Below are 57,733 nucleotides of genomic sequence, written 5' to 3'. Positions count from 1 at the left end.
TAGGCTTTATATTCATATGTTTAGGTTCTAAAATATTATGACCTGCTGAGGCTGATGATCAACATTTCACAGAGCGAAAAGGGGAAAAGAAGCCCTATTCTTAGATTAAGAAGTGTTCAAAAATGACCTTGCTCATATTGGGCTATATCATTTACAAATCCTGTTCTTAAGACCTTTGGGTCCTTTTTATTGGGTCCTGGAAACTTTTTATTGGCTTCTGGTATTCATCAACCATGGCATGATTGTGGTAAATGATAAGGACTGTTGGATTTTATTGAAATAAGTACAATAAAGGTTTTTGGCAATATTGCGAAACAGATAACACTTTAAGCACAAAGTGCTTTGAGATTCTTTGTATAACTTTGGAAAGTGCTCTCAGCTTAAAACGTGCAGTGGAAAGTCTTTGGTTTGTTAGGAGGTCAGACTTTATCAGGGTCCTGTAATCACATACCTGTTTCTTTTGCAGATAGGCTACCTCTTCAGCTCATTTCTTTATTTGGCAAACTTATCTGCAATTTTTTTCTCTCCTTAGCAAGTCTCAACACAACTGTTGACATTTGTGTAAATTCTTTGTGAAGGTATAGAGAGATGATGTTGTTCGGTAGCTTAAGCATTTGACTTTTCTTTCATGCATTCATGGGAAAGCATACAATGTTGCATGTTAAAACTCATAAATTAAGAGCATAGTGACACATTAAACAAACGCATTTTGCGTCCAAAACAATCTCACTGCCATAAACCCTGCAAAATCCCCATAAATGCACTGTTGAAAGGTCGACATCCACAAGAGCTAATGTTAGAGAGTGGTGTGCAGTCCACAGTGGTGCAATGTGACATCTTTGTTTGCCAGGTTACTTCTCTATTAGATTTAGGACGTATGACATAAAATAGGTTGATAGTATATATACCTTGACTAATAAATGAATTTATCAGTTACACAGTGACGAACTAGGTTATGTACTGTACCTTGCCAGTGAACGCTAACTATTAGATCGTCATAAATGTAATGCTTAATTAATCTTCTGCATTTGTTGGGAATTATTGCTGCTGGTTTGGTACATTTTAATTCACGAAAATCCTACAATGTTGAATACTTTTTTGTCACTTCCTTAACACATGCATTTTTCTCTCTTGTAAAATAGAAAACTCGTGAATAGACAGATTTTTCTGACGTATGGTCAACAGGGGTTTAGTCAAACATAAGCAGATGATTCAATATATTAGTAATACATTTTCTGAGCGTTTGTTTTTCAAGTTTAACTAAATATTACACCCTTAATCCTGGAATTGCCTGATTGCTGAATCCCTGTGTGTACTAGGAACAAACAGCCATCCACCCACTCAACTCATGGTCTTACGCTATGTATATAAATGCAATCAGTGACGTCTGATTCATTCAAAACCATGGTTGACATGGCAACATAGATGTCTGTACATTATTTCAAATACCGTGTGAGTCAGGAGGGCTCGTAAACTGACATCACAAATAGTCAATCCAAGCCTAGTCATGTCTTCCTTATTAAATTAATTTAATGATGTTTGAGATTTGTTAAATGAGGTTAGAGAAAAAGATCTGAACAACCTTCAGAACACTAACCAAAGCGAAGGCTTGTGAGGTTACTGTTGGAAAAGGTTACCCGAATTTGTATATACCCATGTATATCCACTAAGCCTTCAAAACGACAAGAAACGTTAAAGTTGAAGCTGAGGACTGTAGCGTGGCATTACAAGAATAACAACCGAGCCACCTTCAAATGTCCAAACAACTGTTGTGGATCATCAAGGTTTTTCTTGGATCTGTTGTCACTACTCTTTACTTGTGGGCACTAAAGATGGAACACAATTCTTTAAATCATAGTATCTCACTGTTTTCATTGGAAGGTCATGAGCTGTCATTATGGACTAAGAAAAATGTTGGCAGTCGCTTCTTTTTGCTTTCAGCAGATAGTGTGGCAGCTGTATAAAGATGGATGTGCTCTCTGATGTATAATCTGTGGAGGGAAGCTGAATGTGTGTGACCATCTATAGCTTCCCTAAAATATTCGTCTGAGCCTTGCTTATGAGAGAGAGAGATGCAGGTTTGAGAATCTTTTATTCCCAATTATTATGTACTGCCTGACTGATACGCAACTTGAATTAGTCTGCTTAAATTTTGCTAGAAAATGTACCAGACTGTTTCTGTTTTTACTCTTTATCAGCCAAAAGATAATCCAAAGGGTAAAATCTCAGCCACCAAGTACTTCAATGATCTTAAAGGTCCAATGTGTATTTTTTGGATGATCTATTGACCGAAATGCAATATAATATACATAACAATGTGTTCAGAGGGTTATAAAGACTTCACATAAGTAAGCGTTACGTTTTTATTACCTTAGAATAAGCTATTGCTATCTACACACACCGCGCGTCCCCATCATGTTGTTTCCCCAGTTGCCCTAAATGGACAAACCTCTCTATAGAACAAGTTTCATAAATACGTTTTCTCCTTCGGCAAAGAAGCGAAAACGTGACGATATCTTAGTTTTTCGTCAGCCACCATTGTCCTTCGAATGGGAGGGGTGGGGTGGAGTGAGCCGTTGGTTGCAATTTGCAACCTCACCACTAGATGTCGCTAAATTTCACACACTGGACCTTTAAGTCTTACCCAAACAATTATGATTTAATTTCTGAATGCATTTTATTGTTTCCAGACTGACTGTGCTGCTGCCAGTAAACGCTGAACACTTTTCACATCTGTGAGGCTGAATTCCAATGTGGCAGATGATTCTGGAAAGCAAGTCGAAGCTTTCTGCTGCAGGGTTTGTTGGGTGTATATTCAGTTCAGCTTCACCCCTTAATGCAAATTCAAGTAGCTGATAGGATTTGCAGCTGCAGTCATGCACACTTGGTTGTCTGAGCACCCACAGTTTTTAAACTAGTTTTGTTTATCTTCGGGAACAGTCTAGAAGGAGTTGCTCTAGATTTGGGACACATGCTTATCTCTTCACAGTGAAGATCACATTTTCAGTGTTTGGCAGAGAAGCACTCATTCGTATTTAGATACACCAGCAATGCATGAAATGTTTCCACGTGAAGTTTTGGATTGACATAGGTTGGACAGACCATTCGGATTAAATAACAGACAGTTTTATTATAATGTTTTGTTGACAGGACAGTATAGTTTACATTGGAGCTGCAATGGAAGTAACAGCTGACAGTTTTTTTGTGTTCTAGAGGGTTCCTCTGGTGGTGAAGGGAAAAATTCTGGTCTTTAGTATTCAACCATTGCTTCTCTTGTTTCGCCTCTGCAGGGTCCATGGGGAGCCAGGAGAAATATAGAATTTCAGATGGGGGCTTGTTGCGTAACTCCTGATATGGTTATGGCTGGGGTTTGTGCACCGATCTGGGATGTTCCATTCTGGGGAGACCCTGAATATATTCTTAGGTACACCACCCCTCGCCCCCTTTACAAAGGGATCAGATTCACAAGTGCATTTGAATGTGATTTAAATCAATTCAAGACGCTTTTCAAATTTACTGCATTTGTAATCGAATCCTGTGTCTTAAAATTCTAAATATTTTATATTTACTACAGAAAATGTCTGTGACAGATGACAATACCCAGTTATATAACGCTGCTGTCCTTCTGACACCACACATCTCCATATTTTCCCTTAAAAATATGCCCTTGAAAAAGCAAAAATCGCTTTTAAAGAGTGCATTTTGTATACACCATAACTTTAATTTGTGAATATCCACCCACATGTTTAGTTTCCCCTGCGCCATACAAATTCAGATGTCCTTGCGCAACAACAGGCCTGGCAGTAATCTGACCCTTGTTCTTGAAAGAGCAACATAACACAGTTTAGAGCATCCACCCTGCTACCTATAAATGCCACCAAGCCACAATCTGTCATAAATCCTCAGCTTGTTTTCCTAAAATTCTGTAGGCAGGCAGCATTACCTGAGAATAGTTACATAAATAATGTAATTTATATATAATCTTTGTTAATTAAGTAAAACATGCAGGTGGCACACCTGGCCGTCCATGACGCAAGTCTAAAGCAAACATACAAGAATAAGCTGTTAATCACAAAGGGAGGTCACTTAAAGAGTTGTGTCTGATAGATGGACTTTATGAAGATTATAAAGGGTAGGGCTGTTTCTTTTGTCTGTTGTTTTCACAGAGAATTAGGGTTTTGCGCATCATGACCAGGTATTCAAGACACTTGTGAGATTGTTACTAAACCGTTCTAATGGAGTGCTGTTGTGTTTTTGGTTGTTTAATAGTAACCACATGAGACAAGCTGATCATGTTGCTTCAGCTGTGTTTAAGTGACTGTTTACTTCTTCTTTTGAGCAACATCATAGTGCCGTAAAAGTCCTGCAGTCAGCGAGAATGTATTTTTTTGAATCGCAGATACTGCTAAGCTTACATAACACAATTCCTGAAGTTGAACAGCCTCATGGGACATCCAGATAAGAACTTGTGGATCTCATCAAACATTGACAGGAGCAAAGCCTACAATAGAATACAAATGGCCAAGTAACACCAAAACTAGAAGACAGCCAGGTGTTGCCTTGAGGAATGATTGGGCTACTTTTTTTGAGAATTTCTTTTTCTGAAAAGTCTGCATCAATATTTTTCTCCTTTGAGATTATTTTTACGCAGTTAATTTGATTAAAAATATTCCAATGTTTTAAAATTATATGATAGGTCATAGATTATTTAAAGGTCCAGTCAGTGTATGAAATTTAGCTTTATATAGCAGTGAGGTTGCAAATTGCACCCCTCCCTTTTCGGAGCAGTACGGCAGCTGACACAGGACTCAGATGTTGCCACGTTTTCTCTTCTGTGCAGAAGACGTAGATAATGTATTTACCAAACACGCTTTGTGGAACAGTTTGTCTGTTTAGGGCTACTGTAGAAACAACATGGCACATTCCATGCCAGGGGACCTGCGGTGTATGTAAATAGAAATAATATATATAATGTTAATAAGAATAGCTCATTCTATGGTAATAAAAACATAAAGCTTCATTATGTAAGGTCTTTATACACCTTTGAAGAGATAGTTATGTATATTACATTGCTTTTCTGTCATTAGATCATCTTAAAAATTACACATTGGAACTTTAAATAATAATATAGATATACATTATTTATGGGTGTGTCCCACACTTATTCACAGTTTTTCAGCTGTGCAGTTTTCTATTGTCATGCCCAGACAGTGTATATTGACAAAATAGACACATGAGGAAGTAGTTTTTCTTTTTTAGCCTTTGAAATGATGGATAGCCAAAACTCAGTTGATCTCTACCTATGGCAGTATTTTGTAAATGAATGTCATTATTATTATTGCTAATTATTGTATTCTTGCATGTACATTACGCCTGATATAGCAAAGTTCACAGAGATGTGAAAGCAGCCTTGTTTGTCATTTCTATTTATTACATGCTATATTCCATACAAACACTGCCCTTGTGTCTATTTTTCTTTTAGTTTAGTAAGTCATTGTCATGGAACTACCATGAAAATCTTAATAACAGCAAGATTGAGGTTGTAAACCTCATGTGACCAGAATTTGTTTGGCTGACCTGTTAAAATACTCTAAACCAGCAGTTCTCTCATTCTGTCTTCTTGTTGAACCCATGTTATGTAGCATTTCTACATGGTGTTTTCAAATAATCTCCACCCTCAAGTCTCAGATGTCCAAACTGTGCAAGCGATGGATTACCTTTCCCATTGTTGACAAATATTGACCTGTATATGAGTTCCACGGTTGTCATTCCATTTGCCTGTGTGCACTCGTCCTCAGGGCCAGCGATAATGAAAATCAGTTAGGAGAGGCAGAGGGAACAGTTAAGTTGCTGTAACGTGTGGAGTCAAGTCAAACTGCATAAATGTTAGTTTCGTGTTAGCTGTGTGTGTGGCTTAACGTCAAAAAATGTTTTATTCTATCCTCCATAAATAATAAATGCCTAAGCATTAAGAAAATAATCCGAAACTGATAAATAATAACAGTAGTAAAACATTACAACCAATTACCTCCCCTGCTTTTGTTTTCCTTCCATTTTAACATTGTGCTGCCTTTCTAAATCATTTCAGTCAAGGGTTATTACCAACAATGCCCTCCTACCTCAAGGCAAGCTATTTTTAGGCTGATGACGCATGCGTCTCATATCACCACCTGCTCAGAACACTGATGAGGGCTCCCTCTTCCACGCTGCCTGGTGACGGGGGATGCTGTTACCAGGGGAACCGAATCTGGTTGACATCACACGCTGTTAGGACCTCCCCTGTTAAAAACGTATGCGGTACAGACGTCTGATCACACACACACAAATCTGTTATGACTAACCCCCCGCTGTTGTTGCCCCAAAGACCGCTCAACAGCTCGCAAGCAGTGAGTCATCCCATGAAATGCATAAATGCCACGTTGCAGAGAATCATCCTCTAGCCGCCTCTCTTTTCATCCTTTGTTTAGCCAAATAAATCCAATCAGAACAGATGTTTGGAAGTCTTTCACATACTCGAAACAAACATGTTGTTAACATTATACAGTCTGGAATTGATACGCACATTCTCTTTATTACGAATGCATATGAGAAATAAGTTCAGATATAGGACAGTCGCAGTTGTGATTTCCCTGTGGTTACAATATTTGCATTTTTAACAGTAGACGTTGACCGTTCCAGCTGTGTTTAATCAGAACTGTAAATGTGATTTCAAAACATCCTGTATGTTGAGTGCTTGTTTCTGATGTATCTCACATTTGAGATTTCTGATCCTGATGTTAAACTCTTACTCCAGAAACCAGTAAATATGGCAGTAAATAAATCCAAAACGCCAACATTAATGAATGTCTAACCTGCTGATGTGTGGCATGTGAATTCTCATACATGCATGTTGCGTTTCATTGTCACTTTATGCTATCTTTTAGTTCCTTAGAGAGAGAGAGAGAGAGACAGAGAGAGAGAGAGAGAGAGAGAGATAATAGAGGCTCAGTATGTTAATATTTAGAGGATCAAATGCAATCAAACAAATTTGAGTGCTTTAAAAATATATTTTTTATAACAGCATATAAATGCAAAATAGCTTCTAGCTAACATTTTCTGTTTTAAATAAATAAACGAAACTTAAAACTTCCGGTGAAACGTTGATCTTTATGCTGTTGTGAGAACCGATTCCGAACAGCGGCTTTAGCCAATGAACAAGGCACGTTGAACGTTCTTAATAATTCATGAGCAAACCAATGAGACGCACGTATGCAAATCTCGCAGACATAAAAGCATTCGTGCAGTTCATTTCCAGCACACTGTATCTTTCGCAACGCTTGTTCTGACTGCGCGAGGATTGGGAATAGTGAGTCGTGAGCGCAGCTGGATGACTTCAAGAACCGTTGCAATATAGTCGATAACAAGAGCTTTGGCAAAAATACCACATCTGATCCCGATCTTCATCTGAAGATATATCCACTCAAGTGTTCAAAGGGCAGCGATATCTGTCGGAATAAATCTGAAGTTTTTGCATTTTTGTATAACTCGGTTGTTCTTTCCATCGCCATGTCCTCCGGTGATGTGTCAGAGCAGTGTCGGCGGTTTTGCGTGTTATCTTGGGAGCAGGTGCAACGTTTGGACTCTATTCTTGGCGAGACGGTTCCCGTTCACGGACGTGGAAACTTCCCGACTCTTTCGGTACAGCCACGACAGATCGTTCAGGTAACTATGAAGCGCATGTCTCTGATCCTTCTAGTCTCCACGTATTAACATTTAGTAAACGCTTTCTGATTTGTGCGTCTGTATAATATTTCGCTTTAATGACGGTTTCCTGTCTTTTTTTATTATGTTTGAACACGAATGACGTTAGACGGCATCACTTGTACGCTTAACTCGCTATGCTTTTACTTTATTAATTTTCCTATTGGCTCCACGTCTTATCTTTTTGTTCTGGAGCTCAGCTGGTAGAGCATTAAGTTAGTAACGCAAAGGTCATGGGTTCAATCCCAAGGAACAAACATGACTTCAATGCACATCTTCGTGAATGTGTCACATCGTCACGAAATTCATGAATGTCACTTTATTTCTGTTATCTCTACACGCTTGCCAACTATAAGTCAACCAAACAACAAGCCAACAATATCGATTAATACTTGTAGTATTCCATAAATTATAAATGTAATAAATAAACGTAGTAGCTAACGCGAACGTAAGTAGTGCCATCAAAGATTTATTATACGTCTGTTTCAGGACTTATTCTTTCCAAATGTAAAAAGGAGAAACGTGGCTTGGTTGTTTGATTGTTAACCCTGTTCCCCAGAATCAACAAAACATTATCAGCCTTTGGCTCTCTTGCAGATACCAGAAAACTGTACGCTGAGCACATTTAAGCCACGTTAATGACTTGGACGTTCTCACCCTTGCCGCACTGAGTTGAGTCATGACCGATCCTAATCCAATGCAATGCAACACTGCCTGATTCCCCACAGTCCAGTGATAACCACAATCTGCCTTCTCTTCATGAAAAGAATAGTTGTTCTCATACACAAGCACCGAGTTTGCATCTACACGCAAGAAGATATTGATCTTTTCTCCAGATGACTTCCATTACTAGCTTCCCATCTCCCCCAACAAGAGGGGGTCTGTGTTTAAAATGTTTTATGCAAAATGCTCATAAAGGCTTATACTTGAGATTCAGCACTTCATATGTCCCATCTGGCAGCACTGCGTGAGATTATGGCAGTGAAAGAGAAGCTGTCTTTAACTGTTGCGGGGCCCTTAGAAAGTTCTGACATTCCAGTGGTCTGAAATCCAGTAAATGCTTTACACAGTGGCATTAAACGAAGACCCGAAAAATAACTAGATGGTTGTGGAACCTAATATTTTCCTGCTCTCTTGACCCTAACCTTTTGGACATGAATACTAAAACTTTTGACAATGTCTGTTTCCTAATAGGCCATCAGCTTGAAGGGATTAGGTTTCAGAGAGTGAACACAATAATGTGTTGTCTATTATTTTTAATGGCAAACCACGAAAAAATTAACTTTGTTTTATTAGTCAACCTCCACATGACAGTCTGCAATTACGGTTTCTCGTTTTTCTTGAAAATCATCATATTCGGTTTGAAGGCACCATCTAATCACTTGGACTTTGTGTCTGTTTTCACAATCAAACGGTGTCATGGTTGCTGAGCTTTTGGCTGTGATGTACAATTAAACAATAAACCTAGTACTTCAATGCAATCGAGAATCTGACTCTGCATTGCTGGTACTGCTCTACATGCAGGTTTCCCTCCAAGGCCCTTGTGTTAAGAATTGTCATGTGGTGTAGATAAAATCTGTGACTCAGTAGACTGTGCTTTAAAACATGCAGGGAGGATGCAAGTCAATGGAAGAATGATTTATCCTATATAACCTAAATTTAGTCTCTCAGAACCCATTTCAAGTTCAGTCTATTAATACAATGGTACTGAACTATACGAGCATGCATTGAAATGTGTTCGGAGCATGTCAGCATTTCCTTACAGTAGAATTATATTTCAGGGGTGCCCAATTTTGTTCCTGGAAGCTGGGTGTCCTGCAGCGTTTAGCTCCAGCTTCAATCAAACACACCTGCTTGTAATTTAAGTAATCCTAAAGACCTTGATTAGCCGTTTCAGGTGTGTTCAATTACGGTTAGGGCTAAATCTAAGAAAACCGATGTGGGGTTGGACACCCCTGTGAAAAAGTAATATTCTCTTGGTGTTAAAGTGATAGTGCACTTAAAAATACAAATGCTGTAATTATTTACTCACCCTGAAGGTGTTTTAAAGCTTTATACATTTCTTATATTTTGAAGAATGTGGGAAACCAAACCGTTTTGGGGCACCATTGACTACCTTAGTAGTTTTTCTTCCTACTATGGTAGTCAATAGTGCCCCAGAACTGTTTGGTTACAAACATTCTTCTAAACAATCCTTGTGTTCAGCATCAAGTTTGAAACCAATTCTGGGTGCGTAAATGATACATTTTCGGTTCCTGTAAATAAAAAAATGAAATAAATGAGTTCTGTACTGTAGAGATTAAATCTACCGTAACTATTTAACTAATTCAGTAATAATCTTTTGAGGTTTTGTAATTGCACTGTGTCATATTGTGATTTCCATATCTTTGTGACTTTGGTGTGCCCTATACGCCCCTTATTTAAATATGAAAATTAAAGGCTTGTTGACACAAACACCTAAACTATATTAATGTCCACACATCAGATGATAATTATGTTCACACCAAAGACAACATTTAAAACATTGCTAACCTTACAGGCAATTTACCCATACTGTGCTAAATCTTCCTTCACTGCGGGTATCAAGGATGCGCACACGGTATTATTTCACTCCTTGCACTAGGTCAGTTACTGCAGTCTGACCTATAATGTAAAAATAGGACGCTAATGATTTGATTGACAGAAGGGAAAGTAGGTGTACTAATTGAAACTAATCCAACATAGCTATGGAAAATGAAGGTTATGTACGTTCATGATGGAGACGGAGAATTTGATTTAAGCACATTTTGATCTTCTAATGGTTGCAGAACCGTAACGGCAACATAAACATGCTCATGTGTGAAACGTTTAGCATGTAGTTTGTGTTTTTCAGTAAGCTGTTTTATATGGCTCTAACCAGAACAAAAGCAGCCCAATGTATCCCACATTTCTAAGTGACAATTCACCCCAAAATGAAAATTCTGTCATAACTCGCCCTCTTGATATTTCAAACCTGTATGACTTTCTACTGTACAACTTAAAAGATATTTTGAGGAATGTTGGAAACTGAACACCAATGCTACCTTTTACTTTTAGTTTTGTGTGAAAGGGTACCATCACTGTTTGGTTACCAGCATTCTTCAGTATCTTTTGTCTTCTGCAGAAGAAATGGTCATCGAGGTTTGAAAATGACAAGAAGGTAAGTAAATGACAGAATTTAAATTGGGTGACCCATCAGGTGTACTGTATGAGCAGTAAAGTTAATTTTGAGCTAATATGTAAGTAGTCATCAATAATTTCTGAATGTCATTTATTTGGGTAAGCAAAGTCAAATGCAGAGGAACATGTCACCATCTATCAAAGCTTTGTTCTAGTTTAAAAACCTTTCTAGCACATCTTATGTCTGTCTTTTGTACATATCTTAAAGCAAAGTTTATTGCATTCACTGCTTGATTACTAAACTTGACTTGTTTCCGTAGGTGGTTCGAGCACGATTGGAAGAGCGAGGCATCACCGTTCGGGACGTGAGGTTGAACGGATCAGCTGCCAGTCACGTTCTGCACCAGGACACTGGGCTAGGGTACAAGGATTTGGACCTGATATTTGGTGTTTCGCTGTCTGACGATAAAGCCTTCCGTGTGGTTAAAGATGTGGTTCTCGACAGCCTGCTGGACTTCCTACCACAAGGTGTTAGCAAGGAGAGGATCTCGGCACTTACTTTGAAAGAGGCCTACGTGCAAAAGCTGGTGAAGGTCTGCAATGACACAGACCGCTGGAGTCTCATCTCACTCTCCAACAACACCGGGAAGAACGTGGAGCTCAAGTTCGTGGACTCTCTGAGGCGCCAGTTCGAGTTCAGCGTAGACTCTTTTCAGATAGTTTTGGACTCTCTGCTTCTATTTGACCGTTGTTCAGAGACACCCATGTCCGAGTGCTTTCACCCGACGGTGTTGGGAGAAAGCATGTATGGGGACTTTGAAGAAGCTCTTGGCCATTTGTGCAACAAGATCATCGCCACGCGAAACCCGGAGGAAATCCGGGGAGGCGGACTTTTAAAATATTGCCACCTGCTGGTGCGAGGGTTTCGGCCCACCTCTGAAACTGAGATGAAATCGCTCCAGCGGTACATGTGCTCTCGGTTCTTCATTGACTTTCCAGACATAATCGAACAGCAGAGAAAGCTGGAGGCTTATCTGCAGAATCACTTTGCCGGAATGGAAAACAAACGTTATGACTGTCTGGTCACGTTGCACCATGTGGTCAACGAGAGTACGGTGTGCTTAATGGGACATGAAAGGCGGCAAACATTGAATCTTATCTCGATGCTAGCGCTTAGGGTGCTGGCTGAACAAAATGCCATACCTACGGTCACCAACGTCACGTGCTATTACCAGCCGGCCCCTTATGTGCGAGACATCAACTTCAGTAACTACTACATAGCTCGTGTGCAGCCGCTGGTGCACACCTGTAGTAATTCCTACCCAACGTGGCTGCCCTGTAATTGACCCAGAGATCCTCTGTTAGAGGGAGATACACATCAACTTCCCATGTGGTGAAGTTGATATGCAAGCAATCGAATACCATCTGGCGCAACTAAGGTTTCTGGGCCCCCGGTTAATTTGTACTTGGGCCCCAAGGTCCCACCTCTAAATTATCTTTTGTGCTGGGCCCCCTGTGTGACAACGGCCGTTATAATCATCTCAATCCTCTCCCTTTCATGGCGCCCATGAAAACCATACATGTAGTCACTGTTTAAAAAAACTTTTGGTACTGGAGTTTTTGAAACGGTGGCAAAATATTTTAATGTGACATGTATTGAATGACTGTTCACTGCTGTACGTCTAATTTGAGCCGTTCCTTACAATCTTAACTTGTGTTGCAAAGTGTTTAAGGGTTTTTCAATCTCCTTTCACGTGTAGCAGAAATATTGTCTTTGGATTGAACGTTTTCTTTAATTTATCATAGCTTCAGTCAAAGGCTCAGTGGATGTGAAAATGGGAAGAGAAGGCAGGGTTCTGGGGAATCTATTGAGTCCAAGTCTATTGTATTCTTTTTTGCCAGACTGTGGTTTCCATCAACCTCTGTTTTGCTTCTTGGTTGTTTAAAGGACCAAAGAAATTTTTATTTTTGTCATTCAGAAAGGAATGTTTGCTGTTGTAATTCCAAGTGCCTAAAAACATTGTACAAAAAATTGAGACCTGTGTTCTCTATTTCTGTCTCCTAGTTGATTGTAAATCTCTATTTTCAGGGATGGAGGCATATGTATTTCCATGTGATTAAAAAAAGCACAAAACTCATCTTCCTAGACCTCTTTTACTTAATAAAGCCGTTGTGATTTAATTTAAGCAAGCATATTCAAGAAAGAAACTAACTTTCTTCCATCCTTTAATATTTAAACTTAAGTTGTCTATGGCTTTGTGTGCCTGTGGAAATGTAATTGGAAAGATTTTCTATAACCGAGTGTTTATGAAATGGAGTGGTGGTGAAATGGCGAGTGTAGCATTAGCCGGGTTTCCATCCAAAGTTGCGAATTCAGCTCATGCGCTGAATTGGAATATTGCATAAAACCTTTGCCACTAAGCACTGTTTCCATCCAACTAGTCAACCGTCAATTAATTTTACTGCCACTAAATATCAGTAAGAGAGCCCACTGAATATAATACTTTTCATATATAATAATACTTACGCAAGCAGACTCTTACGAAGCACAATAAATGCTGTACTTTTGTGGATGCCAGTCGTGACAGTTGTAAGAGGCATTTACAGAAACCCTTTGACGACTTTGCTCAGGCATTTAAGAATGACCATAACAACATTTCTGATGCTGTGTAACAAGATGAGCACTCTGCACTATGAGACTGCGTAACTTGACTAACCAGTTACTTGTCTTTTTGGAGGAATTTATTGGTAAAATGAGTTTCCATCTCCCATTATTCGCATTAAACCTTTTTCGGAAAAAATTTAAAACCACCTCAAGGGAGCATAAAAAGTTTTTGCGAATTAAGGGTTTTAATTCCAAATTTTGCTTTTCCATCACTCGTTTCTGATGTGAAAATGCGAATAAATCCAGAGTGATGGAAACCCGCTTATTGATGTGGCCTGAATATGCGCTGACTCTTAATCTAAAGAAATGGATCCATTACAGTTCCAGGCTATGAACCATAAGGATCCTTTCTAAAGCACAATGGCCCCTCTTTTTAGTGTGACACTAAAGGAAACAGACAAAAGCTTTTTTGTCAGCCCACCCTGGAGACTGAATCATATTTCTTTGAATAATCCCATATACGTTAGTTTTTGTAAACATCAGCCATCTTGAATCGCAAAACAAGGTGATTGTGCTAGAGACATAATATAATAAATTATGATGAAGATTATTATTAGTATATTTAACAGCCAAATTAAAAAGTTTTGAACACCATGTCCCAGTTTTTGTTTTCTTTAAATTACCCTGTAAAATTACATTACAGTTCAATGTGTGACGTTTTCGTTATTCTCCTTTGGTCTTAAATTAGATGAGATTTTTGTCCATATGATTAAAACTCAGCGGGACAATTTAAGAGTTATGTTGTCTAGAGCCTTGGTAATAGCATGTGGCTTATCCAAAGGAGACAATGGTCTGAATTATTTGGCGCTGTGTGGAAACCTAAGGGTTTTTATAAAACAACAAATTCTCTCTTTTGAACATAATTTAACACATTGAAAATATATTTAGCTTTTCTTTAAAACAAAGAGTGAAAAAACAGCAATTATATTTTTATTTCACTAAAACATGTTTGACATTTTTCATCATCACAACTCACGAAAGTGGCGTCTTAGGTTTGATTAAGGTTTATGAGCACAGAGTTTATTAGTTTCAAGAAGATTATGAAAACTGGCCGGTGAGATCTGGGAACCCTATAGCTGACCTCCAACTGCAATTTATGCTTTCATCCAAAGCAGCTTATAGTTCATGCGTTCCATGGAAACTGAATCCTTGAACTTGGTCTTGCTAGCCCCACACTTTATCATGCTGTAGTTGTTTATGCAAAGAGCTCTCTGTCTCACTCGATATTAAAGGTGTGAGAAACCAGTGTCTTGACAACATATGTATATTATAATCCCACAGTAGAGGCATAAATCATTTTCTGATGTTGCCTTTTATTTGGTTTTCGTAAAACTCTGCAATAAGTGTCTGTCAGTGTCTCTCCAGGAAGGTCATGAGCACATATTTCATGGCAGTTTGTCAGCGGAGAGGAACTTTCCTTTCATTTTGCCTTTGTCATGTGGCTTAAATTATTCAAAATAACTGGGATATAGTATTCCACCTATTTCCTCGCATTGGTCTTAACATTATTAAAAAGGAGATAAATAAACTCACCTTGTTACTCAGAACACTAAGAAACTTTAAGGACAAACACACTGTGCAATGTCCCTGCCCATAGCAAACAGTGTCATTAGTAAAACTTACCCTGTCAGCCAGTGGTTTCGAAAATTGCAATGACGTAGTGTTAGTTAATGTGTGGGATGTGGGAAACGGGGACGTGCCGGTACATGTATAGACTTGTTTGTCCTGTTTTAGACAAGAAGCGACAAGCTATGGCATTTGTTTGGCCTGTGATGTAATATACATTCTTCTGTTATCTACACCTGTCATCTGTAAAGCTGTTTTTATGTTTTGAATAATCCCCACGTTTAACGTCATCGAATTGAGCTTAAGAAGCGGTTAAAAACGCACTGAATAATAACATTACAATGAATGGAGCATTACATTTATGCGAAACCTAAAACCAGTAACTTAACACGTTGTTTGCAAATTGTGGAAAACACCTTGGGTGCTCGCACGACAATATCATTTCATTCTATGGAAATGCCGATTTGTCTATGCAATGTTCCTCTCCATAACTTTGGCTGAGGACAGATATATTCCACACTGAGAAAAGTATTTCTCCCAAAAGTGTGTGCCATGTGTATGAAAGGAAAACTTTCATGGAAATATAAATATGATGTTTAATATTTTGGTAGGGCTGGGAATATTTCTCTGCTCTCCATGCCAATAACATCCATGAATTAGACTGGTCTGTCTTGTTTCCCCAAGAACAATGGTGGTCCTTGTCTTCATTCATGATTCACTTAGCCAGAATACTGACCAGACAGTGTGACACTAGACAAGTGTAATATTAAATGTTTAGATAATTATGTAAATGGTGTTCATAAATGTGAGAGTGTAGCATTTGGAACAGATGCAAATGAGTATAATTTCATTTCAATTGGACAGTCAGAGTTCTTCATTATAGATAATATTTGTGATCTTTTAATATTTCATCGCAACTCATTATTGGATTATATTATAAATTTATAAGATCTGAAAAAGAAATGTGTGACACACACAAATGACTTAAACTTGTCTGGGTCCCTGAAAACTGTCTGACATCCATGACACACTAATAAGCATAAGCTTCATTAATGAGGAATTTAAATTATAACTTAAACATTCAGAATCAGCTGCAGGCATTGCAGTTGTGTTAAAAAGATCACATGGTGTCAACAAGAAAAAATTAGAACAAGTGTTGAGTGTCAGAGAAACAACAGTCCACCCAGAAAGTCAAGACAGAAATGTGTAACATGTGCACCTAAGCCTCAAGCAACAAAGCGAAAGTTATCACATGTTTTCTCATTTTGAACAGGACAGAAAGAAGAAAGGAAAAATAAATAGGGCGAGTCTCTTTTCAAAAGGCAGAAACCAAATATTGGTGACATATTTTTGCACGGAATGCAATAAAGTTTTTACATGAAGATGCACGAAAGGAAGGTCACTTATTATAATGTTTTCTGAGACTCTAGGAATACACTGCTTGGTTGCCAAAATCTAAAAAGTATAGCTTGGTTTTTTCATCTTAAAGTTCTAATATTACTGCTGTCCCGTTTTTTTGTGTTTCCCAGGGCCCGTATTCATGAAAATCTTACTTTCCCTTAAAATTACACAATAGATCCTAGTAAAGAAGAAAGTAATTAATAAAACGTCTTAACCCTCCCAATGTCCAAATTGCTAGGAGTAGCAAGGAGGAGCTTTAAAAGGCGTAAGAGTTTCTTGCCGCAAACAAATGGACAAAACACATTAGATTGTGCAGTGTTTGTGACCGATCTAATAAGAGACATGCTTACATCCCGACATAGCAAAGAATTGCCATAGCTCCAGAAATAGAAGTAATCACCACATTAACATATTAGGCAACTGGACAAAATGCAAACTGCGCTGCAGAGATGATTTGGTTCTGTCCCAATCTTCTGTAAAAACACTTTTAGAATATTACGTTTGTGTGACATTAACAGCATGGTAAATGAAAATCAAGAATATACATATACACAAATATATATTTATACATACACACACACACACACACACACACTGTGTGGTAAAACAAGAAAAATTACATCTGTAATCTGAAACACGACTTATACCTAGAACGTATCCTTAAAGAAAAAAAATTCTTCTTCTTGGGCAACCTTGAGCTTTTAACATACGACTCCTATGTAGAAGTTTCTAGGAAGGATTCTAAGAAGCTTAAAGAATACTGGCCCCGGTCTTTAGTTTTTAAGCCATTGTGACATATCTACGCAACATTTCGGGCACGTTAAATCTGATGTATGTTATTGCTTACCACACGTACAGCGTATTTTTTATATGTGCAAAGATGTAATGTTCACAGGTGGTCTGGCCATCTGCATGTGTGTTTGTGCATGTGTGGTCCGAATAACAAGAGTGTGTGAGCAAATTGATGAGGAAAGAAAGCTCTCGATAGGCTATTTCCCCGCTCCAATGGATTTGGTCTGGCAAAGGCCGACACAGGTCGTAAAGCACATGATGTGAAGCCTCCAGCAGTGCTGCCCAACTTTCAAAACTCTCACCATAAGCACAGCGAGTTTATCTGCTGAGCAACTGCTATTAGATCACAGCAGGCTGACTAAAAAAAAAACACAGGGAGAAATATATATAGGCCTTACGTCATTGAGTCAACCATTTTTGACACATGCTGACATGATTTGCCATTGGTTTATGGCTGGAACAGTAAAAAAACTTAGTTTTGTTTAATCATATTATGGAATATTACTTTAAATGTATTTTAAATGAATGTATTTTTAAATGTAATATCATTAAGCTATTTCACATGTGCACTGCTAGATCAACACAATCTCATGGCAAAAATATAACTATTTTAAGGTTGTGGCTAATCTCATTGCTTTCATGCCAGTGACGGGAAGGTAAGGGGCAGGGTTATGGGTTCACGGTGTTCTATGATTCACAACACAGAAATCCCACGAGTTCATTACAAAAAGCCACCTCATAACGAATTTGGGCAGAATGATCTCATGGGATTTCAAAACTATTCTTATGGATTTGTACAGTATGATCGTGTAACAACCTCATCTCTGCTGCCGACGATGCCCCCTGCATCAGCCCTCCCTCATCGCTTCATCCGTTCACTTTCACCAGACTTTTGATCACAAACACCATTTCCCAGAATCCCTTACACTTCCTGCCATCTTTGATTATCCTAACATAATTTGTTTGGACTACTTAAGTTTCCCCCTCATGCTTCTCCCTTTGTCCCTTTTTGGGTGACCTGTTTTGCTAGCCCCTTGTTTTCACGTCTGTTGTGTCTCATTAAACACTCGCCCCTGGAATTCCGTGGTGTGCTCATCCATCTGAATCCTTCCAGGACGACAGATCGTACGAATAAAGATTATTAAAAAGTAAAAAATATATTGACAAGCTTATAGTTACGAATTGCAATGAAATTGTGTTGGCACAGCATATTTTGATTATCGCTGTTAGTAGCAGTATTGCTAACTTTAAGGGATATTTCACCCAAAAATGAAAATGTTGTTATTATTTACTCAACCTCTTGTGATTTGAAAATGTGACTTTCTTCTGCAGAACACAAAAGAATACATTTTAGGAAACTGTAACCAAACAACTGCGGTACCCATTTGTTTCTATTGTATGGACACAAAACTGTTTATAGGCGTTGCTAATATCTTCTACAAAGAAAATCACACACGTTTTGAAATGACAAGAGGATGAGTAAATGACAGAATTTTCAGTTGTCTCTTTAAAACTAATATAAAAACTGAGCACAGGGACCTAGCATAGAGTTTCCAAATTATCTTCCAACATCGTGAATGACCGTGACCTATTGCAAACACCTGGTTTAATGTGTCCTGCAGCCTTTGAGTCTTTGCAGAGAGAACGTGCCAATGGTGCTTTTCTAGAGCCATGTGAGCACACAGCTGTCCAGAAGACCAGATGTAGTCTGACTACAGTAGGTGTTTTTAATTAAACTGTTTTGGTAGTCACATGACTGCCATAAAGTGACCTCATTCTGTGGAAGTTAAAGGCTAACACATGCTACTGCTGCTCTCAAATACAGGGCTGACCTGGTGGCTAAAAGGCACCAGCCCTCTCCCGCTTTTCGGGCCCTAAAGTTTGCTCCGCATTAGCCTCTGGTTTCAGATCCGTGATACTTCAAAGGAAGCCTTAAAATCTCAGCAGAGCCCGCGTTTGTTTTGTTCAGGAGCATATTCATTAGAATTATAGCCCTTGTCTGGGGCTTCATATGTCACAATGAAGTGCTGGTGGCGTGGAGTTGGCAGTATTATGAAGTTTTTACAAGGAGGAAATTGCGTGCGTGTGTGCGACAGTAGCGTGATGTCACGGCGAATGATGGAGTGTGCAAGGAAATGCCAGCGGGCTGGACTGTGGATATGGAATCCTCATGCGAATGGGGGTTGCGGGCCTCAAAGCTCCGCGTTGCTAGGACTCAGAATAGCTCACCAGGGAGAGATCCGATCTGTTATTCCACTTCAGTCACAACCGCTATGATTGAGGTTACTGCTGGATGGGTAAATGTTCCTGAGGAAAAATTTGTGAGATTTAGAGGAGAGAGAGAGAAAAGGAGAGAATGTCCACCCATCGATGTTCCTTTCCCAGTTGGAAATTGGAGCTCTACATTCCTCGCATTGCAGCACGCTGACAAACAATCCCAACTTTATCCCCAGCATGCGGGGCAGCTGAATGGCAGTAGTGTCTGGGACGCAGGCTTCTGGAGTTTTTGCACGGGGGGAGGGCAGTGCCGCCCAGACCGAGCTCTACTGCCCCACCGCACTTCCTCACTCCCAAACCAAACACAGGCCTGGCTTAGGTGCTACTGTCGGCCAGAGCGGACACCACGCAGTCAGAGACGTGCTGGCAGAAAATGGGCCGTTAGGAGCCAAGGGCCAGTACTTGCTCATTCTGCTGCAAATACATTTAAACTTTCTTCAAAACACTCATATATTTAGTAGAAGTATAAATAAGGCTGTTTGGAATCTATTTAACAGGAAGCAGGGTTTTTTGTATTTGCTGATTTGCATGGATACACATTTCGTGTGAATGAGCCAGTGTTGTATTTTCTGGGTTCATGTCTTTCGTGAAAGCTGCATGGGCAGCCGTCGAGGACTTGGCAGTCTTAAAGGTAAAAAACAACCAGGTTATTTGCCGTCCAACTTAACATCCTGTGAAAAGGAGCTTAATATAAACAGAACCCATCCATTTGAGCAGTCCAAGACGGACTGAATGAGCTCACTGTCATAACAGCTGCTGGCAAATATGAAAGGTGATCTGAGAACAGTTTTTATGTTTTTTTCCTTCTGGAAAAGGCTGTAAAAAGAAAAATGATGACAAACGGCATGGGCCAATCTAAGCGAAAAAGCATTACTCGCAGCCTTACTTAATTCCTTAGTGGAAACAGTATTCGACAGAATCCAAACAGCTGACTTAGTATACACCGCTGCTGATGATGCTTTGAGCTCTCTGAGACCGTCCGCATTAACAGTATGAGAATACTCACTCTTTCCACCCTCCAGCTTCTCAAGGCCAGATGAAAGCCTGTTCTCAGGTGGGGTGATCGTGTTTGAGAGATCGGGGTTGGTCGTCGTCTCGCCCCACATGTGTGAAGTGTGCGGGAGGAATCAGCCTCGGATGTTATCGCGTGCCGATCGAGCCAAGAGTGTGCCTGCGGTGTGTTGAGGGAGACGCAAGGCTGTCTGTGGGGCTGTGATTTCAGACGTTCTCTGTTCCCAGCACAGGGAGTCAAGATCGAGGTCACAGATCATCCCAGTGTCTGCCCAACAGAGTGCCGTTGTCTTACGTTCCTTTGTGGTTTTTTTAAACGAAGGACTTTAGGAAAGTTCTCGATGAGAATGTTTTTACCCTCCCTGCGAAACAAAATAAACACAACCTCTGGAACACGCTCAAAAGCTTGCCTTCTATAAATAACAACGCTTTAAGCCCACATTAAATTGTTTCAAAGCACACATAATTCAACAACATCCGCCCTTTTCACAGTAAAACCATTTTATGGGAACGCTGGAACTCGGAGGCTTACGTGCAAAGCCCTGAATCAAAATAAATGTCATTTTGGAATAAATCAGATATAGAAAATTGTTCATCGTTCTAATTGTAGGCACATTTTGTTTTTGGAAAACGTTATTCTAAGGTATACAGTATGAATGCTTGTTCTGATTTTTTCACTCTTTATAACTTTAAAGATGCACTGAACAAATAGTTAACAGTTTAGAGTATGTTCATATAATTTTACCACAATTCAGTTATTTTTCAAATCAATGTCTGTACAACCACAGTGTATGTTATTGTTGATTCTGTCTGTTTTTTTTTTGGATCATCAGTGTGGCTGACCATAAGGACATGTAGGCAGCAGAAGAGTAATTACTAGGAGACATCACTCATTAGAACTGAAGCTCCAGTGAGTGGGGTGTGATTTGGATTTGGCTTCAGAGACACTCTGTGGAGATCCCATTTCCTTGCTTCTCAGAAGCTGCCAAAGAGGGCTGCTGGGAAGTATAGTGTTCTTGGTCCTTGATCAGGGTTGAGCGGGTTGAAAAAATATACAGGCACCCCAATGGCATCACACTCTTTCCTTCAGCTCCAGTGCTTTGGAAACGTTTCTTTGGTTATTTCACACGTGTCTGCTACTTTATGGTATCGGTTTACAGAGAGCATCGAGCACAAAGTAAATAAAGAATTTCTCATATTTCAGCATTAGCCTAGGCTCTCTTTAAACAAATTGTGGTGTTTATTCATTCTCCATATCCATCAGAATATCATTCTTTTATTTATTATGATCCTGATCAAATCCGATTTTAATCTTGTGGGTCTAAAAGAGGTCAGATGGAATGGGGTTCTTTCTCGTGAGCAAAAAGCTGTTTTTCCATAGTTTGGTTGCATTCCAAGGAATGTTGTACTTTCTATTTTAAGATACTTTTATTAATATTGTGTTTGGCTTAAAGATGAGCCAGATTCCCAAGGTCACTACTGAAGAATATTTCCGCCTTTGAAGCATGAGAAAACGTATGAGGAGTGTCTGTTTTAGCAGCCTGTGTAACTTTTTCAATGTCATAATAATGTATCTTATCCCAGTCTAAATACAAAGACATTGATAAGCAAGTCAACAGAAAGTATGTTGAAAGAAACAGGAGAGACTTAAAGGGATAGTGTACCCAAAACATATTTACTCTAATAAATATATATACTGTTTAAAAACTGTATAAAATTAAATTTTCTATTTTCTTCTTACTATGGAAGTCAATGGTGCCCCAGGGTTATTTGGTTAATTTCAGTCTTCCTAATATCTTTCAGTATGTTCAGCAGAACAACAACATTTTCAGGGTGAATAAATGACCGTTTTTGGGTGAACTATCCCTTCAAGCCAGCCTCACATGTTTTTAGCCATTCAAGGCTTCCTTCAAAAAATAAAAGCATGGATCTAGCTAAAACAAAGAATTAATGCTTAAGATCCCTCCTTATTTCTTGACATCCACTTAAGTAATTGAACTTTTCTTTATATTTTAACATCTTCAAAATTGCTAAATCGTACAGTTGGCATTTTATCATCCCGCTTCTTGAGATTTTTTACAGCATCGAAGGAGTTTCCATCTATGCCTGCCTCTTGTTGGCTGCTTTTTATTCATTATTTGTAAAGAATCTATTTTAAAATATTTATAACATTCCACAGTATTCTTTTTGGTAAAAAATTATATGCTGGCATGATAACATTTTGTCCAGAAAAGTCATTTTAAAAATTTAAACATCACATTAATAGTAAAAGATTTTAAAAATCACAAGTAAATTTTTTTGTCAAGTGATCCTAAAATTTTGACCGGTAAAGTGTACATTTACAGCATACGTAGTTACCTTGCCGGTGTAATCCATATTTTAGATTATATATTGTCTTAAATTCACTTTCTCCATGTACTCAGTCACTGCTCCGTCCGCCTGCATCATCCACACTATAGCTCTACTGTGACATCATGTCCACCCACAATTCCCTGGTCTGCTTGAACTTCCTGTGTGTATGCTCAGATCCTGTATGAGACACAAAAAAGCTCTATGTATGAAGGAAACTAGAGAAAACCAGAGAGATTTGGTGACTGACATGTGTAGGTGGGCGGTGTAGATATTTTAGGATAAGTTCGAGGTAACATAAAAAGTGCCTCTCTTTGAAACTGTATCTTGTGCACTGATCCTCCCTGTCAAACGCGGTTTATTGACGCCAAAAAGAATATTGACAAATTTGGTACTGATTGCAATCGAGGCCCTTTAAAATCATTTTTGTATAACCAGGAGTGAATCAGCTTGTTTTCCTTCAAGACCAATAATGATGGCTGTGAACATAATGCTGTATGTGATTAGAAAAACAGGTTTTCTTTATTAAAATAAGGGGCTCAACTTACAATGGGGGCTACTGATGAAACAAAAAGGTCTGATGTTTATAGATCTTTGCAGATAGGTATGCTCCTTCACAAAAACACGAACCAGTTTTCAATATCAGTCATTCATTGAGTGTTGACACTCATTATTGTATTACCATCATTTGAGGTCTCATATTTTCACACTTTCTCATATTCAAACTGTCAGGTTCAAATAAAGGGGAAAAGGTTTTTTATTGTTTGGAAAGTTATCATTTCTAGTTCTTCAGCGTAATTTATAACCTCAAGATATCTATCTACTGCCTCAAGGCAACAAGCTCGCCACAGTATAGACTTCAAACGGGCATCTGCACATTCTTGTCTTATATTAGGCCCAGTAAACTATTCACATCTGATAAAATGTTTTTCACATCCTTAAAATTATGTCTTTGACCCGGTCATATCTAAATTACAACATACTTTTTACAACTTCTATACTCTTTCTCCCGGCACGCTGACTTAAATTTATGCTTCGTCAAATAGTTGAGTTTGTCTGCTGGAATATTTTCGCTGTCTGATATTTTCCATGCCTCCGGATGGATGTAGTAGAACGAAGAAGAGAAGCAGAAAAGAACCACTGTCACTGTGAGCTAAATCCAAATGTGCTTTGACAGTTCCCTTCTGCTATCTGAAAAAGGGCTTCATGGCACACAAGTGCGACATACGTACACACAGTAGCAATTTCTTTCAAATCTTGAGGGGCCCACAGGGCCAGGAAAAACATCAAACAAAACTGTTGCGAAGGCACATTATGTATACAGGTGCAAACTATGGGTGTAGCCTATCTTACTGCGATCTGCTAGTCACATGCCAACTCGCGTTTTGGATTCTGGCGCTGCAAACAGATAGAGACCAGACACAGTCGTGTAGTTTGCCTTGTGAGTGCAAATGAGAAAGCCTGTGGATTGATTCAGGAATGGAATAAAGCCGATATCAGCAAGGAAGAGAGTGTGAAATAGTTTTTTTACCCACTTAAGCTTCTCTATAAGGCAAACAATGGGTACATCTTGAATCGTATTGGTACTATTTCTGCAATATGCATACTGAAACTTTACTTTGTGTTTCTGTAGAATATAGATTGGAGCACATGGAACAGAATACTGTATAGTTCACCTCCACCAAATAAACTCTACATTTCACATTTTGTGGAAACCTTGTGTATGACAAAATTTCCAACACAATATCACAGCAAAAAAAGTAACTATACGATGTGGCTAATTTTGGCTATTTCGCATACATTTGTACATGTCATTCATACATTTTAATATGATTTGTTTTCGCACCAGTGACATGGGGCGGGGTTTTAGTTTTGCATTTTTAGTACAAATTCATTAGCTACTTCGTATAACTATTCTGAATTGCAATGAGTGGTTGTAATTTGTACACATTTAATAAAAGTCAATGGGGAGCAATGTTGTTTGGTTACAAGTATTCTGTGACATATTTACTTAAAGGTTCTGCAGAAGAATACAAAAAATTGGGTGTACTACCTCTTTAATGCAATGCTCACCGTTCATTTTACATTTCAAATTGTTTTAGCCCAGCTTGTGATTTTTGGACTGCCACGAGTTAAATCATTTTCATATTTTTATATAAAGAACTGTATATATTAAATTACTGTATTGCGAGTCACATAACTGACAATAAAGCGTAATACTCTTTTAAATATTTATAATTTACATAATGCATATTTTTGCGAATTATTTTGTTTCACTCTTTGCAGATGCTTTGTGGAAGCTGTGTGGTAGTTGTAGAGAACAGATAAGCTCTCAGATAATAATAAGAAAGCCTACTGTTATCCAGACTCAAAGGGATGATGCAACACAGCACCCTAGATTCCTTAGCTCATTTGCTTGCCAGGAGCATTTGAACTTCCTTCCCTTCCCTTCCCTTCCCTTCCCCATCTCTGCTTCTCTAATGCTTCCTGTTGTCTTATTGTTCTTCCTGCGTTCCACATTATAAGCCTATAGTGCATTTAGATCTTAGGGTAAATTAAATAGGAGAGTGAGGTTAATTGGAGTTTTTAGTTAACATCATGGTCTGTATCTGGATATTTTAATTAGATCAATCCACAGCTTCCTTAAAGGGATAGTTCACCCAAAAATGAAACTTCTGTCATCATTTACTCACCCGCAAGTTGTTACCAAATTGTTACTGCTAAACACACAAAAAATTATGTTTTTAACCAAACAGTTTTGGGGCACTATTAACTTCAATAGTCGGAAATAATCTATGGTAGTCAGTGGTGCCCCACAACTGTGTAGTTTCCCACATTCTTTAAAATATCTTTAAAATGAATAAAGAAATGAATACAGGTTTGTAACAAATAATATTCTCCACTTAATACATTAAAGTACTGGTTCTAACTTTAGACCTGGGCATCCATTGAGCGGCTGTTTCACCCCAGAACTAATTCAACAGATCTGCATGGCCAAGTTAGGACTCACCAGGTGTGCTTTAAAAACATTCCTTTAAAAAAGTCCTATAAATCTCAACATTAAACCATCAGCCTTGTATTCATAATCCCCTCTACACATAAGGAAAAATAAATACATTTAATGTGGGCAGTTCGGTTCACTCTTTGATTTTTCATCGATGCTCATCATTTTTAACATTGTGCAAACCTGTTTAATAGTTTATAGTTTTTCATCACAAATCTTTATTACTGCGCTGTCAGGATGACAAATGAGCTAAACTGTTAAAACGCGATAATTTCCCTCCTCTTGCCTCATAGGGAACACTCATTCAACAAAAGGGTTTTCTGCTTCTGTGATTAGTGGTCTCTTCCTCTTCTTGCTCTGATTTGTAAAACACCCTCAGCAAATTGACCATGGAGGTGAGTCACATGACCTTGTCTTTCTCGAACCCTGACCGCCCAAGCCACCGAAGGAGGAAGCACGATGAACAAAACGTTTTTTAAAGAGCCAAGGTCCCCATGGGCCATGTCTTCCCTGGTGGGCTGAGGACGACTGCGTTACCCCGCCAACTTTTATGACATCACCCATCCTGGGCCTCTCCCTGGTGACATCACCCCGTACCCCCAGTTAAACTGTCTCTTTCCTTCTGACCTGCGGTTGACCCTAAAGCCATTATGAGGATTCTCCATTAGGTATTTTGGATGGGAGACCCCTTTTTCCACAAGAATCATGAGGTATCAAGAAATCACGTGTAAACTATAAAGAATTTGGGTAGCATTCCTGGGTCCTTGGTTGTCATTTGTATTTTACAGCACAAATGTTTGTTATTTTCAAGTAGTTTATTTCAGTGAGGTGCTGAGAAATGTTCTAAGGAATTATTGGTGATGTTAATGTAGGTACCGTGCTGTTTTTTACCAAGCCATTTTTGATGGATTTTGAACAGGAGTTTTGTGCGCACTTTAATGAAAGTCAATGGGGAGCAATGTTGTTTGCAGTAGCATTCTTTGACATAAGTTCTGCAGAAGAATAAAAAAGGTGTACTACCTCTTTAATGCAATGCTCTTCTTTCATTGTACATTTCAAATAATTCTAGCCCAGCTTGTTATATTTGGAAAAAAGCTGATTACAAAAAATACTTGCCAATCACCATGCAATTCCCCCAAACTCCTATCCCAGTTTCCAGGTATTATGGGATGAAACCAGAAAATTAGGTCTATGGGAGGATGTGTCTCATGGTAATCGATTAGTATGTTTGCAATCTTAGGCACAGAGAAAGGGAAGGCTGAAGTGAGCTAATCTAATTATAACAATGAGTTAAGTAGTGCCTGTTGATCATCACTGTGTTTTCATAGAGAGATTAAAACACACTCAGTTTTTCCTTTTTTTTTATTGTGTCAGGCTGCTGGCACATTTAGTCTCTTGGTGTTGCTATGTTTGAATAAGCTGGTCAAAACAAACATATATAGGCGTATCAAAGATAAGAAATGGTTCTTTTTGGCTGAGTGTTAAATGCGGAAAAAAAAATGTTGATGAAAAAGTAATCGTGCAAGCGTCATTTTCTTAATTAAGTGTTATTTTAAGGGTTTTTTTCAGTAAAGAGAACACACATTTTAGTGTTTAATATTTATTTATCTTTGAGATTTAGAACAGTTTTTTACATTTAGATTTAGGCATTTAGCAGATGCTTTTATCCAAAGCGACTTACAAAGAGTTTGGGGAGCAATAAGCGATATGTCATACAAAGAACAATAGTATAATAGGTGCTAATACAAAGTTACTAGTTTCAACAAGAGCTAGACCCCTACCTATTGAGAGAAGAGGGTTAGTGTGCTTTTTTTTCATTTGTCTGTCAGGTATTCGCCGAAGAGGTGTGTTTTAAGTAGTTTTTAGGTTATATTTTTAACTTTTGTGGTTTTGATTGGTGCCTTTGCATAGGCTGTGGGAGGTTACGATTTAAACTTGGATTTCTTTTAAAGGTCCAGTGTGTCATTTTTGGGAGGATCTATTGACAGAAATGCAATATAATATACATAACTGTTTTCAGAGGTGTATAAAGACCTTAAATAATTAAGTGTTATGTTTCTGTCTGCATACCCCATGGGTCCCCTTACATGGAATTTGCCCTTTACATGGAAAACTGCTCTACAAAGGGAGTTTCGTTAATATGTTATCTTCGAAAAAGAGGGGTGAGGAATAGAGTGAGCCGTTGCTTGAAAAATATAAATGAACATTTATGTAACAAAATATATATAACTTTAAAAATAATATAATATTAAACAAACTTGAACATAGATGAATTATGCTGAGTAAACATAACTTCAATATGCAACCAATGTTGTTAATCCAACAGATTTTTTCAGTAAATTAAGGGTCTGTGTTTTAAAGTGATAAAAACGTGACCTGACAGAATTCTGCAAACAAATACTTGGTTATTCTCAACTTTTGAGGTATGCAGATATCATTGCCTAAACCTGATCTAGACATTTGGAAACTGCATTTGTTTGCCAAAAACTAATCTGAACTGTGGTGTCAAGAAATGAATACAAATAAAAGTGAAAGTCATTTTTATGTGTCGGCACATTCAGGTGGGTAAATCACAAACGGAATTTTTTTTAGTTGCTATGAGCCATAAAAACTTTTTTATTTAGTTTCTATTTCAGTTCATGAAAAGTTCATTTTCCCTATGTTAACATTGCCTTAGACACACTAATAAGTTTGTGAAAATGTAAAAGCGGTTTACGCCAATAATCTCTATACATATAGAATATATAGAATATATAGATTTGTGGTTGATAAATAATAGTTTGAATTGAAGTTTGAACAGGAAAGTGTAACCTAGGGGATTTGGATGTTCTCATAAAAGGATTAATGGGGGATAGGTAAGGAAATGAGAGTAAGAGGGGATTTACACACTAACACACTTCTGCCTTTAACTATCCTGTTGGGTAGTTAAGTGTCTGTGGTATCACACATGCAATTCTAGTCAATTGTACGTGTCTGATCATAATACTAGCTTCCCGTTTTGCTCAGATTGATGTCTGTGGGGACTTACTACGGCAATGTGCCAAATTTGCGTTACAGGGATATATCACCCAAAAATGTATAAATGTCTATGTTCTTCTAAATAAAAGATATTTGGAAGTATGTCAGATCTCATTCCATGATATCTGTTTGGTTACTGACATTCTTCCAAATTGTTCCTTTCAACAGAACAAAGAAAAGTACACACATGGGAACAACCTCAGGGTTAGTAAATAATGACAGAATTTTCCTTTTTGGGTGAACGATCGCATTTAGCTATTTTAAAGTTGAAGGTTTAGGATTTCAGCATTGGTGCACTCTTTATATTTGTCTTGTGAGTTATGATGACAAACACACCTTTGTGGCTCAACTGGACACAAAGAGCTTGTTCTTCTCATAGCGAGGGTGCCCATTATCCTCAGCAAATATCAGTTCCTTTCTAAAATGTAGCCACGCAGACATTGTCAAACTTTTCAAGATGAAAAATAGGTTCTTTTGCTGAGATTTTATAAATACACCCTTAACCAAAGGCTGGTGTGCATGCAATGGCAATCCAGCCTAGCATCCTTGCGTGTTATTACAGAGACTCTCTGCGCCTAAAAAAACGGAGGCACGGTGAAATCATTCATTTTCTGGTCTGATGTCATCTCAGACTCTCCATAATTGCTGTAGTCCGGCGTCTTGAGTCTATAATTGGTAAAGACACCACAAACTGCCTGAGAAGACACTGTAGGTGGGTACTTTGGTAACTGTTGGATTCATTATTTTGTCGTAAAATTTAAGCGGGAGGTCATCAAAAGGAAAACCATTTCTCAAGTCTTTTCTTTTTCCTCTCGCTTTCTCTCTTTTCCTTGTGGTTTGTAAACCAGACCTTCTAGGCAAGTTTGCCTTGCTGCCATTGAGAACTGGTTTCAGTCACTCACTGATGTGGGGTGCTCGCAGAGGGTAATGATAGATCTGCTTCCCAGAAACCTGCTGTAATTCAGCACATTTTCAACGTATGTCGATAATTTTATATAATTTATGTAACCATGAACTGAGGGTATTTAGGGTGAAGCCGTCAAGAGACGATGAGAATAACAGGCTTGCAATGAGAGGAAGTGATGTAGAAAACTATTACAAATATTTGGGTACAAAATTGCAGGTCGTGATGCATCGCTGTCATGGTGAGGGTGCAATTTTTTCCACGTTTTTACTGACAGTGAAGGTCCGGTGTCATCTGAGGTCATCCGATATGGTTAAGATTTTGCTAGTTTCTTTAACACGGTTTGTAAATTTGGCCCTATAACAGACTGCACAGTTGCCAAGCAGGACCAACAATATAGATGAATAGTGCCAACTGTAAATCTGTTTCAAAATTCTGTTTACTTTACAACTTAATTTCTATGGAAAGCATTCATGGCATTCTGTCATTTACCACGAAAATGACTTCGACTCATTCCTCGGTCTGTAAAGGAACTGAAAGGTTGAAGTTCCATTCTAATGTTTCGGTTCTAATTTACAATACCATGTCCTAAAAATAAGTTGTAACTAACCCAAACATTTTTCTTCAGACATTGTTATAAAGTATTTCCACTTGTAAGGACCCATCCACCTGCTCCACCCAGGTCCCCAGCTCAGTTTACACCATATGGTTTTCAAACCGTATGAGAAAACTCGTTTTTTTGTTTGTTTATTAGTAGTGATACTAGCCAGATATCTAATCACAAATAAATTACGTTTTATTTTCAAAATAAGTAAAAAGAGTGATGACGATTTCAAGTAGCCTACTCCATTTCCACACGGACGCCAGAAAACATTGATGTTTAACACAGTGCTGACACCTGCTGCTCAATTTATGTAGCACCTGTTGAGGATTATGCAGTACTACCGCTCAAAACTTATTTTCCACACATTTGCTTTGACTTTTTTGAGGACTTACATTAAGTTGCATTAAAACCGATTAGATTGCTAACGAAATAGCCGAATTTAATATTAACAGTGCGCGGTATGGATAGAAAGAAAACACCAGCACCTCGTGCTAAATTGATCTTTATCTATCTATCTCCAAATGTACCACTAAAACGAGCACTATTCAACTCTCTTTACAATTCACTGTGAACTTGTGTCGTCCTGTTTTAACGTCTATATTTGGGAGTTGTTATGAATCGGGATTGATTGACACCTCCGACTGTTTTGAAGGTCCCGCCCCCTCTACTCAACTGACCGTGCAGGAGCAACTTATGCGTGGGAACAAAACTTCGTACATTTCGCTTACTTATTAAGAGTTAAATGAAATAAGCCACTACAAACGTATCTGTCTTTTTAGTATTTCATAGTAATTAATGCTTACACGATGACACGAGAGGAGGACCTGTTGCGGATTGCTAAAAAGCTAGACAAGATGGTGTCTAGAAATAACATGGTGAGGTCCTTATTTTGACGCCAAGTTTCACTCTGTTTGTTTTCGCGTGCAAACGTCGCACGTGCTTCTTGTTATATCTAATTTAAAGGTTTGTTTCTTACATCACAGCTTTAATTCACACGAAGGCTTGTTTAATGTTGCATAAGTGCAAGTAGTGTTTGTAATGGGACTTCAGAGACGTATATGTGACATAACAGGTGTTAGGCTGAGGCTTGCCAGATTTACGTGCTGTATGATTGATACGTGGCAGATACGATCAACGCAGACAGAGGTTCGTGTTTGTGAACACAGGGATCGATGAAAGTCTGTGTGTACATGTTTTTTATATTTACAACAACTGCATGTTTCGTAGTAGTAAATGGCACAAGGTCGTGGAGGCGTGACTGTATTTTTCTCGCAATGCGCCATGGGCACAAGCACCTACTTCTGATAGTAATGCATTATAATGCAATAGTCATAATGGTGCATGGAAACATTTAAAAAGTTCACATCAAAACTATTTTATATTTTAGGATATTCAATGAGAATTAGAATATGTTGTGTTGACAATTCTCTCTTGCCATCACCCCTGGTATGTTTTGCTCTTTTCCTTGATTATTGAGTTAAAGTCGTAGAAAACCTAAAACAGGTCAAATAAGTTTTAATAAAATAATGAAAAGGAAAGGAAATTGAGACAATTCATATATTTTAGTCTACAAAATTCTTTTAAACATTTAAGGGCATGTCTTCCTGTCTAAAGTTTTTTATTGTCTCAAGAAGTAACACTTCACTTTTAGAATGGCAATGTTACTGAAATGATTAAATTATGATTTAAAGTCATTATTATTATGTCTTGCCCGTGTGTGTAGGATGGGGCTGTAGATCTTCTAAGGGAATTGAAAAGTTTCAACATGACGCTGAAGCTTCTCCAGGTAACGTATGTTTGCTAGATCAATTTTATTGACATACTGTATTGATTTTCTATTCTAGGAGAATATCGCTGCAAAACAGCCACATATCAGGCGTAGGTATGCAATGAACCTTATGCACACAGCCTATTCAAATGAAAGTTCTGCCAGAGTTGATGTCATTATAATAAAGCAGGTCTGTGGTACAGTATTACTTAAAGCAACACTAAAATAAAGTCTCTAAAATATTTTCAGTGTAGGGCTGCCACGATATATATTGATTCACATGAAATATACCTGTCTAGATCGAGTCTGTGTTTTATGCACAGCTTTTCTGTGAACTATGGCTCTTTGATATAAAATCACTACCAGATTAAATCGTTTATAACATGCATTTTAAATAGAAGCACTTGTCAAAATCATCATTATAAATATACTTTATTATCATGAAAGTACCTGAAAAGGTTTGAAGAAAAGCGAAAGAATATGACCACTGGAGGTGCGTCCCATTCGTGCACTTATGCGCTATTCTATGCCATTTTGTGATATAAATAGTGTGATTAGTGCGTTCACATTTAAAATTCTCAAAAAAGAAGTGCACTTTAAGTACCAGTATGATGCACCCTTTCAACCAAAAATATGAATTGTGGAATTGTGGACACTTCACGCTCTCGACGGTTACAGTATTATTAAATCTAGCTTTTACCAAAATCAAAGTCTCAAACCAAAAGAGGTGTTTTATTCAAAATTGGAGGCTCATCCAAACCTGCCTAAAACTTGAACTCACACGGTTCTGGTGACTTTATCAGCTGGCAATACACGTTGAAGGCTGATTATTCAGAATACGGAATATGGAATATATTAAGCATTCCGCCACTGATGTATTCGGCCAGTCACAACGCACTGGTAGCTGGCCAATCAGAGCACAATAGCTTTGTTAAAAATCGAGGTGTTTCAGAAAGGAGGAGCAATGGTAATGCAGGTTATGTGAAATGTGTTTATTTAACCGTAAACTGCATTAACACACTGTATTACACCAAATACACACAATAATGTTAATTTTAGCCATACATTATGCCCCTTTTAAAAACATAGTGTATAGTATGTCATTTTGGACACAGCTTGGCATTTCCTGGAACTATGTGTGTAAATCATTCTTCTGTGTCCCATATTCTGAGTTTCTGCACGAGAGCACCCTCTGGCTTTCGGATGTGGCGGCGTTTAACCGTAATTTATTGAGAAACTGAGCATAAAAATGACACGATATATCATCCCAGCCCTATTTCAGTGCTAGAACACTCTTTACCAGACACTGTAAGTTCTGTGTTTGGGCCGATACAGAGAGCCCCGCCAATCCCATTTCAGGGGAAGAGTGCAACATGGTTTCCAAACAACGTTTCTGTTCCATCAGCTTAGTCAACAAATTCGTGTGCATTGCCCTGCCCACGTAGAAGCTTATACAGCAACAGTATTTACGACAGTCAGTTGTGCTTTACAACCACAAATGTTCCATAGTGTTGCTTTAATTATCTGTTGTTGGTGTAGATTTCTAAGTGGTAAGTATACAAAACGATCTAATTTTGCCAACTCTCGATTTTATCTAAATTAAAATGTTTACTTGTTTACAGGATACAAGAATTGGGATGTCTGTTAACGGAATAAGAAAACATTGCACAGATGAAGATGTGGTCAACCTGGCAAAGGTTCTTATTAAAAACTGGAAGAAGCTTTTAGGTGGGACTGTGATTTTATTTCTTTTCAAGATCAGATTTAAATTAAAACATCAATTTAGTTTTAAAATGCTATATAGTTTTTGACCATTCAGTTTCCTCGGGTTAAATAAAACCAGTCACATGTCAACAAACATAAATATTTGACATTGAACAGATAAGATCATTAACAAGAACCCAGAAGTTGCTGACGGTTTATTCCCCTTTTGAAAACCAGAATCAGCTCAAAACCAGAAGACTGAAAAACCAAATGAGGTTAAAAATGGTAATTCGGCCAAGCCGCCAGGGTCACCCAATATGACGTCTGCTGAGAGAGAGTTAAGGTATGTTTTTGAACCAGGTCAGACACCAAAAGTGAAATTGAAAGCTTCGGTAAACAGATAAGCCAGAGGCCTATTCTTTTATACAAACATTAATAAATGCAGGCGGGTAGGCAATGTAAGCAAAGACATGTGGTTTACATTATGAGGTATAACCTGTTTGTCTCGTCAGTCCACAAAGGTTGACAACGGAAATAAAACTCGACTTAACCTCGAATAAGAAACTCGATGACAAACACAGAGAGAAACGAGATGCCCAGCTGACAAAAGAAAAACAAGAAAAAGATCACAAAAAAGAGAAACCGTCTTGTAACAATAAAAAAGAACCTGAGAGGTGAGACACCTCCCTGCTGGATAACTTCTCTTACACTTTAAAACTGTGCAGTTAGATTGAGGAAGTTTTTGTATTTTGTTTAGGAAAGATACATTGAACAGTGATCTAGTCCCCTCCCATTTGCTGCATTCTACTCCGCCCTCTAAGAATCTTCCAGTTGGGGAAGTGAAGAGGGAGAGGTTAGGACTTGCTTGTGGTTAAGTCATGTGCTGTTTTGATGTGAATGTGATCAGGAAGGTGCACTCAAGAAATATTATTGAGGCTAAAGTCTTTTTAGCCTTTCTGATTATGTGAAAGACATTGTTTTATATTGCATCTAAAATATTATATTAAAGTGTTCTGGCTGTTTGCACGGATGGTTTTCAAGTTGCTTTCTGCATGTTTTAAAGATGCATTCAGAAGTTTTTTTCTCATTTTATATATTATTGTATGCATGAGAACAGTTCTGTCATATTGGTGGCCTTATAAGTCCTGGTCTATCATATGTTGAGAATGAGCCAAATTAAGACTGTTTTAATGGTACAACTAATTTCTCACCTTTTCATAACCTGTAACATCATTGTGTTTCCTTTTTCATGAAACCACCGTCCTTTTACTTGTATGTAATTGGCTCAACGACTTTCACGACTTTGTTAAACTTTCACTTTTGTTTAGGATAGACGCGCCTGTTGATTTTTTCCCTCCTGCTTCTCTCAAATTTCACCCTCCTTTAAGACGCTCATCCACAGACGTAAAGAAAGAGAGGTTAGACTGCTTGTCATTTTGTGTGCTTGACATAAATATTTTCCCATGATAGTTTTGGTTTTCGTCTAAAAAAATCATCAAAATGTAATAACTTGATCCACCTCTGAAACAAATGTTACTTTTCCGCTGATGACACCAAAGCCACTTAAGTTTTAACCAATGGGTGTGGCCTGTTGACTTACATTTATGTCTGGTTTCATTATGAAATGAAAAGCCGACTTCAATTCAATCAATCATTTACAATGGGTGAAATCAAGTACTGCCCTACATTTATGTTTGGTTACACTCTGAAATGCGTCACATCACGAAACTAAACTGGGATGTAAATACCATCTCCTATTGACTTGATGTGTAAGTGTAATCTAGTGTAATTTATTATGAATGTAATCCATTGATTATCTGTGCATTAAATCAGATGTAGATGTCAGAGAGTTGATATGTCCACAGGCGTGTGTAGATCTCGAGATTTAAATGCTGGTTGTGGATGTTTGCATTTCTTGTGCAGAAAAAATCCTGTGGGCTCTTTACAATCTCCTCCTCAATCACATCTATCCAAACATCCCCTCACAAATGGAAAGAAAGAGAGGTTAGCAGTGTCGCATGCATTGAACATCTGCTTTTATATCAGCTAGATCCTTTCAATTTAACAGATGGTGATTTCTCATTGTCAAATTAGCAACCCGATGATCAGTGAGACTGGCTTATCTTTATGCCGGAGAGATGATCCTGATCCTCTTCATCATCCTCCTCATCTTCAACCTCCTCCTGCTATTCCCATCCCTAAGCGTTCATCAGGGATGCAGAAAGAGAGGTCAGGGGACGCACTAATGAGAACTTGTCAGGGATAATGTACGGCCAGACAGTAATTATTGCAAAATGTTTTGTCATAATGAAAGACTGGCTGTCAATTATACTGCTTATTATACAGCTTCTTAGCACATGAATAAAAGCATGAGCGTGAATTATTGATTTAAAGTAAAATTATTGTATTCTCTCGCGTAGATTATGCTGAAGCGTCTGCTAAGAAAAATAGACAAAGCAGGCAACACAGCAACAAGATTACAAAATGAATCACACGTAGCACACATCCATGAAAACCATTTAGTACTTTAAATAAATGACAAAGGTTTCTTTAGCAATAAGTAGTAAATAGTAAATATGTAGAGCTGCACAAAGGTGATTGGGAGTCACCACCGTATATTTATATCCACAGGAAAGATGCATCTGAAACTGTCCCTTCTGCTCTTCATCACTCTCTGTCTCAGCATTCTCCTCATCCTCTCAAACGTCCACCTGTAGAGCCGCCAAAGGAAAGGTCAGAGTGCTGTCGGTTATCAGCATCTTTTCTGGTGGAAGGAAACGAACACAGTCTATAATAATATTTTTTTGCAATAGTGTGCGAAAACTGTTATAAATGTTCAGCAATGAGGCCATTTCAAAATCTGTTTTTATGATTTTAAGATCTACTATGTGTAGGTAATTGTTTTTGTTTCATTCTGTGAACTAATAAGAATATTTCTTGTTACAAAAAATGTTGCTTCTATTTGCATTTATTTGCAGAAAATGAATACCGGTCAAAATAACGCAAAATATGCTCTGTATTTTTTCAGACCTCAAATAAAGAACACAAGTTCATATTCATTTTTAAGCAATGCTACAGTAATTTTTCTACATGTTTTAAGGAAAAGTTAAAAAAATATTGTATTTGATAACATTGATTTTATCACAGTTGTTGTGTCTTGTCATGCTGTCAGTCTTTCACATTGCTGTTGGATGACTTAGTCACTCCTGAGGTTTGACACTGGACTTGAATGGCTACATTACATCTAGAATTGCTGATTAAATTAGAATTTCCAATGGCCTCCTCATTTTTCCGCCGGCTGTATAGATAAACCAGCATGTTCTTTTTGCAACGGCACATTTCAATTTTATATTTGTGTCTAGGATGAAAAAAGTTCCTGATCCAAATGCCCCTCTTCCTCCTTTACCCTTTCACCTTCATCCTCCTCAGAAACAAGAGCTGAAGAAAGAGAGGTTAGGGCTTGTTTTAGTCTTTAGGCACTGCAGGCACTTTTAGTTGTTTTATGCACTGCAGCACGCTTTTTACTGTTTAAACAGGGTTTTATGTATTTGTGAGACACATGTGAACGTAAAACATAAGGGTTTCTGCTCATATATAACCAGTGACTTCCTGTGCTTAGAAAAGAAACAGCGGATCCCAATGCTCCTCTCCCTCTGAATCTTCAGCCCCCTGTAAAACGCCTCTCATTAGACATGAAGAAAGACAAAGAGAAAGACAGGTCAGGGTCTGATGAACTGGACAAGAAGTTGACATAAGTTGCTGTGCCTGTGCATTGTTTTACTTTAATTACTTGTTGATTAATCTCAACGACTGAAATTGTTTTGTTATAGAAAAGACACATCAGAGTTGAAGCGGCGGTCGTCTGAGCACAATGAGAAAGACAGGTCTGAAATGCATCAGATGCTTGCTTGACTGAAGTGAAATTTGTGTGTTTAGACTATTGCTTAAATACATCTTGTCCTGCTTGTACCTGTGTTATTGTGAACAAACCCTTGGTTGAAAAAGGGATTTTAGACGTGTTCCTCGAAGAGCAAGGATTCGATTGAAAGCGTGGATTGATTAAATGTAAAACCCTAATGCTCTGTAAATTGCTTGGAGCATCAAAGCATCGATGCATCAATAACTTAATTACATTTGGCGAATGATTTCATGCCTTGCGAGAATGATTATTGTGTGCATTTATGCATTTGGCAGACGCTTTTATTCAAAGCAACTTGCAACGCATTCGGCTTCTACATTTGTTTAGTGTGTGCCCTACGAATTTAACCCACGATGTTTGCACTGCTAATGCAATGCTCTATCAGTTGAGCCACAAAAACAGTGTTTTCATCCCATAATAAGACGATGCTTCTTTTACAGAAAAGATCCAAGAGACAGTAAGCCACTCAAAAGGCCTTCTGTGAAGATCAAGATTGAGAGGTTCGGATAGATATGTTTTGTAACAGAAGGAAGGCAGAGGGCAGCAGCAGTTTATTGGATTATTCCTAGTTGTTTTTGGAGTTTTAAGGATTGTGGTTATTGCAAAGCATATGGTTTCCTCGGATCCATTAAATCAATATAGATTGTCATCTTTTCGCTTTTTTTCTTTAGAAAAGATACTACAGATTCCAAAAAGCTGTTTCCCAGAAAGCCAAGACTGGACGGACGGAGAGACAGGTCTGTTTGCACTTTAAAACAAAAATGCTTATCTGAACTAATAATGTGATATTTATCATCTCCCACACTTGTGACAGACAGACCTTTTTTAAACGTTTGGCATGTTTGGCTCTTTTTACCGCAGCAAGGACTCTTCCGACTCCAAGTCAAGCCATCATTCTTTGAAACGGCAATTAAGTGAACCTAAATTGGAGAGGTACTGTCTCATAATAAATTCATTAGTAATGTAACCTACTGATCCTTTCAAGCAAGGTTTTTTAAATAAATGTGCTCAATGTTTTGATGCCCAATAGGAAATGTTTGCTCTAAACTCTGATCTTTTCTAGGAGAGACTCCACTGGCTCAAAGTCTGGCAGTTCACCTCATGCCAAGAAATCTGGTGAAAGGCAAGAACTATATTTACCGTTGACTCATTAAGCTGCCACCAATACACCATATGGTTTTGTTTTTCTTCCGGGAGTTTTTTGCCAGCGGCATCATAATGTTCTCACTGTGAACATAAAAAGTCTCACACATGCTGTAAAATGCTGCTTCTATATGAGTTGTAATAAACCACTAAATGTGACCAGCCAGACTGGTAACCTCCCGAAGGACAGGTAAACAAAAACCGGGTTGCCAGATGCTCATAGACTCCTGCTTTTTGTTTTTCCTATACAGCAAGGGTAAACCAGAGACCCCCACGACCCCCTCAAGCCCCCTGTCCCCATCATTCAGCACTGGTGCAGGTCCCCTGTCACCTTGTCTACAGACCGGGGATTCCATCAGAGACAAATGCATTGAAATGCTGGCTGCCACTCTGCGCACAGATGGTACGCAACGACTAACACTTCAAACCCACACATACAACAGATATAGTGAACCCACTGTATATTGTAATGATGCTTACAGTATATTAAACAAAATGATTCTGTCCTTTCCTCTTAGATGACTACAAAGACTATGGAGTAAACTGTGAGACCATGGCGGCAGACATCGAGGATCATATCCTTCCTTTACAAGTCATACTTTGTCATACTTTGCAAATGTTCCCCTTATGTGATAAATCCTCTTCAAAGTAAGTTGTAAATCTCTTTAACACTCCTCCCACTTATCTATCAGGAGATAAAAGCCACAGACTTGAAATATAAAAATAGAATCCGCAGCCGAATAAGCAACCTCAAGGATCCCAAGAATCCCAATCTGCGTAAAAACGTTTTAGCTGGAGCCATTGAGCTGAGCCGCATAGCAACCATGACTGCTGAGGTACAGAGCAAATGCGTATAGTACAGTTTACATGACAGGGTGTAATTTTGAACCTCTTTAAACATGCATAAATAAGGAAATGAAACGATGGGAGTGTTGTTTAAAGTGTAAAGCTATCCTGGTTTCTTGACAGGATACTCTTTGTTTCTCTAGATTCTACTATTATGAGAGTTGGAATAATAAGGCTTTCAAATGAAGTACTGTATGTAGCGCTTTGTGTTTGCTGTTGTAGGAGATGGCTAGTGATGAACTGAAGCAGCTGAGAAACGTGTTGACCCAAGAGGCCATTCGAGAACATCAGATGGCCAAGACTGGTGGAACCAGCACTGACCTGCTGCAGTGCGGCAAGTGCAAGAAGAGAAACTGCACCTATAATCAGGTGCGTCAATAAAAATGTATTTAGTATCAGTGTAGAATTAGCTGTAGATTTGTACATTAGATTGTAGATTGTGTAGAGCAAGTTTTTCTTTTCAGTCATTGGTTTCTGAGGAATCTTTTGGGGTTTAACAGGTGCAGACCCGTAGCGCTGATGAACCAATGACCACCTTTGTGTTATGCAATGAATGTGGTAATCGCTGGAAGGTCAGAATAATCTACTTTATAGTTTGTTTTCATAAAGACAATCTTATCTGCAATGAGTTTAAATGCAGTAAAACAATGCAAGTAACAAATGTCTTTTAATATTTTTTTCTAGTTCTGCTAACCCAAGCATTGACCAGAACCCAAGCATCAATGATGACAATGGATTTCTCTGCTTTTTTAATTTGGAAGAGAAAGTAATATATTTGATTCTACCATAAAATGTCCCTGAATTTATAATATGTAAATTGATTATATAACTCTTACAGAGGTTCACGACAAAGGTAGCAAAGGTAATTACCTTAAAAATGTAAATTCAACACTTTTTATACGCTTATATGAAATGCCAGAGTTTATTTCACATTTCAGTTTTTTACTTAAATTACTCAAACTGATTAGTCAGTTTATTGCACAGAATTTTTAAATCCTAGAGTCAGATGTTAAAAACAAGGATGAATTTCTCTGACAGATGTAGCAGCTCAGTAGCGAAACCAAACAAAACATTTTTCAAATCTTGATGATACATGAAATGCTGTAGAGAAATACTGCAAAGGCTATTCATTATTAAAATAAATGTGATATTGACTATCTTTTGTGTTTTTTGTTTTTCTTAAAGAACTTGTTTTTCCCCTAAATTGAAATTCTGTCATCATTTACTCACCCTTGTGTTATTTCAAACCTCTGACTTTCTTGTGCAGAACACAAAAAATATATTTTGAAGAATGTCGGTAACAGAAAACCGTTGGTCCCCATTGACTTGCATTGGATTTGTATTCATGCAGTAGAAGTAAATGGGGACCAACGGTTTTTGTTTACCAACATTCTTTAAAATATCTTTTTTTGTCTTGTGTAGAAGAGAGAAAGTCATCTTTTAAAATGACAAGAGGATGAGTAAATGATGACAGAATTTTTTGTCTGTTTATTTCAAGTTTATAATCAAAACACCCAACCTACCCCACCTCTATACCCATACAGTATCAGTGACATTGAGTGCTTTTCCACCATCACCTTGCTTAATCGTTCCACTCCGTGCCGATCCATGACAGCCGGTACGTAAATGGTTTCATTTTCCACCGCAGGGCTGATTTTAGAATGAACTTTTAGAATATGTGTAAACACAAACGCGTCACTCCTCTGCGCGCATTCATTAGCACGGTTCAATTTGCCAACCGAAATTTCTGAGCCATAACAGTTTGTAATTGTGCCATGACGAACCAGGCTCACATGGAAACATAACTGTAACCGTTTCAGACTGTGCATAGAACGGTTCGTCGCGATGGAAAATTATAATTATAATAAATATAAAGTTTTTGCATACATAAACATGGATATACATACATCTGTATAAATATACACAACATTTTGGGGATTGCTTTCCCAACTTAACATTTTCAACAAATGACAAAGGGTTGCCAGAATGTACACAATTTCTGGATAGACCCACGAAGAGAGTATCTTATTTTTTCCAATTTGAGATCTTGCACAATTGAAAAGAATTTTCTGGCAAGTAGTGTGAAAAAAGGCTAACATTTTACAATCACAACTACTTAGGTGCATGTTCTGTGCTGTCACACCAAATATAGCAATGAGAGGACATGGGTCTATTGGCAAACCTATTATTTCAGAAAGTGCATCAAAAATCGATTTCAAGAAGTTATGTCAACTTGGGAAAGTCCAGAACATATGAAGGCACGCAGGAGCCTGCCTACATCTATCACAAATAGGGTCTAGCTCTGGTCGGATAATTTAACCTTCGACCAATGAAGCCGATGTATTACCTTGAATTGCACAACCACATGTTGTTGACATATAGACGATGAACAGATCTGTTTGTTAATGACATTTTTATTTTGGGATGGACTATCGCTTTTAGAGCTTGAGTATGAAAGTGAGGAAAATATTTGAATGTGTATGAAGAAATAACCAGCTGCCAGAGAAAGATTGGGCAATGAAATAGCACATTTTTCAATAATGTTTCAAGTGGCGATAGTGTTTCAGAATGAAGAACTGTTCAGCAATATTGTTTATCACAGGTCTTGGGTCAGCTTTATAACATCACAGCCAACAGCACTCTTAGTGCAGCACCACAGGCAGCTCCACTTCAACTCACTCATGTAGTGTTCTCTAAAATCCCCCCAAAATGAAAACATGACACGCCAACCTATGCTACTGCTGGATTCATGTGCAACATTGCCATCTTACTTGCAGTACACTGTGATGTAGTTGTCATAAATGAAAAACACTATATGGGCAAAACTTATCCACAGGTTTGACAGATTTAGTCATTTCCATGAGTAGAAATCTTAACTGTACAATATATCATGATATACTAGAGAACTGTGTGTCTCTAGTCTAGTCTAGTGTGGCAGAACATGACTGGTCTGCATGAAGCCCAGATCTGAATCCACCTGAACACATTTGAGCCAAACATTCACCCAAACCCATTAATGATGTGTACACAGGAATACAGCCATTTCCTAACCAACAAAGGCCCTTCCAATAAATGAAATTCTCTGATATCGTATTGTATAGTTTAGCATTAATATATGTTTCGATCGGAATAAATGGAACAGAAAAACATGTTGATTAGAAGGGGGATTGCTTTTGTCCATAGTGTACAAATAACACAAATTCAGGCTATTGCCTTACTGTAGGCTATTTTAGAATATAAGCCACACTGTCACTCCCACTTTAATTGTTATGTTTTTGTTGCTTGACAGAAAGGAATCTATTGGTCTTGAGGGTCGAGTAAATCAATTTTTCTTGACGCTTTTGGGAAATGTGTGTTATTGGTACTGTATGTCAAAGTCCACCCCACGTTTCATTATTCAGGGCATTTCCTAAAGTGACGCAATCCAAGCCGAGCTTATGACGCCCCTGTCACTATATTTGGGTTTAATAAGTACCCTGGTCTTCGATGCACAATGTTTGAAAGGAGTACGAGTCTGTGTGAAATTATCCCTGTTAGCACAGAACCTTCACTCATGTTTCATTACTCTGTTAATCAACCTGCCCACTCATTACAAGAGAACAGAATTAAAGGCTGTTAATGGATGCTCTGCTCCTGACAGCATTTCCTGTGGGAGAAAATAAATGCTATTGGGTAACTATTCCCGCTTGGTGTGTGCAGCTTTGCAGAAAGCAAAAGTTATTTCTCCCGGGCTACAGCAGATAATTGGATGCCCTGCAGGTACGAGAGCTCCTTAGTCATTTTGATGCCCTGAGCTCGAGTGAAGCCGTATTATAGCTTTGGTGTAGGTAGAGATCCATGGGTGGTACTGAAGGTACCAGGAGGCACAAAAATCGAATGAAAGCCGATGGTGTAAGATAGAAATAAGAACAAATTTTGACGTTGTGCAAATCAGTTTTTCATCCTGTGCATTTCTCAAGTAACTAAACCTGCTTGGACAGCTTTCAAATGATCTGAGCAACTGTGCGGTCAGCAATTATGTTAAGTTGTCACAGTTAGGAAATTTCTGTAGTGGTATCCTGCTGTTATGCAAAATCAGCCTATATTTGTTCCCTTTGACTAATCATATGTAACAAAGTAATGCATGAGAAACCTGAAGTGTAAAAACAAAACAACAATCCTGTAATTTGACTCGAATTTATATATTTGAAAACACAAACAGGCATGACAAACTTGCCAAAACATCCCTTTAGCACATGGCACCAATCTGAGCTTTAGAGCCGTAGCCCCCTGGTTGAGGATGAAGTGAGTCAGCCGTTCCCATGACAACTACATTTTACTGAGAGAATCCATTAGGCCCTCTTGGATTTTTCAAAGATATCAAAGGGCTAAGACTCATTCTATCAAACATCTAATGTGTTCCATTAGACTTTAGCCATTGCGACTTTAGAAAGTGCAAGATTGATTTTACTACCCACTCATCCTGATAAAATATTAAAAACGGATTAGCGGAGTCCTCTCTATGCAAATGCTTCTCAGATAGACATCTGATGTCACAAATAAATACATGGCTTTGGGAAACACAAAAGAAGATATTTTGAAGAATGTCGGTGTAACCAAACCCCGCTGGCGCAGATTGACTTCCATTGTATGGACATAAACCACAGAGAGGTTTCTCAAAATATCATCTTGTGTTTATCGCAGAAGAAAGACTCATATACAGGTTTTGAATGACATGAGCGTAAATGAATGATGTCAGAACTTAGTTTTGGGGTGAACTGTCTCTTAAGAATCACTTTAAGTAATTGGACAAGTATTTTGGCTAAGCGCTTGAAGGAAATTGTGTGACTACCAGTTATTCAGATCTTGGGTTGCCGGACAGACAAGAGCATAGTTGTTGGGTCACTGCACATGGGCACATTCATCCCTAACGCTTCCTGACACACAACGCATTACGGCAATGTCAACTTACATTTGGAGAGGGGCTTTCATCACATGTAAAAGGACGTTTGTGATAGTATGATTAAATAGTATCTTCTGGTGAAAGTGAATCATTTTCATAAAACAAAAATGTAAATCTGTGTCTTTAATATTTAAATGATGCATTTTTATTAAAGCTATGAGGTATTTGAACTGTGCCATATTGCAGATAAAGTAATACATACACATAATATAGCCCATTGTGTCCCTTCCAACATTATTACTTAGGGGCGATTTACATTTGGTGCTTAAAACCCTGCGGAAAACGCGAGCTGCGCCACTTTCTCAAATCCCAAAAATGGGCAACCGCATTGGTCCCTATTTGCACGTACATGCCGCGTGTCTAGTGAATCGGCCCTTAAACATGCAAAACACGTCTTTATAGTAATGCTTTGTAAAACAGAAGTGAGTATATTCCTACAACAGTATCTCACCCCTACTGTGATAGTCTGGATGATCAAATCTGGATCGAAGTGAGAGGTGATAGACAGATTTCTCAGTCTCAAAGTGTTGATGGTTGCCAGAAGAGCCGTGCCAATACATGGGCAGAAGGCTAGTCAGTCAGATCTCATCAATCTGCACCGGTCACCCATGATCTAATGCAGGGATTCCCAACCTTTCTGTTCCTCACCCCTTAGTAAGGCTCAATCTACAGTCAATCAGAACAGAAAAAACAGACTCAATAAACCAAGTACCACGTATATTCTACAAGTATCATCCACATAAATGTATTTTTTTGTTTTCTGTTACAGGTTTAGCGAAGCAAGATTTTTCTATTGGTTGAGTCATCATAACACATTAAAATGTTTCTCAAGGAAATTTTGTTTACATAAAACACGTCTCTAATGCCGAACTGCTATAAATGGAAGAACCAAACGTTGACACATTTTCAGCATATTTTGACATGCATTGTGGCCTTGTAACTGCAATGCTGAAAAGAATGTTTACAACAGTCAATCTGTTATTCATGGAAAATATAACAATGAAACCACTTAGTCACTGAGTGAACCACATAATCGGGCAAGGATTTTAGATTGGTCGGCAGTGGTTACAATTAATAATAAAAATCCTATAATTTACTTTGAACATTGTTACTTTCAAATAAGAGGAGCTGAAGAGCAGATCCACGTTGTATCTCCCACTGGCCTGAATTCCTCTGTTCTAATTATAAGAGCCAGATAGACTGATTAGATGCTAATAGCATTCGTGACTTCTTCAGTTCCTCGCAGTAACGATAATTAATCAAACCTGCCGTCTTATCACGCATCCCTTCTTGGACAGACCAAAATGATCTATCTTACACAAAACATTTGAGCATTACATAATGTACCTCTCTACACCTTAATGAACCTAGACATCAATAACAAATAGATCATCTGTTTAGTATTAATGAATTCCATTGTCTATGTGTTATGAGACACAACTTAAATAACCTCTATTTCAGATGTAAATAGCCTTAATGAGGTCTTAATGATTCATCCGATCATTAAAATCAATTGGTAATACAATGATATGTAACCTAAACTAATTTGCATTTAAACCTATAGACACAGATGCAGAAAAAAATTCATTTCAAATGAATTTTAGTTTTTTCTTAATTTTCTGTTTATAAGTAAATGTGTTTAGGTGAAATGATCATTTTCGTTTCGTTCTGTGAACTACTAACAATCTTTCACTCAAATTAAACAAATGTTTCTATTTGCAGAAAACGTCAACTAGAGAAACACGTCCAAATAACTGAAAAGATGCTGTGAGATTTTTCCGACCTCAAATAATACAAAGAAAACAAGTTCGTAAGCAAAACAACAGTAGTACATATATTTACATTTGTACATATATTCTTTGTTTTAAAGTCACTGTATGTGTGGGAGTTAAAGCAAGCCTTAAGTTGACCTTGGCCACTCTTCAAGTATGGCTAGACATCAAGTTAACAGTCAGGGCAAGACTCAATTCTCATTTTTTGAGAATTTTTGATGGTTTTATCTACAATTTTAACTTGTGAAGCTTTTCGTTAAAGCGATTTTAGTTTGCCAATAGTTACTCATGTTTGTCTTAATAGTACAGTAGATGTTCAGTACATTTACACCTAAATGACTGTTTGGCAGAATCTTGTCATCAGATGGTCTGATAGCTGCATCTGGCTCTGGATCTAAAATGCTTAATAAGACTTCAATCTGTTAGTGGTCTGGCTCAGCATCTGGTCACTTAGAAAAATACAGGTGAATCGTATTGCAGTTCATCAGGGCAAATTTAACAAGCCATCTGTAACAACAGATGCTCACAGCATTTATATTTCTGCTGGCCAGCTACAATGGTGTCTTAATGTGCTTGACCTTCGGGGTCCATTAAGGAAAACGGTGTCAGCTCGGAAAAGTCTGCAGTCTCTCTGATGTTCATTATTTGACATCCGTTATAATCATCATTCATACTGTATATTTTAATGCCATGCAGGTCAAAAATAATTACAGTTCTTACTTGAGTCTTTGGACACTCCCCTTTTTGCTTGTTTTGGAAAAGGAAATCTTCTTCAGCAGGCATTTAGTCCTGACAGTGATGAAATTAAATAACTTTTTTACATCTTGCACATAAATTTTTTTCTTATTTATATTGTGATTAGGATTAAATGCACACGACTACATACAAAAGTCGTTGAAAAGGTATGATGAATGTGACCTTTAGACAAAGACTAAAGTTGAAATCGGTGACATGAGACAGATTCAACATTAGATTACAAATGACAGCAACAGATTTGTCTAGATTTTTGTATTTCAGAGTTCTCCTCAGTGATGTGAACTGAAGTGTGCATTGTGTTCTCTGCAGGTTATCATTTAGAAGAACAGTGTGTGGTAATCACAAATGCTATTTGTCAGTATAATATGAACAATACCCAAGCCATCATGTAGCACATTTGTAGACCATTTCAACAACCATTTTCAGTTTTTCTAAATGTACTTTTTATAAAAAATAAAATTTGAAAAAATATTATTTTTGTTATGTTTCTCCCAAATTTCAAACAAAAATATTGTTCCTATTTGCAGAAAAAGAAACGATGCTCTGTAATACAAATACTGCAAAAATAAGTTCATATATACTTTACTTTCACATTGAATGACTTTGTCACTCCTGAGGTTTTGAAATTCAACAGACACTGGACTGAAATGACCACAATACATCTAGAAATGCTAATTCAGTAAAAATTAGAAATGGACTAAAAAAAAATTTTTTTTACAAAATGCAATGCTTATACAAGTTGTATTATGTTGCATTTCTACACAATTTAAAGCCGAAAGTTCTTAAAGTTCTATTTATTTTTGAACTCGTTGATTTATTCACATCTATCAGTGGAGAAAAAGTGTGGACATATTGCAAAATGATTATTATTATTTAGACCTAAACTTGACATTGCAGATTGAGTTTGCAGACTGTGTCTTTAAAGGCACCAAAACAACATGCAGCAACAGCTTGTTGCTTTGATTTAAACACAAAGACTCCAGATGGTGTCCCGTTTTTCGGGAAATGAAGCCAAGAGAAATACTTAGCAAAAGCATGTTGTATCTCCAAGGTCAAGAAAATATCAGAAAATCACCCCAAAGGCTAAAAGCTACAGATTAATGGTAAATATCATTGAGTAACTTAATTTTCTTCCACGTGCTGCTGTTAAAACTGGGCAGTAATAACCCAGCATGTTAAATTGACCTTGGGCATTTTCGTCTCAAAGTCTTCATTTGTTTTGTAAAGCACCACCATCCTTGACAAAAATAAACGTGATTAAGTCAAACTATTGTTTCTCTTCGGCTGACAGCGAGGTAATTGGAATATAGACCCCCTGCATATCTTAATTATTTACTGCACCCATTAGGATTGCAGTATATTAATTAGGCATTAATGGACGAACTAACAGCATTTAAGTAAGTCACACATATATTACAACTGTTAATAGGTTACAGACAATTAAATGAAAATAAACCATAGATAGATAGATAGATAGATAGATAGATAGATAGATAGATAGATAGATAGATAGATAGATAGATAGATAGATAGATAGATAGATAGATAGATAGATAGATAGATAGATAGATAGATAGATAGATAGATAGATAGATAGATAGATAGATAGATAGATAGATAGATAGATAGATAGATAGATAGATAGATAATAAATAGATAGGTTGCGAAATGAATAGGTTTCCAAGCGTCACTCTTTCTTTGTGGGCGCAGTGGTCTTTCAGTGGTCGCAGGGAAGTGGCTTCTACTTCGGAGAAAGTGAGGCATCACATCAGTGCGCCCAGTCGGAGCTCGAGTGCGCTTCCGACAAGAGGAGAGCACTTTACCAACGACTGATGCAGCTGCGTGAAAGGACCGGTGAAGTATCCAGTCGCTTTTCTTGAAAACGCAACATCAACCATTGATAGTTTATCCCAAATCTACTGAATTTGACGGCGTTTGACATTAAACAGAAGGCGAAGGATGGAGCCTCCAACTGTGACCGTCAGCGATTTCTCTTTGATTGTGGGTAACACAAGCTTTATGGAAGAAGCAGCGGGACTTGTGTCGAACATGAGCCGAGGCGGCGAGCAGAAGGTGGTGAGAGGCAGTGCCGCGGTCGCTATAGCCGTGTGCATCACCGCGCTCTACTCCGTTATCTGCGTCGTGGGGCTGTTCGGAAACGTTCTGGTCATGTACGGTGTGGTCAGGTAAGAAACCGATGTACTCGATATGTAGTGTGAATTTTTTTTAACACACTTTGGCAGCAATTTTCAGCTAACTTAATTTGTGACAGACACTCTCCAAAATGTGCATAAAAAGCAAAAGGAGAACTAAAGACAGAAATCTGCTGTTTGTATCATAATTGGATTGGATTCAATTTATTGTCATTACACACATACAAGTACAGTGCAACGAAATGTATAATCAAGGGGACTGTATTATATAAACTGCATAACTCACAATATTATCTAATCTGTTTCGTAACCATGGTGATTTCAATTAGGGGCATTAATAACACTGGATATGTTTTACTGTAGCACTTAAGATAGGAAGTTTCTATGGCCCCTGATATAATCTGCATATATCATGCAGATGTCAATTTTTGCTGAGGTGGGAGAGGATACGAAGAGTGACAGATGTGCTTAATTGAGAGTGGCCATGACAACCTACAGAACACTCACTCAACAAACACAATCTGATATGCCACACTCTTAAAAAGTAAATGCACAGGTTCTTCACAGTGAAACCATATAAAATAACCATTTTTGCTTCACCAAAAAATCATTGACAAGTACTCAGTCTTAGAAGCACCATTTCTTTCTTCGTTTTTAAGAAGATTCTTAAAGAAAAATGTTGTCACGGATCTCGGGGAGAGATCTCAGGGGAGAACCCAAATGCAGGCAGCCACAGGGGTGAAGGGGTTAACAAGGACTTTAATAATAAAACAGGAACAAAACAAAAACCCACGAGGGGGTAACAAAACAGAGTACACAATAAACTGAGGACTAACACTTGACAAGAACTTTGACTACAAAAAACACCTAGACCAGGCCTATTCAAATAGCGGCCCGCGGGCAAATTTGGCCCGATAGAAATTTATTCTGGCCCGCGGCATATTAAAAATAAAAAAATAAAAAAAGTCTAAAAAAATCTACGAATCAGCCGCGTCGCACAGACAGGTACAGGCAAATAATCTAGAGCGAGCAGGTCGTCTCCATGGTGACAAACTCTCGTTCTCGCTGATTCGATGCTCTCACGCTGCCTGTGACACATGGATCTAACATGGCGTTGTCCAAGCCAAACCGCAAAGTTGACAGTGAAAATCGTAAATTTCAGAGTGAATGGACGGAGAAGTACTTATTTACTGTGCCAACTACGGGAAGCAAGCGAGGGGCCGATAGACCTGTGTGTGTTTACTGTGCAACGAATCAGTGGCTGTGGCCAAAGAATATAATGTGAAGAGACATTTTACTACAAAACATTCGTCTTTTTCTGCGCAATACCAAGAGGGCTCTGTGGAGAGACAACGTAGAATAGACAGACTGGTAACTTCTTTTGAGCAAAGTCAGCGTGCAATTGGCGGGTTTTGTACCGAACAAGAGAGAGCTTTCATTGCCTCTCTACGAGTGGCGTGGATACTCACGAGAAAAAAGAGGCCCTTCACCGAGTCAGAGACTATTAAAGATTGCATGCTGGCGGTTATTGACGAAATCATTGTTGACTAAAAAATTAAAGACAAGGTGTCCTCATCTATTAAAAAAGTACCACTGTCAGACACCTCAGCTATCCGTCGAGTGGATCTACTAGCAAATGATGTATTTGATAAACTTCTGGAAAACATTAAAAAAACGGAGCTGATGTCCATTGCTATTGACGAATCGACAGATACAAGTGATGTGGCCCAGATGTGCGTTTATGTGAGATTTTACGATGGAGTTCGCTTTCGTGAGGAGCTTCTGGGACTCATTCCACTGGAGGGACATACGACAGGTGAAGTGCTGTTTCAAAATGTTGTCGCGTTTTTCAGTGAGCATAAACTGGATTTACAAAAGGTTTGCTTGTTAGTAACGGATGGAGCACCAGCTATGCTCGGAAGAGTGCAAGGACTAGCAGCCAGACTGTCAGCCGTGGCACCTCAAATGCAGTTTTTACACTGCATTATTCACGAGTCTGTCTTGTGCGCGAAGCTCAGCGGTGAATTAAAGAACACTATGGACAAGGTCACAAGCATTGTGAACTTTATCCGCTCAACTTCAAGCCTTCAGCATCGTCTTTTCCGTCTGTTGCTTGATGAGACTTCTGCTGAGCACGCTGACTTGCTGGCTCATTGCGATGTCAGGTGGCTCAGTAAAGGAAAAGTTTTGGATCGTTTTTGTGATCTCCGCGGTGAGATTATCTCTTTCCTTCGCACATGTAAACACAAACGAGCGTCTCATTTCCTGGAGCACATGCTTGATGAACAGTTCATGACACAAGCTAATTTCCTCTGTGACATTTTTGGACACTTAAACTCACTAAATTCAGAGTTACAGGGGCGAGAGAAATGTATTGCGGATTTGGTTGAGAGATTGTGTGCTTTCAAAACAAAGCTGAATGTATTTGTGTCTGACCTAACCACAAACAAGTTAATGCATTTTACACACCTTCGTTCATTTTTGAGCAGTACTCCAGGGGCACAAGTCATGCCAACTATGATTGAATTCATGACAAAGCTGACTGAAAACTTCAGTGACAGATTTCAGGGCTTTAGTCTCCCAATGGAGGTTATGCAGTTTACTCGTGATCCATTCTCAATAAACCATGACTCAAACTTCATTGCAAAAGTGAAAGAGCTCATGCCTAACATTGATGAGAGTGCTCTTCAGCTAGAAATGATTGATATCCAGTCTTCACTTGCTTTAAAACTGCTCTTGCAGTCTGAAGGGCCAATCAACTTTTGGTGTAACCATATTAGCCAGGCTAAATACCCCACAATTAAGAAAGTTTCTGTGCTGATACTGACAATGTTTGGATCCACCTACACATGTGAGTCTAGCTTTTCTCATATGAATGCAATCAAAACAAAGGCACGTTGCTGCCTGAGCAATGAAAAGTTATCCCAGTGCCTGAGAATTGCACTTACCACATATGAGCCAGATTATGTTAAAATGGCAAAAGAAAATCGTTGTCACTTCTCCCACTGAGTCACATACTCTCACTGATAAATAAGGTCAACAAAATGTTAGTTTTCATCAAGAGTATGTTTACAGCACATAGTGAGCAGACTTACTGTACACTTGAAATGTTTTTTCTAGTTTTAAAATGTGTACTCACTGTCTGAAAGATATACTTCAGGGATATTTGTTCTTATTTCCCCAAATAAGATTTGATACTTGAAACTGCAGTTGCAGTTTTGCACTTATAACAGCTTTATTTTGATTGTTTGATTTTTATAAATATATAAGCTATTACTTATGTTTACTGTTTTGAGGGGAAAAGCTGTGTATATGTCTCAGTATTTGCAGTTTTGCACTTTGTTGTAGACCTAATCAATACAAGTTGAATGTGTTGAAATAATAAAGGAAACAAAAAGAATAATGTACCTTATTTTATTTCATATATATTATATAGTATATTTTAATTTCCTTTAGCTGATATAAATTTGTCCGTTCGGCCCTCACAAATTTTGGAAATTCCTAGTTTGGCCCCCCTGCTGATGTATTTGAATAGCCCTGACCTAGACTAACAGAACACTCACACTGACTAGACTATAATAATAGCCACTCCACGACATGGCATAAAGCATGAACCAAGTACAACAAACCAGCACAAGAAAATAGACAAGAGGGCATTAAATAGGGAGACTAACAAAGGAGATAATGATGGGCAGGTGTGGGTAATGAGACACAGGAGGAAAGCTATACTAGGAACGAGAGGGGCGGGGGCCAAATGACGAGACAGGAGAGAACGCATATTAAGTCCTGATTGACCATATGTTCCTCTCCACATAAAACACGTGGGTCTGTCATGATTCTGCCCCTAGACCAGAAAATCAAGACAAGAGCAGGCAGAATCATGACAAATGTGTTTCGTTTATGGTATCACCGGGAGTGTTACTCAGAAAAACAGATGCGGATGTATTTGTTTGCTTTGAAAAGAAACTACATGGACATTCTACACAAAAAAAGAAAATATATGTAGGCTACTTGTCCTCATGTGCTTCCAAGCTCATATCCAACCTCTTTTCACAAAATCAGAGATGACAGATTTGTAATTTGTGGGTAAACTCTTTCTTTAAAGCACCTGTTACCATCCGATCTTGGTTACATTTAAACGATTATTTAATAATATGAAAAAGTTAAATATTGATATTATATATATATATACACGTTTTAAGTGTTGCGCGTGTCCACACGATCAAAACTATTCTTTAATTGTTGGTTTTCTCACGGCAAAAACGTAGGCCTGACTATTATACAAGGTGGCTAATTTTGGCTACTTAGTATGAATTCGTACATTTTAGTGCGATTCGCTTTCATGACGTTAGGGGTGGGCTTCAGTATTTTTTTCTAGTAATCATACGTTTTTGTACAACTCACAACATATGAATGCATACAAATTAGCCACCTTGTAGTTACAAATTGCCATAAAATCGCTTTTGGAAAGATCACAAACTTTAATAATCATGTGATTAAGGTTTTCCAACACAATCGTACGGCAAAAACATAACTATTTTACGAGGTGGCTAATTGTGGCTATTTGTACAATATTATTCGTACATTTTAGTTCGATTTGCTTTCACGCCAGTGATGATAACTGTAGGGGCAGAGTTAGGGCTTCAGTATTGCTTTTTTCTAGTAATAGTTTTTTGTATGATACACAACGTATGAAGTCATACAAATTAGCCAGCTAGTAAAATAATTTACAAATTCCTGTGAGATCAGGTTGGGTTATCTGTAGCGCACCAAAAGTAATCTTAACAAAAAGGATTTACATTTTTAGAAAGACACAGCGAAGATAGTTTTCTAGCTGGACAGCTTCTGTCTTGGTTGTTATTCTGCCTTTAGACTTTGAAATATAAAATTTTCTAATGCATTTTTAAGTATTTACATAATCCTAAACTAGCAGAGATATAAATAGAGTCTGTTCTCTCAGAGTGCTGTTAAGTTACAATTCTTTCAGCTCGATTACATCTGTCTGCTCCATTCACAGCACCTTTTAAACCATGTAATGAATCTGCAGGAGTGGAAAGAGAAGAGGAACAGACTGAATGAGCTAATCAAAGTCGTGATGCCTGGTTTGACTTTTCATCACATATGCCTTTCCAGATTTGGGGATTTCTCAAGGGTGTAGCCGTGGATATAATTAATGCATATCAATCACTATAGCCTTCAAGACAGAAACTGCACAATAACAAGACTCAAGATAAAATAAGTATTGACGAGATTCTTTCTACAGGACAGATTTGTTAAACGTCGAGGTTAAAAAAAACATGAGGTGTTTTTGTGGGTTTGCTTTTTAGTAAACAAGCAACACAACGCAAGCTGTTCGAAAAGCAAATTAAATTGAACCACTCAATTATGACACCTCAAAAACATTGAAAATCTCCAGAGCCTGCTTCAGAAACGTTTTTAATGAAGAGCTAGCATGAAAGGATGTCTGGCCGTGCTAACGGAGCACAGATTTACAAAACTGGAGCTCAACAGTTCCCTGTGAGACTTGAGTCTTCACGTAATACAACAAAACATATTACGCACACATTATAAAAAAACATAACGGATCGTAAAAGGAAACATTATTTGCTTTCATCACACTTTTGGTCCTGTACAAAGCGAACAATAAACTATAATGCCACTAATGGATATGAAATCTAGCCTCTTTAACACCGCGTGACTTCAAATGTCAAGTACTCAAAAGAGATCACAGTGTGTGGGCACCAGACAAATCATTAATGCTTTGGGACCATAATCAATGGATAATAATTTAAACCCTTAGCATCGGTGCACTGTGATCTCCTAGTTTCTATGGTTGCATTGTTGCATCCTTTTATGCCCCTTCAGTTCACTACATGTTTGGAAAACAGAGTGCTCCCGGAAAGTTATGAGCTGATTATTGCAAGAAAGCACAGAGAGACACTTGAGGCGTCTTCATGTAATGAAAGCATGGTGTTATGAAAGGATAGAATTCCAATGAGACTGCATTTGCTGCAACTCATTTGAAAGTGTGTCATATCAAAAACTGTTTTTCAATCTTATTTGCGAAATGTCCCTGTTACCTGCTAAAATGGAAATCAGATATTTCTTACAGGCTCTGAAAATGATGCTCACATGTAGCCAATCAAACTTTTTGTCAGAAAAAATCATAATGTTTTTCTGTGGCTCAATGGTAGAGAATGGAGCAGCAACGCCAAGGTCCCAGGGGATTGAACGTAGTTAGAAACCAATGTAGAGCACAATGCAATGTAAGTCGCTTTGGATAAAAGCGTTGGGTTGGGTACAGTTCACTTTTCAGAATTCAGTGCCTGTACCACACGGCACCTTTTTTCGGTACTTTACTCTCTGTGTAATAAAAAACATTTATTTCAGGGGAAAAAAGTCCAAACCTCTCAACTTCAAAATTTTGTTGAAATTTTACACAAAAGAAATAAAGACTATAGAAATAATGGGGAAATCACTTGAGGTAAAGTTTATTTTTTACATAAACCATTAGAATAAAAAATGTGCCAATGTAGGTCCTACATATGAACAGGTTAATAATTTAGATTATTAAAATAATAGTTCCTTACAATGTAGTTTTAAATAAGCACATTCTTTCTTTGTCGCTTTTGGAAAAGATCATGAACTTTAATTATCATGTGAGCTATTCATAATTAAAAGGGCAATTCCCCTAGGAGCCTTGTGTACAATCAGTGCATCCCATTCAACTGCACCGGCATTCATGGGCATCTTCATCGGAAACCCAGGTGCGGCACAAAAGAGTGACATTTAAAGAAAGAGAACATGCACGCTGACTCTTACACTTTTCTTTAACAGGTACACAAAGATGAAGACAGCCACCAACATTTACATCTTTAATCTGGCTTTGGCTGATGCTTTGGCGACCAGCACTTTACCGTTCCAGAGCGCCAAATATCTCATGAGTACCTGGCCTTTTGGGGAGCTCTTGTGTAAAGTGGTAATCGCTATCGACTACTACAATATGTTCACCAGTATTTTCACATTGACGATGATGAGCGTCGACCGATACATTGCCGTGTGTCATCCGGTGAAAGCCCTGGAATTTCGCACGCCCTCCAAGGCAAAGATCATTAATATCTGTGTGTGGATTCTGTCATCGGCCATTGGCTTCCCAGTAATGGTCATGGCTGTTACTGTCACTGACAAAGGTGAGGACAGGGTTTGAAAATTGTATGGTTCCCTATAGAAGAAATAAATTTGATTTCTTTGATATGGCAGAAGTCTCTCCCGCAACAAGAAGTTATTCAGTATCGATGCATTCTTGATCTAGAATTATTATTCTCTCATTCACGTCTGGTGTTCTCCACAGGAAAAACAATCTGCATGCTAAAATTTCCAGACCCCGACTGGTATTGGGATACCGTGACCAAGATCTGCGTCTTCATTTTCGCCTTTGTGGTTCCGGTCTTGGTCATCACCGTCTGCTACGGGTTGATGATCATTCGCCTCAAGAGTGTGCGTTTGCTCTCCGGCTCTAAAGAGAAAGACAGGAACCTTCGGCGCATCACTCGTATGGTGTTGGTGGTGGTGGCGGCCTTCATCATTTGCTGGACACCCATTCATCTCTTCATCATCATCAAGACTGTGGTGGAGATTGATAAAAAGAATCTGGTCGTGGTCGCCTGCTGGCATCTTTGCATTGCTCTGGGCTACATGAACAGCAGCCTAAACCCTGTCCTGTACGCATTCCTAGATGAAAACTTCAAGAGGTGCTTTAGAGATTTCTGTTTGCCCTTTCGTTCCCGCATGGAGCAGAGCAGCTTTTCCAGAGCCCGTAGCGTCACCAGGGAGCCCATCTCGGTTTGTGCCAAGACAGTGTCAAGAAAGCGGACCACCTGACTAGACTTGGACCAGATGCCTTCGAGTATAGAAGCAAGGACGCAGAAAGACCTTCAGACTGAGGTCACTCAGATTTCTACCACTGAGTTTTAGAAACCATCTGAGGTTAATACAAGGTTAAAACAGCAAGCGTTTACCGAAGGCAAATGGTCTTTTTGGATAATCATTATTATTGCTCATTATAACTGCCATTTGTTTCTCATTCTACACTTATCTGAGTGGGAATGGCTCTAAAACGATCTCCTAAGTGGGGGAAATAAGATATGTTTGGGCCATTATGGTTGTAAACATTGATTGGAGGGACAGCAAAGACGTGGCCTTAAATGGTCAACAGGAAGTCAACATTCATTAGTGGTACATGAGCCATCAAACTGGATTCT

At 38.3% G+C, this 57,733-nt stretch overlaps 3 protein-coding genes across 12 annotated transcripts; all 3 read left to right on the top strand.

Moving 5' to 3' along the window:
- The first annotated feature begins 7,292 nt into the window (after positions 1-7,292).
- On the top strand, positions 7,293-13,016 carry tent5ba (terminal nucleotidyltransferase 5ba). The gene is made up of 2 exons (XM_079470055.1): positions 7,293-7,701; positions 11,199-13,016. Exons 1-2 carry the CDS (start codon positions 7,546-7,548, stop codon positions 12,222-12,224), a joined length of 1,182 nt encoding a protein of 393 aa, XP_079326181.1. The 5' UTR covers positions 7,293-7,545; the 3' UTR covers positions 12,225-13,016.
- Positions 13,017-31,102: 18,086 nt separating this feature from the next.
- On the top strand, positions 31,103-41,006 carry tcea3 (transcription elongation factor A (SII), 3). Of its 10 annotated transcripts, XM_079469680.1 has the most exons (23): positions 31,103-31,344; positions 32,193-32,255; positions 33,860-33,965; positions 34,179-34,284; positions 34,454-34,615; positions 34,699-34,794; positions 35,270-35,359; positions 35,865-35,945; positions 36,036-36,170; positions 36,573-36,674; positions 37,304-37,393; positions 37,561-37,659; positions 37,772-37,825; positions 38,301-38,360; positions 38,532-38,597; positions 38,722-38,793; positions 38,924-38,983; positions 39,255-39,406; positions 39,522-39,578; positions 39,685-39,839; positions 40,072-40,218; positions 40,350-40,421; positions 40,534-41,006. In XM_079469680.1, the coding sequence occupies exons 1-23, from the start codon at positions 31,276-31,278 to the stop codon at positions 40,540-40,542; spliced, it is 2,103 nt and encodes a 700-aa protein (XP_079325806.1). In that variant the 5' UTR covers positions 31,103-31,275; the 3' UTR covers positions 40,543-41,006. The 10 variants fall into 10 exon arrangements, with proteins under 10 accessions (XP_079325806.1, XP_079325808.1, XP_079325809.1 ...); XM_079469682.1 differs by lacking the exon at positions 38,301-38,360; XM_079469683.1 differs by lacking the exons at positions 37,304-37,393; positions 37,561-37,659.
- An 8,272-nt stretch (positions 41,007-49,278) lies between these two features.
- Positions 49,279-57,353, top strand: oprd1b (opioid receptor, delta 1b; the record flags this gene model as incomplete). Its single annotated transcript, XM_079468734.1, has 3 exons — positions 49,279-49,505; positions 56,310-56,662; positions 56,824-57,353. 3 exons carry the CDS (start codon positions 49,279-49,281, stop codon positions 57,351-57,353), a joined length of 1,110 nt encoding a protein of 369 aa, XP_079324860.1.
- Positions 57,354-57,733: the final 380 nt, after the last annotated feature.

The sequence above is a fragment of the Barbatula barbatula genome (genome assembly GCF_947034865.1).
Source record: "Barbatula barbatula genome assembly, chromosome: 12".
Taxonomy (NCBI): domain Eukaryota; kingdom Metazoa; phylum Chordata; class Actinopteri; order Cypriniformes; family Nemacheilidae; genus Barbatula; species Barbatula barbatula.
This window is presented reverse-complemented; position numbering and strand designations above follow the sequence as displayed.

Excerpts from the sequence above, each read along its gene's own strand:
- tcea3 (XM_079469680.1), top strand. The coding sequence starts at position 31,276 with ATGACACGAGAGGAGGACCTGTTGCGGATTGCTAAAAAGCTAGACAAG. Across the intron at positions 38,984-39,254 it reads GCCAAGAAATCTGGTGAAAG|CAAGGGTAAACCAGAGACCC; the intron begins GCAAGAACTATA and ends TTTCCTATACAG. Across the intron at positions 39,579-39,684 it reads GGCGGCAGACATCGAGGATC|TTATCTATCAGGAGATAAAA; the intron begins ATATCCTTCCTT and ends CACTCCTCCCAC.
- tent5ba (XM_079470055.1), top strand. The coding sequence starts at position 7,546 with ATGTCCTCCGGTGATGTGTCAGAGCAGTGTCGGCGGTTTTGCGTGTTA. Across the intron at positions 7,702-11,198 it reads AGCCACGACAGATCGTTCAG|GTGGTTCGAGCACGATTGGA; the intron begins GTAACTATGAAG and ends TTGTTTCCGTAG.